The 72,089-nt window shown below is 33.0% G+C and overlaps 5 protein-coding genes across 12 annotated transcripts in view; 2 read left to right on the top strand and 3 right to left on the bottom strand.

The window, feature by feature from the left end:
• The window catches only part of LOC112281184 (la-related protein 6A), a 5,795-nt gene extending 1,158 nt beyond the window's left edge, over positions 1-4,637 (bottom strand). The window contains exons 1-7 of the mRNA XM_024517426.3: positions 3,862-4,637; positions 2,450-2,893; positions 1,551-1,632; positions 1,283-1,377; positions 928-999; positions 524-700; positions 259-306 (exon numbers count right to left, since the gene is read on the bottom strand). Coding sequence (XP_024373194.1) covers positions 259-306; positions 524-700; positions 928-999; positions 1,283-1,377; positions 1,551-1,632; positions 2,450-2,893; positions 3,862-4,128 — 1,185 coding nt within the window. The 5' untranslated portion in view covers positions 4,129-4,637. The remainder of the gene's footprint in view (positions 1-258; positions 307-523; positions 701-927; positions 1,000-1,282; positions 1,378-1,550; positions 1,633-2,449; positions 2,894-3,861) is intronic.
• LOC141045834 (uncharacterized) lies at positions 4,240-5,938 on the bottom strand. The gene is made up of 2 exons (XM_073536629.2): positions 5,667-5,938; positions 4,240-4,627 (listed from the first exon to the last, which is right to left on the bottom strand). The coding sequence occupies exons 1-2, from the start codon at positions 5,823-5,825 to the stop codon at positions 4,298-4,300; spliced, it is 489 nt and encodes a 162-aa protein (XP_073392730.1). The 5' UTR covers positions 5,826-5,938; the 3' UTR covers positions 4,240-4,297.
• Positions 5,939-6,052: 114 nt separating this feature from the next.
• On the bottom strand, positions 6,053-7,956 carry LOC112281193 (ubiquinol oxidase 4, chloroplastic/chromoplastic). The gene has a single exon (XM_024517447.3). The coding sequence runs from the start codon at positions 7,397-7,399 to the stop codon at positions 6,200-6,202; it is 1,200 nt and encodes a 399-aa protein (XP_024373215.1). The 5' UTR covers positions 7,400-7,956; the 3' UTR covers positions 6,053-6,199.
• Positions 7,957-27,259: 19,303 nt separating this feature from the next.
• Positions 27,260-32,370, top strand: LOC112281768 (la-related protein 6A). Its single transcript, XM_024518646.3, has 10 exons — positions 27,260-27,658; positions 28,772-29,242; positions 29,771-29,852; positions 30,036-30,130; positions 30,316-30,387; positions 30,578-30,754; positions 30,964-31,011; positions 31,303-31,371; positions 31,505-31,696; positions 31,897-32,370. The coding sequence occupies exons 1-10, from the start codon at positions 27,374-27,376 to the stop codon at positions 32,155-32,157; spliced, it is 1,752 nt and encodes a 583-aa protein (XP_024374414.1). The 5' UTR covers positions 27,260-27,373; the 3' UTR covers positions 32,158-32,370.
• Positions 32,371-32,921: 551 nt separating this feature from the next.
• LOC112281776 (universal stress protein PHOS32) lies at positions 32,922-36,061 on the top strand. 8 transcript variants are annotated; one of them, XM_024518669.3, is made up of 4 exons: positions 32,992-33,195; positions 33,382-33,460; positions 34,476-34,877; positions 35,321-36,061. In XM_024518669.3, exons 2-4 carry the CDS (start codon positions 33,451-33,453, stop codon positions 35,563-35,565), a joined length of 657 nt encoding a protein of 218 aa, XP_024374437.1. In that variant the 5' UTR covers positions 32,992-33,195; positions 33,382-33,450; the 3' UTR covers positions 35,566-36,061. The 8 variants fall into 8 exon arrangements, with proteins under 8 accessions (XP_090109483.1, XP_024374437.1, XP_024374446.1 ...); XM_024518678.3 differs by having other exon boundaries at positions 33,090-33,195; positions 33,379-33,460; XM_090253357.1 differs by having other exon boundaries at positions 32,922-33,460.
• Positions 36,062-72,089: the final 36,028 nt, after the last annotated feature.

Here is a 72,089-nt window from a genome sequence, read left to right as displayed (position 1 = left end):
TAAGTTGCCTTGACAGTGGGATGTCCCCAGATCCTTGTGCGTTTGCCGCAGCTGGTAATGATCTCCAGATCACTCTTTGTCAGAGCTCCAACTCGAAAAACACGCATGCGCTGCATCAGGCGCTGGCAAAGCTCGTGAAGCCAAGCTGCTTATCTTGAAGCCATTTTTTAGTTAATATATACCGCTTAATCAACTGGTAACCATTGTAAGACCAAGTATATGTTATTAGGGACGAACACATGTGATCAGATTACTCACAGCTTTTTCAGCAAGCTCCACTGTTTCAAACTCCACCAGGGCATGCAACTGCACAAGAATAATACTAGCAACCTCATTCGCTTGAGCCACCAGCTAATTGACAGCAGCGATTGGCATTCAAATAGAATCATATCACATACGTACTATTTGCTATTCGAAGTGTCGTTGATATCGCACATGAATACGACAATACACGGAGCAGCCTAGGAACGGGAATCTACTCAAGTTACGTACTTTGTACCCACCACAGCTACTTGTTTCTTACCTTATTACTAATGAGGATATCAGTTTTGGGATGTTTTGCAGAAGAAGAAATAGCCCCGTTCGCAACTTCTGGAGGACATATGCGAACCGACTTCACTTTCCCCACTTTCCCAAATAACTCCTGAATACTCCCAATGGAAGAATTCTCTGGCAGATCCTCAGCTACAACAGTACGTGACTGTTCAAAAACGTCAAAGTATTTCCTCAGGACACAGAATATTTCAAGCAAATAAATATACAACACCAACGATATATGAAGTATGCCTGTTTCACGATAAATACAGCCGTAGCCTGAGCTGCAAACTGACTTTAAACAAGACAATCATACAAGTGAAGGGTGTCTAACATTGCAGGTGGTTGGAAAATTTGAAGACATATAGCAATCAAAGAACAGAACTAACACACCTGAACTTCCTCAAGATTGACTTCTGGAAGTGGGTGAGCGCGCCGGACCCTTTTCCCGTCCTCACTAACCACCTATCTCAATACCAAGGTCATGATGCAAGGCCAACAGTGGCTCCATTCAGGATTCTATATGAACCTAAAGCGGAGATATTCTTACACAAGCAGACTCACAATGCTAAATCACTATCTCAGCATGTCCTCAACTCAGCCATTTCCTTCCGACCCCAAGGAACTATTCGAGAGACCCAAGCGTGAATCCAATAACACTACTCGTCTGCTGCATGTATTCATCTAGAACACATCCTTTATACGCCTCTCAATACAACCAGGACAATTATGTACAAAATCAACTCACCAGCAGTGTTGAATTTCTCAAGGCCGCTGCTACAACTCCGTGATTCTTCACCAGGTTCTTGATCTTCCTGAGCGACGCCACCACAGGTATCGGGACTGCAAACACCAAGCCAACTTCTTACGAATGCTATGACTTCCAAAACCCAGATGTGTGTCTTAAGCATCACATAACCACATTCAAGATAGGAGCTTGCACGCTGCAAAGATTAACCAATATCCAGACATGGAATAATTAGCGCCGAAGAAACCGGAACCATGATCTGCCGTACCAAAGCCTTCTGGATCCTTCTTCACAAACTTCATCAGGTAGTTATCTGTTGGAAGGTTCGTGTCACTGAACCAGAGCTCCACCTGCAAACATTGCAGAACGCATTTATATTTCACGTGAATGTGTAAAATAAACTTCCATGAAGCTAATTCGAGGACGGGTTACCTACGTCAAGGCTTGAACCAAAACTGTGCCCTCAATTCATAATCCACATAGTTTAGCAACGCACAAATTATACATGAGCGAAAATCCATGGATAATCGTTTCCCACTCTATCACGAGAATTTAACGCATGCCTGTCCTACATTGTAATCTTGCAAGGAACGGGATGAAATTTAGGTAGAACCAGCGAAGATCCTGTGACTTCCATAATCGACCGGCCTCTTGTACTTTGTCTCGGTTATTGCCTCAGATGTACTGCATGTAGAAAATTTCGTACCGTTTCCAGAGGAAATTGTGTTTAATTGTTCTCCTAACGATTCATATTCAATATAGAGTTGACAATTTGGGCGTTCGGTAGGGCTGATTCTACAATAACTGCTAGACTTCACCTATCTGTTGTTCTCAGAAATTTCATTGAAAAATGGCAAAAGATAGACATTTACTTTTTCATTCAATGTAATAAAATGTATTCCTGTAACCCTAGAAACTTTCTAGTGTAGACAGCTGTGAATGAGGAAACGTAAAACACGGAGAGAAATTCAAGAAATGCAGGGACGTCACTGCATCAGTCACCAGCTCTGCTAATTGGCAAGGTCACATCATGAAAATAGAACTCCAAACGGTGAACACCAAACCTGCTTTAACAGTTTCTTATGGCGTGGACATAATGCTCGTAACAATAAGGCCTCATGTCGATAGTGTCGGAAACATGATTTAATCCAGCAATAGTAAACAAACCTGGTTCACAATCTTAGACTTCACCTCCTCCGTAACCATAGGTTTCGCAGGCTGCACCACGGTAGCTGCAGTTCCTTGACCCTGCTCGCTCTCCGCAACATGCCCCACTGCCAGCACGCCGTTGGGACCATCTTTTGCTTCCATACCATCACTACTAGGTACACACTCTGCAATATACTCCTCCACGGTAGGAACGACAACTACCGGCACAGAAGCGTTCGCCACGCACGGGGGAGGTTTGACCGCAGGAATTACAGGTGTCGGAGCTTGAATCTGAGACGGGAGACCCAACTCAAACCCTTTTGGGCGCTCTGATACAGGTAAAGACGTGGAAAAGGCTATCTGCAAACCCTTAGGAACAAATGCCGGAGCTTCTGCATTCAGCTTCGACCCCGAAAGAGACCGACTGAGAAAACGTATCTTCTCATTTCTGCCATCAAAGATCTGACACGTAAATCAATGTCAGCCCAGGAGCAAGAACATGTAACCAAAAAGCCAACCACCCTGAACCAACGAATCTTCACAGAGCGCAGAGGATATCGCATCCTCGACAGGTATTTCAATGCAAAGAGCTTGAACCCAAACTCGCCGGAACATCGGGAGTAATGTTGTACACGAGACTAAATCAACCAATAGTCAACCCGAAACATTACGATACTTGAGAAACAACTTCCTCAAAATCATACGCTCGAATGAGTACACAAATTCATCTCACAGCTAATCGACGATAGCCAAATTCACATGATTAAACAATTGTGCACATGACGGCAACGTAAATCTACACAAGAATACAACACCTGATCATGCCAGTAAGATCGAACAAACCACTATTGCAAGAATCTCCACTACAACGCAACTAGTGGGATAAAGGAAGGATGCATCGAAACAGTAAGCTAGATGCAATTAGCAAATTAACCTCACCCACTTTGCATCAGAGTAGAGAGTTACCAAATTTCCAAATAAAACAAAAGAACAAAAGAACAGAAAATCAAAAATGAAAAAGAGAGTCAAACACGAACCCTTTCCTCCAACCCTTCGATTCAACCCTGGCAATACTAATCTATGTCACAACAGATCAAAAGTCCAAATCACACATTTCCGGCACACATTCTCACAAATCCCATGCTACATGGGCGATCGCTGCAGGATCGGAGCTGCACCGTCAACCACAACCACACACGAACTCGGCTTCATCATTTGATCAACCGCATCGCCACTACCACCCAAGCCTAAATTACAAACTCCACAGATCACATCCTACGCACTAATTCGGAAAATCCTACTGACATACCTACAGTCCTAAGATCCCACACTGTTCATCGCTGCTCCTTAACTGCCTATCCTCACACCGCAAACCGCACGCACACGATCCACACACAAACTAATGGATCGAGTCCACTACACAATCGTACCTGAGGAGGTGCAACGTGAGCGGACGATGTCGAATGTGTGCGGCGGTGTCTGCGAACATCAATTGGCGGATTGTCCATGCCAGAGCCAACTGTGGAATAAGCGAAGCCAGGAGCACCAGCCCCACGGTGATGGTAATGGTTTTGATGCTGATTCGCAGTCGACACCGACGACGAGGGTACCGTCACAACCACCATGGGGACGGCGTCGGCAGCCCCGAAGGTGGAGCGAGGCCGGTGCTGGGCCGAGGCAGCGGCAGAAGGCGCCATCGGCGAAGCCTGTCTAGCTCTCCTCTTCCATCGTCATAGCCTCATGGGCGCCGTGAAGCTCCCACCTCCGACGAAGGACGTCAGCTCGGAAGTCCGTAACTTGGTAGTTGCCCCCTTCAATGAATTCTACCCATGGTCCCTATTTGAGAGCACCCAGCTTAACTCTCCTCTACCACTCGGGCACGAAAAAGACGAAGCAGCGTCGCGAATGTCTGCGTGCGCACCGCATTCTCGCCTGCTTCCTCCTCTCCCCTCGCCGCTCTTGAGATCGAATCTCAACCTCCTCGTAACCCTGGCATTCGTTGATCAAAGAGCCCCATCGGATCGGAGATGCGGATGAGATTGTCGATTGTGCCGTTACTACGTGAAGTCTCCGGGACACGATTCGGTTGTTGCGGGGATGAACAGTATATCCATACAGCCATACCCTCTTTTGGTTCGAGGGATTGAAGAATCTCGTTTCGAGTGTAAGGGATGTGCGCATACGACATGAGCGTTGCTGCAGAGACACGATTGTAAATGCTTGTGTTAACACAGTTTCTTCCGTCATCACCGTCACACCAACCTTTGCAACAGAAAAACTTGCGGATACTCCCTACCAGACTCAATGTAGACTCAGAATATGTACAGTAATTCAATTGTTCGGATGTATGTCTTTTCAAGTACTGTCGTACAATTGACTGTTCTTAGTAACTCGTCACTGCCCCGAGGCATTGCTTATTTGGCGGAATCTGCTGCAAAATAAATTTTGACAATACTTAGGACCATGCACTTCTCTCACGCGCAAGAAACGGTTGCTTGCACTCGGGAAGACTCCCAAACCAACGCAAATAAATACTGGTTCTAGTTATTTGGTTTGGACCGTGTAAGCGACCAATCTTGGCCAGCGTTTAAGGTCGACTTCAGTATTCGTGACGGGTGTGGATACCACATTGCATCTAAGGTTGGTGTTTCTGAGATTGCCCAGACTGCACCATTCTTATCTGTGCAAGTCTGTAGTCCCCGAAAGCTTGACAATCTACAATTTTTCGCCACTGGTGCGGCCCAAGAGTGTGGGAGAAAATAACTACGGTAAAATCATTGAACACCCTTCCTGGAAGACTGGAAAAGCCTTTCGAGACCGTTGGATCATACACAATTCCACTCCTGGATGACTCGATCCTGGATTGGAAGCAGCCGAGTCCAACTTGCAGAAGAGATGCTGAATGCAAGGGAGCTTTATTCTAATCTAAGATTACGGTAAAAGTGAACATAATAGAAAAGAAGTCAGCAAGACTCTCGGATGACGCCGCCCACGTGATTCCCATGCAGGCGGTTGTCTGAGTTGTTTGTGAAGTTATTACCCTATAGTATGTCGAAGCTCCTCCTGTGATTCTGCTAGACAGGACAGGTTAGGTCATACGATCCAAGGCCGTAATGCTCAATCTGGAAACCTAAATTTCTCTGGCATGTGAGATGCCGTAGACTGGAAGAACTTGACAAAGTATCTCACATCAGAAGTGTACAAATCGTCATGACTCAACAGATTCAAAGCATACCTGATCAGCTTGTGTTGCAAATCCGTCCGAAACAAGTCCCTCTACAAAGTGACGGCAGCGAATCTGCAATTCTGACTCGATTAGCCGGTAATTCAGTAATTTTACTCCATCTCCAACAACTCCGTATTTTAATGAATTCGATGTCACACGAAGGAGCATCTAATGGAATTTGGTCCTTCCAAATGATGCAAGTAACAGCGATGTTCAGAATCGAAGAAACAATTACTCAGGGAATTAACTGTGTTCATCGGTTATGAATTGGAATAACATCGAATATCAGATGGATTTGGGGAGAAAACACGAACACCTTTATAATCCTCTAACAGATGATAGTCACGAGATACATGAGGCCAACAGTCAGATACACGTGAGCACAAAACCCAGGATAGAGAAACAACTTGTTCGCTGTGGCCAGCACATTGAAACAATATGATTTATAAACAAAGTACTAAACAATTTGTTGAAATTGTAAACTAGGTGAAGGCTGAAGATCTTACGCCGTATGAGGCCTACATGAATACGGTAAACTACAATCATCGGGGAAGATGATCAAGGTTAACTTCGACACCATTTTTTCGTGCTCGTTCCACAAAGGAACTCGAAGTTAATGCGCACTCTATGATACCTGCACACTCTGCAGGAGGTAAATCCTTCACAATCCCCAATTTTCCCTCTAAATCTTCTGTAATTGGTGGCACACTAATAGACGAGGAGGCTGAAGCATCGTATTGCATTGCATTGTGAGGGGAACGTAAGTTTCCTCGTGTCTGACAAGCTAACATGGTCTTGCAGTGTTCCGCTTCATCTTCTCGGATATTATAGAACACATCATACAAGTTATCAATCTTCGGCCGCCTTGTATTTGGAGTGCGGTCAGTTTGGAATTCATCAAACAAGTACAGATCGCCGGAAGTATAGTACTTCACTGCAACTTCAGGAGCTGGTAATTTCTTCAACTCCTCCCCATGTAGCTTAATGAATTCGTCGTATGTGTGGAAAGCATGCTTCTCAACACATTCCGAAAAATGGTAAGCCATTCGAGGACTTAGTAAATACATAACTACCGTCATAAAGTAGTAACCGACGGCGATATGCTGCGCCAGAAATCGATCCACCCAGCGCTCGTCCCCACCTAATGCCTCCATAGTCAGGAGATGATGTAGCTCATTCCAGCTCTCCGCAAAGTGAACCTTAATGTAATCGGATCGTCTCCACCAACCGAAGCTTTCATACATGTGTAGAACTGAGACAAAAGCGAAGTACGGAACCCTGGCAATTGTCTCCAGAACGTAAAAACGAGCATAATCCCTATTCTTGTAAAAAATATCTAGAACCTGTATCACAGCGTCAGTTGCGAGCTGGTTAAATGCCTTCTCTCCTCTAATCACCCATGCCTCCAAGCCTTGAGAAGTCTTTGCAGCGTCACTTATCTCAGCCTCCTCAACATCCTCGTCCTTTGCCGACTTCCCCCCAACTGCCACTTCCTCTACCGCCTTTCTCTCTGCCAGAGCTGCACAAGCAGATTTCCTTCCTCTATGACAGCAATATTGCGGAACCACAAGCGAAGTTGAACAGTGAAGCTGCTTCGAAATATAACACGTTCTTTTAATTCGTGTCAGCTGCAAGCCTCTTCTACCTTCCCCACTACATTTTATTTGATGCCGATCAACCTCGGATGCGCGGAGGACCAGCCCCTCGCTTCTCAGAAGACCGGCTGTCAGGCTGCTTGTCATAGTTACAAACCACTATCCAACACTCTCATAATCCACAGTTTAAAGTTTGCCTTTGGTTTTACCACACTTCAACACCTGACGCACACCGAACGCTTCAAAATCTTTCTATTGCCCTCAGAAGTTCTCTCTTCACACCAAGCCTCGAAATCCTAAAAATTGTAAATACACATGAAACAAAACCCTGCCGCAACCTAAAAACGTCAGACGGTAGGTGAATAAGGAGTCCAACAAAATGCTCAAAATTCGTGCAAATCTGGCAAAGCAAACGCTCCCCAAGCTGTCACACGCGTTCAAACATACCACAATCCTGAAACATACGTCAACTCTCCAGCCGCTCCGTCAGGCAAACCCTCAGGAATGGAAATTACATGCTCACTCGAAGTCTCCGACTACCACATTGGAAATTAGACGGTGCTGATCCAAGCAGGGGCACGACGTGCGTTGATGTGAATCGGCTGGATATGAGTCGGAGAATAGGAGTTCTCACAACTGGAAAACCAAAATATCCTTTTACAACTTTTGTAGAAAGCGAAAAGTGGGTTGTGCGAGGAATCCCAGCGGTGGTTCATGTGTGAACAAATTGCCCACCACGGGATCTCCCACGTCGATTATCTTCTTTTTTCCCTTTTTCTTTTTCTTGTTCCTCAATTCAGCAACCCATTTTCTTTCTCTCGTATTTTCCTTTCCCTCTTAATCACCTCCTCTGAGCCCCGTTATCTTTTGTTTCCCTTTTTGTGATTTTTGTTTCCCTGCACAATCTCCTTCCTTGCCTTCCTCTTTCTTCATTGCCTGCTTCCTTCCTTCCATTTTTTCTTTCTTTTCTGAGTCAATCTCAACACGTCTACTTCTGGCGTCTGGCGTCTCGACGATAGGGCTATCTCATTGTCAAAACTTGGATTGCTGTCGTCAGGTGTAGCTCCAACTCGTGGTGTTCACTGGAGTCTCCAATCCATCCACCAAATTACGATGCCGTAAGCGTTTTGTTCGTCAATTTAAATTAGGGTAGTGAAGTTGAATTAGGATCGCAAAGTATGAGATGACTTCTTAGTGATAAAAGCTTCACTCTATTCCAGATTTAAGACGAGTCTCTCTGCATCCTAGCACGTTCGGGGCAGTGTTCTTGCCAGCCTCCTTTACTTCCTCTTCACTCCCTTACACAATTCATCGATTCTATCCCAGACTATCATAGCCGGACTGTTCGCATTAACAATAGTCGATCTGTCCTCTTGCTCAAACTCCAATATTCTCAAACATTTTCGATTGACGGGAATTGGAACACTTGTTTGCTGTTTCCAGGGCGTGACGTTTGTTAATTTTTAATTGCGACCACGGTGAGGTAACCTACATGATTCAACCCTCCTTGTTTCCCGGAACAGTCAATTTTAGAAACATCAATAGCAATTTTAATCCTCTCTGGTTGTCCATTCCAGTTCGAAGCTACCTTCTCATTGCGTGAGGAAAACTTCACAAATTGACAGAGGAAATTTCCTCTATTAGGGCTTGGAAACTAAACGAGTATTCATGCTTTAGATGGTTGTGGACCGGGTGGATTCACGTATTCTTCCCACCAACGCTTAGGGCTCAACCTTTGTCTCTGTGCTTTGAGGACGGAGAAGTCGATCACCCTTCCCGCAGGCACAATCCCGTGAATCAAACCTTTTCGTCCTTCGGCTTTTGATGTATTAAATCAACAAACTAGATTAGGTTGTGCCCACTTCTACATCGCAAGTCATGCACGTCAATCCATCCTCATTTGTCACTCCAGATATCTGAGGACACGTGCGTCTACGTCCCGTTTCCGCCAGTAATCGGTGACGGGGTCAAATAGCGATGCTGCAGAGCACGGCACATGTCTCGATTGTGATTAACGATTGACACACAGACGATCCGACCCCAATCGGCACAAAAACGGCACAGTAATCGTGGATCATTCCGCAGCCGAAGCAGGGATCAGACAGACGCCACAGCCGTGACGACAAGACAAATCGACGAGCACGGACGACCGCGCCGAAGCCGGCAATCAGCGGACATGGTTTGCACACAGAATTTGGACATCCGTCGACGACGACTCCATTGATTCGCTTTCTCTCGCAGTGGCGTACGAGGTTGCAGATAGGGAGGGATAATGCCGCACATGCATTCGCGTAGATTGGAATCTTCGATTTTGTCTGCGTCTCCTGCAAATTGGATCGCTGATCAGGCCTTGAAGCCTCGGGGGCCGGTGCCTCGTTTCCACACCGTGGGATCCTACGCCCAAGTTGCAATGGAGATCGGCAGACACGGAGTTCGGATTGCACGCTGCACTCTCATTGCGATAGAGAGACTCAAATGCTCCGGGGAATGTGGTAGACATCGTTTCGTGACTAGTAAGTCAAAGGTGTCTTGGAAAGGGGTTCAGTGGAGTCAGTTCCCTTACACATGAAAAAAAAAGGTAAAGTTAACCCCAACAGCTGGTCCTTAACTGAAAGCTTGGTTTGGTTGAGGAAAAAAAAACCTGTATATATACACGTACATGCTAATATAATCATTATTGTATTGAAATTATATTAATTTCAACATCATAAATAGATATTTAAATTTAATCAAACTTTCATTTTTTTTGAGGTAAAATTATTCTAAAAAAAAACATGGATAGGCATATATAAATGACCAACTTTGAGACATTAACTTAAAGAATGTAATCAAATATATTTTAGATATCAAGATGCTCAAAGAATTTTCATTCTAAAAATAAAAATTAAACAGAAATTACAATAAAATTGTATTCCTATTATAAGATTTATTTCTATTTGGTTTGAATTCTTATATATTTGAAATTTAAATATATTTTGTAGAAAACACACTTTTTTGTACAAAATATTATACAAAAAAATATAGATGATTTTAAGAAATCTATAAGAATATTTTTATTATCTATAAAGGACTATTTATTCATAATTTTTTCAAAATACTTGAAATTAATATAGTTTTTTATAATTATCAATACAAAGTAATTAAGTAAATTTTTATGATATAAAAATTTGGTAAAAACTTAAAAAATAATATTTTAAAATTAACAAAAAGTGATATAACAATTGTATTCTTACTTTATCCATGTTTGTTTGCACCACATTCTGGATGTTTTGTATCTTTTTATAACATGACATGAAATCCAAAGATATATTTGAATGTTCATATATATATATATATATATTAAGATCACTCAAGGAAACAACTGGTGGCTCTTATTCACTGTATGTAATCCTCTTGGTTTTTATCAAAACACTTAATGTTGTCTAGAGTTTGAAAGGTAGTTTAACTAAATGTGAATGGATTTAGTAATGTCTTGTATGGACAAAACAGTGATTTCATGAGTTGCATGTGTTTTTCTTTATTATAGTTCATGAAAACTTAATAAAATGTGATTTATTTATTTATTTATTTTTTTGAATTTGATGAAGGAATAGTTTGCAATTACATCAAAGTTTAAATGGGTGCATAGAGTAAAAAATTCAAATACTACATCATGTCTATGTTATGCAGTATTTGCGGTGTGCAGTGTCAGAGATTGTTCGCTTCAACCATTGCATTGCCTTTGATTAAGTACTATGATAATGCTCTCTTTATACTTTTATCATTCATCAAAATAATTAAGTTCATTTGTAGTATCTCATGGTTCTATGAATGAATTTTTTTTTATAATATTTGCAGTCTGATATTGAATAAGGAACATTTTTAAGAAAAATTAAAAGTAGATTTATTTGTGAGAATTGAAAATTGTGATGAGATTATGGAAGATTATTATCTTTAATCAGCCAAATTGACCAATGTTTCATTCAAAAAGCATATGCAGTGTGATTGAGATGAAATGTAATATAAGAGAGTGTGTGTATACACCAAATAACTTGGTTGTTGGTTTAGGTAGACACATAGTAATCTGAACTAGACAATGTAATACATTGAAACCTACAAGAAGCAGAAGCAGAAGAAGGAATGTGGAATAAAGTTGCAGCCCAATAGTATCTAAAACTACAAACTAATATATTACTATTTCTATTAGCATTGTTTTTGCAACATCCCTTTTATCATAATCTGCATGGGCATGTATGTGCTTCACTCCTTTCCATTGCTCTTCATGGGTCAAAATTAGGAGCCTTACAACATTGATGATAAGGTGGTAAGATTAGATGTATTAAAAGTTTTTCATTCCATATATGTCAATTATATACTTGATCAACTTTGTTTCTAAAGGTTTATTTGTATACTACTTCAAACTTCTATTATCAGCAATTATATTTATAATTTTTCTCTCTGTCTTGGTAAGTTGAAACTTAGTAACCACATATTGTTTATCAAATGTAGTATATGTATAATTTGGTGATGGTTTGCATCAAGTTCATCTAGATAAACACAAGTCTAGATGTTCATTGGGTTCTTTGTAATTCATGTGATTAATCACATAATCATGATTAATAAATCACATGACTTATGTGATAAATTGAATTCATATAATTCATCTAGATGTTCATTGGATACATCTAAATAAACAAATAATAGTTTTAATTCATTGTATGTACCTCTCTTGTTTTTTATCAAAAAACTTACCATTATTTGGAGTTTGAAAGAAAGCAAAAGCTTAACCAAAACTCAAGCAAAGTTCATAAGAAGTTCACAAGGAGTTTATAGGATTTTTTTTTTTTTTTTTTTTTTTTTTATGCGACTAAATGTGATTGAAGTTGCATCTTATTTTCTACAATTAAATTCAATTGAAGGTGAAGTTCAATAATTCAGAGAAAAGTAGATAATTAAATACCAATGAGATAAGGCACAAGTTATGTGAGGCAATGGAATTTTACCCAGTATACATTTGACCTCAATCTTTGATTGAACCAATGAGAACACAAATAGCAATGAAACATGGTCCAACACACAAGATATTGTGTGCTACATTATTTCTAACTCAATGGTATTTGAAATTGGTTGAATATGTTGGATGATTACTTATTTTTGATGTTATATTTGGATGCAAGGTAAAAAAAATGTATTAGTAAGCAATATTTGGAGTGAGGTGGATATTTGTCGTGAGTGTAGAAGTTATCTATTTCAACTATTAATCATGCATTCTCCCAAGTGTTGGATGTATAATACATGTGAATTTTAGTGAGGCTTGAATCTTTGATCTATAAACAAGTTACCTTTGAAATAAAATATTTTCATAATTTTTTTTATTTTTTTATTTTTTATTTTAAAACTATCATAACTTACTCATAATAATTCGGATTTACATGTTTCTTACATAATTAAAAAGATAAGAAAATTAAATTTCTAAAGATAAATATTTAACTTTTATTTTTTACTTTTTATTAGATAAAAACTCAATAAATAGATTATGATCAAGTTTTGAATTGTGTAATTGCTTGATTTCATTCATTTCATTTGTATTATATTTGGTCTTCTTTTGTTATTGCTATTTGCTTCTTTTACTTCATACAACCAATTATAAGCAACTCTTAATTAAAACCATCTTGTAATTTGAATTAAAAGGTAAAATTTGCCTTTATATTGGAGCTAAAAAAATTGTCTCAAGTCATGTATAATTTCAATTTAAAACCATTTTGGTTCAAATCAAACTCCGATGCAAACATCATAGATCAAATTGTGTGTCACCAATTCATTTCATTACATTCTAAATGATGCTTTAAACTAGGTGAAACTCCATTCATGTTGTCATCAATAGTATTATAATAAACGATATTATATTAACAACATTGATTATTATCAATAATATTATATTATTGAAGAAATCAATAATACAACAAATTTACAAGGTTATTTTTTTTTCTACAACTAAATACAATTGAAGGTGAATGCATGATTAAATGCAAGACACAAGCTATGAGAGAGGATGCGCAACAAGCATGTTGCATAATAAGAATAAAATTTTATTCTAATTTATTCTAACATGATATTTTTCAAGTTCAAGTATATTGCTTGTTATGGATTCAATCAATTTTCAGCAAAGCTAGAGAATCAATATTTATTGCTACATCATTTTTGCTACTACAAACTTTGCATATTTTTTTTTTGTCAATCTCAACATTATAATTGCAATGATAGAAGCGACATTGTTTTTTTTTTTTTTTTTTTTTTCTTTTGATTGTTGAAAGATATTATTGATACATAATAGAATAAAAAATTATCTAAAATTGTACTATAGAATTGTAGTAAAGTAAATATTGAGAGCGCGTTTGAAATTTACTCAACAGTGCTCTAAATAGACACTATTGAAATCTCAAATTGAAATATTAATTAAATTACATAGCCAATTGAGAGAAAAATTTGAGCAATTATTATTTTTTAGTATTATACAGTATAGGTATAAAGACTAAGAAAACAGAATGATAACTTTTTTTAAGCCTTTTATAAAAGAACCATAAATAAAAGAATTTTGTACTTGAATTTTTTGATTCTACACTACATGCATTTTACATCCTTCAACAATCATCTTTTTCTCCTCTATAACAGATCTAAGATATCATTATTAAACATAAATTTATATAAGAATTTAATAAGAAATAAAGTTATTTTATCATTTTCTAGTTTTATATTAATAGTTTTTATAGTTATTATATTATATTTATTATAATAGATTTAATATTATATATTTATTATAAACAAAATTCTTGATTAACAAAGTTTTTTTGGAATTTTAGAAGTAATGTTAATTACAATAGGTATTGCTATACAAAAATTTAATTGTAGGAAATTTATTTTTTATTTTTATGTGAAAATTTTTATATTCAATTTATATGTATATATATATATATATATATATATATATATATTAATAAAAAAATAAAAAAATAAAAATTTATAAATTATATTTATTTATTTTGGTTTGTAAAATATAACATTTTGGAATAATTGAGCTTTTGATTGCAGCAAGTTATTAAAAAAATATGTATAATTGTGATTAATAGAGATGCATAGATGTAAAATATTTTTCTTAAAATACTATAACATTATAAGTTGTACGTGCTTATTTTTACTTTATAGGTATAATATAATTTTACTAAAATACTTAAATAATAAGGTTTTATTAGAATTTTATGGAAGTACAATTTTGGTACTTACAAGATTACTTTAATTTTTTGATAGAACATGTGATGTTATAAATGATCTAGCTTTAATAATGAATCAAAGAATAGTTGTTTAGCAATTGCATAGGAAATGTGAGAGAGCACAAAAAAAAATAAAAAAAAAAAGAAAAAAAAAAGTTATAAATCCTAAAGTCATACATAATTTAGAAATGATGATTTTTTTTTTTTTTTTTTTTTTTTTTATCTTCATTGTAACGCATTACATTGATTTGATGAATATTTAGTGTGATTGCTAAAGAAGTGGCCATTATATAAACAATGTTGTCATCAAAAAATAAAAAATAAAAAATCTACCATATGTGCCTTCTTTGCTTTTGCTTTTGAGATGCTTATTTGAGGACCAAGATGCAAGAATAAGAGATTTTCAAGAAAATATTTGCAAGTACAATATTACACATGTATTACATCTCTTGATGCAAATATTAATTGATTTGTGGTTCAAAAAAAATGCTCCATATAATTTTAGAATAAATAAAGAATTACACTATTTAGAAGGAGTGTTATTACTAGAAGAAGGTATGAATCCAACTTATGCACAATTCTATATTCACAATGCATAATTTATACAAAATAGAAAAATAAACATAATTATAATTTATTAAATTAAAAAATTTAAGAAATTAAAGAAGTTATGAAGGAAAATAATTTATTTATTGGATAGTATAGACAAAATTATGAAATACTATTTCAAGTGTTGAATGAGAGTGTAGTAGAAGTAAATATTTTTATTTCTTTATATTTCATTAATAAAAACTATAGACACTGATATAATCTTTTCACCTTTTTTGAAAAAATTTCTATAATATATTTATATATATATCAAACATGAAATCTATCACGAATATATGCATGTAAGCTAGTAATTATTTGTATAAATAAGTAGAAGTAAGTAGAAATAAATAAAAGTAAGTAAATTCTATAATATCTTCTATAGAAGCTTCTTAAAAGCTTTATAGATGCTGCTTTGACTTTATAGGTATCTTTAATTGGCTTTTTGGATTAGAAACGTAGTCAACAAGTTGGCCATGTGCCACACATGTTGTTAGCTTCAAGACTAAGCTAACTATGTGGCTTACACATAGAAAAACTTACCTTGTAAGTCAAGGCATGTGTCCTATAAAGTCAACACACATAGGAGGTCCCATAGAACATCGCCATGTAGCCCCTAGTTTTATAATATATATAGAGATAAGAATGAAGCTCTCTTCATTCTTGTCAACTTCTTTCTTGCTTCTAGTCTAGTTTCAAGAGTTTCAAGTTTTCTTGTCTTTTGGCAATTATCTTATTTAATTTCTTTTAATATACATACATCCTTATTTCTATTTTATCACTCCTTCTTTGACATGGATTTCATTGGTTTATACATCATCTTTTAGTTCATGTCTTTGACACATTGACAAGAGTATACTTATAATATCAAAGCTTTGTCTTGTCTTGATTAAGAGTAGATTATTCCTTTCTCATGATAAGATATAAGCATATTTGAAGTTGCGGATTGCCCTCTTCTAAACTAATATTGTTCTTCATATTTTCTTTGTCCTCAAGTTCTTTCTTCTACTTATTTTGAGTAATATTAGATATTTTTTTTGAGTATTATTATGGCAGAGCTTATTGAAATGAAGAGTGCAATGACACAAATACAAGAGCAATTGAAGGAGTTCATGCTTGCGATGCATCAATTTAGCTCACCACCGTAAGGTTCAACAAGAATAGTAGGAAGTGAGGATATAGATATGATTAGAGCTATATCAACATTTGTACCAAATCATGTCCCTTGATCCATTGTAGAACATCCTTCAAGTATTAGAGAACCAAGAGTTGTCCTACCCAAGAAGTTTGATGGTACAAGATCTAAATTTTTAAAGATTTATTAATCAAGTACAACTTATGATTGAACTTCAATCTCAAAGCTATCCAACTCCAAAATCACAAGTTAGATTCATTGGCACACTTCTTCAGGTTCAATACTTTCATGGTTTTCATCTTTTCTTGAACGATGAGATTCAATATTGGTTAATCTAGATGTATTTTTGGTGGAATTTTTATCCAAGTATAGAGAAGATGATGCAACTCATGTTGCAACCAACAAGATCCATATTTTGCGACAAAAAAATCGATCTATACCATTATATGCTTCACAATTTTGACAACTTGCAATTGATACTAAGTGGAATGATGTTGCACTTATTAGCCAATTTTTCTATGGATTAGAATATGAAGTAAAGAAATTGATGTTCAACTTACCTAACCTTCAAATATTGAATTAAATAATTGACTTTGCTGTGATATGCGACAATTGACTTTTTAAATTTGATGTGAGAGTTGTACAAATGGGCTTCAACATTATTACAATTAGATGGCAATACCAACATCTTCTCAAAACTTCACATTCAAAAGTAGAGGATATGCAAATAGATGTGGTACATTTTAAAGTTTTTACCAAACAAGAAAAGACTGGTCGCCATCAAGAAGGATTGTACTTATTTTATGGAGAATCTAAACTCACTACTCAACATTATTTATAGAAGCGACGAAACCACAAAATGAGGAGTATGGCTTTTAAAAAAGGTAATGTGTCGAAAAACAAATTTTTCAACCTATAATAGGGACTATACAACAAGAATTTTATATAATTTTTAATGAAGGTCTTATACTCTCCTCAAAACCTTCTTCTTATTTTATAATAGATGTGTATTTAGGACCTAATAATTATAAAGCCTCTACTTTGATAGATTCAAGCGCCTCAGTTTATTTCTTAGACATAGAATTTGTTAAAAGTCATAAAATATCGTTAGTACAAAAAATCAAATATGTTCATGTAGAAGTCATAGATGATCATCCGTTGTCTTTTGGAGATGTTATTCATGAAATACTTTCTATAGATGTAACAATAAATGGTCATAATAGTTGCATAGTCTTTAATATAATTAGATCTTTCTTTAATCCAATCATTAAAGGTTTATTGTAGTTAAAAAAATATAATCCTTGTATAGATTAGATTTTTTGTATCCTTGACTTTTCTAAAAATATAATTAAGAGTGAAATTAATTCAGTAGAAAATCATAAGTCTAGTACAATTAAACTTATGTTTGTAGGTGCAAGAGCTTTCTTGCATGGTATAAAAAAAGAATCACCTTATCTCATTTATGCATACTTGTTTCTAATAATGCAAAGACTCCAAGTAGCATTCTTAGTCAATATCAAGAATTTCAAGATGTATTTGAGAAGAAGAATGCAGATACTATTTTAGAACATTGCTCCTATGTCTGCTCAATTGATCTTCAAGAAGGAGCACAACCGCCATTTGGACCAATCTATAATTTATTACAAAATGAATTGGATGAACTCAAGGAATATATTGAAGAGAATCTGGCCAAGAATTTCATATGTCATTCAATATCACCAAGAGGAGTTTCAATCTTATTTGTGGAGAAGAAAGATAGGTCATTGCGGATGTATATTGATTATTAAGGTTTTCAACAAGATCAACATCAAGAATAGATACCTTCTACATTGATATCTAGACTTCTTGATCAACTGAATCAAGCTAAGATCTATACAAAAATAGATCCATGGAGAGCATACAATCTAATATGTATTAAAGAAGGTGATGAATATAAGACTACATTTCGAACTAGGTATGGGTGTTTTGAATACATTATAATACGTTTTCGACTTATAAATGCACCAATAGCTTTTTCACATCTAATGAATGATGTTTTTTGAGAGTTTTTAGAAGATTTTATTGTCTCTTATCTAGATGATATCTTGATCTATTGTAAAAATACAAATGAATATGAACTTCATGTTCGTCATGTGTTACAAAAATTAAGAAATGTAGGACTTTATGCTAAGATAGAAAAGTGTATATTCCATACTACTCATGTCGACTTCTTAAGATATATCATTTTAAATGATGGACTTATGATGGATCCTAAGAAAGTTCAAACAATTATGGATTGAAAGATTCAAAAAATAGTAAGAATTGTTTCATGCTTTTTGGGCTTTGCCAACTATTATAAGATCTTCATCAAAGACTTTCTTCACAAATCAATCTAATTGCATATTGTTTACACCTATCGAAGGTAATAAAAATCCATCTTGTATTTCACGTCTCTCTTTTTGAATCATAGAAGAGAATGGACATACCAAGAAGAAGACAAGCTCCACCTCCTCTTATTGAAGTGGACAATAATGAAGAATTCAAAGTGGAAAAAGTCCTAGATTTAAGGTGTTATTAAAATAAGTTGAAATATTTTGTCTATTGACATAGATATGATATTAATAAATATACTTGGGAGCCAATAAAGAATCTTGCAAATGCAACAAAGGTAGTGGAGGCTTTTCATTGACGACATCTATCAAAATCAAGATGAAAAACCTTTCCTATAAAAAAAATAAGATATAGGCAAGATAAAATTCTACTTTCAATCCTTGTTTATAGTTTCTTTGTAGTTGTGATGCCAAAGAGATGGAGAACCAAAAACTAGCGGATTTGACTAAAGAACATTTATTTTTTGACCTGGTAAATAAGACATTGTGATTGTCACAACCTTCAAGACGACGCAATCAAGATGAAGATCCTCAAGAATGACATGTTTCTTCTTGAATAGATGGCAAGATACAATGCATTTGGTATCACGACCTTGAAAGAGACTCCTAATGTTTGGTAATTTTATTAGATGTACAAACAACTCTTGACGATGTTCCAAATATTTTATTCGAAGGAAGTTATAAAGGCCTCAACAACAATCATGTAACAAGGTGGTCTTCCTACTTTGATATGTAATACTATTGATGGTTGAGAAGTCATATCAACCATCTTTGAAGAGAACAAAGATCTGAGTATATGACAAATACAATTTGTTGCATCATAGATTTCTTCAACATATGATGACCACTCCTCATTGTCAGGGTAGAAAGAGTTTGCCTTAAGAAAGCACTAGGTTTCTGATTGCCACTAAATGCTCAATCAAGTCTAAGATATAAAAGTATCAAGTTTATATATATAATATTTTCTCTTTTAAGAGAATTATATCAATACATAATCCCAAGTGTTAAAAAAAATACCCAAATGTATGATAAAATATCTTAGAACCTAATATATCCTTATGAAAAATGTTTCTTCAACTTCAGCAGCTCTTTTCTCATGATTGGACCGTCCAAACATCCTAAAATTTTATATGAAGTATTGATATACTTTAAAAAACTACTACATAAAAATTCAATTGCAAATTCATTATAGAACTTAAGATATCACTAAAATTGTAATAGTAGCTTTAAACCCTAGCTTACATATACATACATGCTATTTTCTTCATATCTCACAAAATAAGTACTTAAATACTATGAAACTTCGATTTATATCTTTTTAATTTAATAACTCATACTTACAAAAAAATTGAGCCAAAAATTCATCAAGAAACTCAAGATATGGCTCCAACCATTACTATCAACAAAATGACTCACTTACTGCCTTTGAATTACATGTGTTGTCTTCAATGCCCCATAACTCCTTCATCCATACTTGAAATTCATCAAATAGTATATGTAAAGTATAGCCAAAAAAGTGTTCTCTCCAAATCTTGTTGCCGATCTTTCATTGCTCTCCTTACACATATGTTATGCTTCAAAGAGTGATAGTAGGTACAAATTTGAAACCTTAACTTTGAATACCTATATCTTCTTCACAAAAACTCAAAATTATATAAAACTTTTACCCAAATTATACCTAAAATTGTGAAATTGCTGATCCTAGCCTCCAAAGTTCGAATAAATTCGAAAGAGAAATCCTAATCCCTAATAAGGCCTCAGGCAGCCTCCTTGAAGCCCATTAGACATGGCCTTTGACCACTAGGAATGAAGATCTCCATTCATTGCCTTCACCCAACTATACTTTACTTTCATCCTTCCTAATAAGTCTCTTAATAGTTTAGACTTTCATCTTTAAACTCCAACCTTCTCTTAAGCTTTATACTAAATACCTAAATCCTATATAATATAAATATTATAAATAAAATAGATAGATCTCCAAATAAAATTTCTTATATCAATTCTCTTTAAATTTATTTACTAACTACTTTAATCTAAATCAAGACTTACAAACATATTATATATCTTAATTAATTTTTACATACTATAATCAATTACAATAGGACATTATGGAATTCATCTCTAAAAAACAGGGTAATATCACGGATATACGCATGTAAGCCAGTAATTACTTATATAAATAGGTAGAAGTAAGTAAAAGTAAGTAAAAATAAGTTAATACTATAATATCTTCTATGGAAGCTTTTTAAAAGCTTAGTAGATACTACTTTGGCTTTATAGGTATTTTTAATTGATTTTTTGGATTAGAAACATAATCAACAAGTTGGCCATGTGCCACACATCTTCTTAGCTTGAAGACCAAGCTAAGTATGTGGCCCTCACATTGAAAACTTTGCCTTGTAAGTCAAGGCATGTGTCCTACAAAGTCAACACATATTGGAGGTTCTATTAAACATTGTCATGTAGCCTCTAGTTAAATAGTATATATAGAGACTAGAGTAAAGCCCTCTTCACTCTTGTCAACTCTTTTCTTGCTTCTAGTCTAGTTTCAAAAGTCTTAAGTTTTCTTGTCTTTTAGCATTAAACCTTTTAAGTTTCTTTTAATATACATACATCTTTATTTCTATTTTATCATTCTTTTTTTGATACATATTTCATTGATTTATGCATCATCTTTTAGTTCATATCTTTGACAGCTCTTCGTGGAACTCGTCCCTAGAAGGCATGATAATGTCATGGGTATACACATGTAAGCTAATAATTATCTATATAAATAGGTAGAAATAAGTAGAAGTATGTAAAAGTAAGTTAATTCTATAATATCTTCTATAAAAGCTTCCTAAAAGCTTCATAGATAGTGCTTTGACTTTATAGATGTCTTGAATTGACTTTTTGGGTTAGCAATATTGTCAATAAGTTAGCCATGTACCACACATGTTGTTAACTTGAAGACCAAACTAATTATGTGGTCCACACATAAAAAAACTTGGCTTGTAAGTCAAAGCATGTGTCTTACAAAGTCAATACATATTGGAGGTCCTATAGAACATCGCGATGTAGTATCTAGTTAGATAGTGAATATAGAGAGAAGAGTGAAGCTCTCTTCACTCTTGTCAATTTTTTTCTTGCTTCTAGTCCAGTTTTAAGAGTGTCAAGTTTTCTTGTCTTTTGGCAATAAGCCATTTCAGTTTCTTTTTAATATATGTACTTCCTTATTTATATTTTGTCACTTTTTTTTTGACATGGACTTCATTTGTTTATGCATCATCTTTCAATTCATGTCTTTGATAGAATCTTTAGATGGTATCCTAACCTAAGGGCACAAAATGTAATGATGGATATTGTTGAAGAAAGAAAAGATGTTGGATAAGAGGATTGGAGATGGAACAACCTTATGCAAATGAATTCTTTTTCTTATCAATTTTTTAAAAGGCCTACCATGTATTCCATAATGTTGTGTAAAAAAAAACTATTATAAGAATTTATAGTTGATAGATGGGCACTAATTAAGTAATCATATTTGTAATATCTATATTACATTCAAAATAATCAATATATTGATTGATATCAAAGATTGGTAGTAGCTATTGTAACTCATCAAAGTATTGGGCTTAAAAAAAGACAATGTGAATTAAATAATTTAGGATGTAGGATCTTACTTCCATCATTACATATTAGAAGTGCAAGATATATAATAGAAATACTTCAAGATCCTATGGCAATTATAAGGTTTTATTAGCATTTTGATATTTTTTTGATATTGATAACAAATTCAAGATGGTCAAAAATCTACAATGAATTGCTTCAAGAACAACAAGCAAGTAATCAACTAGATTTGGTTGCCTATATATTTGAGCTCAAAAGATGTACAATTATGAAAGATATAGAAAAAGAAGTTGTATTTGTTCATATTATTGCATATATTTATAATATTAAGTTTTAAAAGAGATGTCTGTCTCATATGTACATCTTGATTGTTTTGGATAGAAAAAAATAAGAATAGATATACTTGAGATATAAATCATATATTTTCTACAAAATTTCCATAAAAAAATAATGATTAAGAGCTATTTTAAGTCATTCTATTATGCATGGTATATGGTCTATGTGGAATGCAAAATCCTTAAGTACCTTACATAGAAGACAATCATTATATAAAGAGTTATTTAAAGGTGTTTGTAGAAGAAACAACAATAGATGTTGATGGATATTTTCAATATTAATGAAGAAATGATAGAAGAACATTTAAAGTTTGATAAATAGTTGTTGATAATAGAGATGTTATTCCATTTTGTTCAAAACTATCTTAAAAGTATAATTGCCATACTAATGTTGAGGTATGTGCATCTATTTGTACTGTTAAATATATCCTTAAATACATCTATAAAGGCCATGATTGCATTACAATGCAATTTGAAAATAAAGAGGATGAAATCAATCAAGATTTGGATGTGATATATATTGGACTCTAAAGCCTACTTAAAGACTTTTTGGCATGCAAATTCATGACGAAATGCCAAGTATTATTTATTTAGTGGTTTATCTTCCAAAAATACATCAAATAGTATATAATCCAAATGATAAGGTAATTCCAATTTTAAAATATGCTAAAAGACAAAAGACAATATTAACTTTATTTTTTGAGACATATACAATAATAGTAATAGTAAGACAATGTACATATCAATAGTTTCCACAACATTTTTTTTGGAATAAGATAAGAAGTACATAGACAATAAAAAAAATATAGATTTGCTATTGAAAGATTATATTTTATAAATCCAGAAATAAGAAAAAGATATTATTTAAGACTTCTATAAATCCACATTAAAGGTCCATAATCATTTGAGTACTTAAAGACTATTCATAAAATTTTCCATCCAATATTTAAAAGTATATGTAAAGCTTTAGGATTGCTTAAAGATGATAGAAAGTGGTAATAATGTTTCAAAGAAGCATCAAGAATACAAATTGGATTTCAATTGATGATGTTGTTAATTATTTTGTTATTAAACAAAAATATGCTAAATCCATTAAACTTATAAAAAAAATATTTTGGAAAAGCATCTTCGATGATTTCAATGCTCGTTTGCAAAAAAAAAAATATGGAATCAAAAATTCAACATAGGAACACATTAAGGACTTTAGATTTGACTTGCTAGATAAGATTTTGCAAGACTTCAATAGAATGCTTGAATAGTTTTTTCTAGTGCTATTATCAAGAAATAATTGGAATGCAATAGTTAATAGAAATTGATTTATTGTTGGAGAAAGAATATATGGCATTTAATAATTAGAAGTAAATTTGAAATAATATTTTTCATAATTGAATCTTCAATAAAAAAAAGCATATGATGATATTTTGGCCTTTATAATGAAGGAATATAGATACATATATTTTTTTAAAATAGGCTTGCAAGAATTGATAAAATATTTTTCTACAACACTTTGGCAACTAAAGTTTGATTGATGCAAATGGTTGCAATGTGTATTGTATTATCAAGAATTACTATATTCCAACTTGAGGGAGGAAGAATTTTCTATTATATATTCAAGATTCTATTAAATTGTAACAATGTTTTTTTATTCAATTACTAAAAATTTTGACCATGCTAAGTTTATTTACCAAACTTCACTTATTATTTGAAATGAACTTCCAATGTAACATCATTATTATCCTAAGGCAATTGATTATTCCTTTAGAGATATTTGGAATATTGATGGTCCATTTAGAGGAGCTGCAATTATTTTTGGTAGAATTTTTGCCAAATATTTCTAGTGATTGTAAAAAGAAGTTGAAAAAAAATTATAGTAGCATTCTTTTGATGTTCAATACTTTGGCCTCAAATAAAAATCCATACATTATAAAAAAATATGAGGTTGATGTTGTTTATCCAAGACTTATATTAGATGATGTAACAAATGATGCCTTCTAAAGAGATAAAATTATTTTATTTGCACAAAATAATGATGTAGAAGATATTACTGAGAAGATTATGGCCATATTTTCTAATGAAAAATAAGAATATTTAAGTACTAATGAAGTTTTTGTTGAAGATAGTATCAACAATGATAATATTTATCTAGTCCAATTCATCTAGTTGCTTATTCCATCATGAATATTCATATCAAGGCTTTATCAGAAGATTGAGTCTCTGATGGTGCTACTAAGAAATATTGCTTCTTGTCAAGGACTTTGCAATAGAATCCAATTAATAATTACACAAATAATGGATTGAATTCTTAAAGAGAGAATTCTTGGAGGAAAAATTGCTAAAAACTTGGTATTCATTCTATAGATTAGTTTAACTTCTACAACAAAAGAACTTCGGTTCATTCTAAAACAAAAGCAATTTCCAATCCATCTTGCATTTGCAATAACAATGAACAAATCCTAAAGACAATTGGTGAAGTATGTTGGTTTGAATCTATGACAACCTATTTTTTTCCATGGTCAATCTTATGTAGGATTCTCTTGATGCACTTCTTCTTGTTCTATTAAGATTCTTCTTTCTAGAAATAACAATTTAAAATTTATACTAAATATTATTTTTCTAAAAGTTTTAATTAAATAAATATTAGTATTTTATTTTTATATTTTATATTTTAATTTATTTATTTATTAAATTTAGTACATCTATGAATGTTTTAATATAATTTTATGATTTTTTAATATAATTTAATTTAATTAATTAATTAATTAATTTTTATTCCAACTACCAAGTAGTTCTTTGAATAAAATTAACTATTTTTTTTGCATATTATTTATGACAATAGCATAGGTTTACCTATCCTACTTTGTAGTTGGAAGATCTATTGTGTATTTTATTTCTTCTATTTGTATTGTATTGTGTTTGTATTTAAAAAAATATCCTTTAGCTCAAAAAATGCTTCATTTGAGTCACACTTTCCTTGACAACAACACGAGTTCATCTAATATTTGTTTATAGATTGTAAAATCATACTGTAATTTTCAAAAATGATGCACAATGCTCTACATATTAATAATTAGAATTAAAAAGAATTAAATAAATTTATTTTAATAATTATTTTTTTCTTTTATAGACTAAAATAACTTATAGATTTGGCATAACTTTATAGTTTTTTAATTCCATATTTTTTCTTGGATTTACTATAATATTTCATTTTTTTGCATTATAAATTAATATAATTTTTTTTATGTTTGTTTTCGATTCTTTACTTTAATTTAGTTTCTTTTTTATTTGTTTTATATTTTATAATTTATAGAATCAAAAAATAATGTGAATGTGTTAGTTAATCTAAATTAAAGTCTCAACTATTTTTTTAATAAAATAGTCAATGATAGTTTAATTTGAGGATTAAATAGGTATTGAGGAATTCCATAAGATAATCAACTTTTCAAATTTTATTTATAGTATTAATTCTACTCAATTATATCTTAATAAGTTATAATCTTTGTAAAGCTATAAAAAAATAATGGAACTCATATAATTCTATTGTGCTCAATTTTCTTGTGCTAAATTACAACCTTCCATAAATTCTACTCTAAGAAGCAAATTGACGTCATAATGTAGTAAAGATAATAATGTACATTTAGAATTTAATTTAATTTACATATGATGCAAATAATGCAAAGAATGTAAATTATTACTATTGTATATGATACTTTGATTAATGACATTTAAACTAAATTTCACACATATATGGATATACTATTATTGCGCTACTCAAAATATAAGATGTGTTTTGATTATCATATAATACATTTGTAAATAAAAATTGTGTATTTAAGGTATTTGAAATATCAGATAATCATACAGATACAACAAATATTTTTGGTACAATGTTTTGGATTGTAAAGATAATTGTTAAAAAAGAAAGGGTGATAAAAGCATTATCAATTGGTTTTCTTTGAAGAAAAAATATCAATCTTTATTACTAATTATTAAAAAATAACCTGAGAAACGATTACTTTATTGGATTACAAAACAAATGTCATCCACAATTGTGTAAATTAGTGTGTTTGATGTACAGAAATGAACATTGCATAGAAGGACCACATTCATCCCTACAAAGTCATTTATCAGGGTGGTCACACCGAACTTTGCATTGACACGTGGAAACTCACAATTGGTCAGATTAACATGTATGATGTATTGGTTCGAATGTGAAGCCAATGGGAGGGCGACAGGTGCAAGTGGGGATGGTTGAGGCCTGACGTCGGCTACAGTGAAAAGAGGATGAATGCCGATGGATGAAATATGGGGAGGGGCTGCCATGGATACTAGTGGGCCACATGTGGGGATCTCTCTCCTCAAGCAAGCACCACTAGTCAGAATTCCAACTATATTACCTCGACGCGCGCGCTCGCTGCTCGTCTCTCACTCCGCGCGCACTCCCAATTATTCCCCGCCACAATTACTGTGTCTGCCGACTCGCGTCGACGTCACCGTCTGTGTCTATGACCGCGAGTGGGGTACGATCAGGAACCGTGGTCCTGTGACTGGCAAGGAACAGGTGTTTGAGATCGTCGGGAACGTGGTGTGTGTGAAGGCGTTCCCGACGCTGGTTCGTCTCTTCTATCGGGGCAGAGGCGGCAAAATGAAGGAAGGTAGGCAAGGGGAAGGGAAGGGAAGGGTGGGCTATAGTAGAGGGACCATGGCTGCGATTCATTGAAGGGGGGCAAATACCAAGCGAGACACACTCGCCCGAGCTGAGGTCCTTCATCGGAGGGGTGGGAGCTTCGCGGCGCCCATGGAGGCTATGACGATGGAGGAGCAGAACTAGACAGGCCCCGTCGATGGCGCCTTCCGCTGCTTCCTCGGCCGAGCACCATCGTCGCTCCACCTTCGGGGTTGTCGACGCCGCACCCATGGTGGTGGCGGTGACGACGACGGCACCATCGGTGGCACCGTCGAAGTCGACGACAAATCAGCAGAATCAGCATCATCACCATCCTAACAGGGCTGGCGCCCCTCTCTCCGCCCTTTCTATGCTTCCGTCCGGTATGGGCACTCCGCCCATGGATGTTGTCGGACATCGCCGCACGTTTTCGACGTCGTCTGCTCACGGAATACTCCCACAGGTATGGTTGCTTGTGTTGGATTGTTTGGTGACTTCGATCTGTGACCTTGGGTTGTGGGTCGTGGGTCGTGGGCGTGTGATGTCTGTAGTGCAAGGGTTGACGGTCACTTGAGAGGCAATGAGCTGTGCTAAGGAGATTTCTTTTACGGCGTGAGAATTTTCGAATTTTCAGATGAGATGTTGTCGCCGGTTATTTTGTAACTTAGACCTCGGTTGCAGTGGCTGACCCCCCCCCCTTTTTTATTCCTCTCTTTCTCTCTCTCTCCCTCTCTACCCTTCTTCATCTCTTTTCTCCTGATTTTTGGTCGTACGGTTCAAGTTCCGATCGTTCATCGACCGCGCGGGTAGAATAGGTTTGTGAGTATGTGCCCAGGAGGTGCGAGTCTGAGCTTTCGGACTGGTGAGAAATAGAATCCTATTCGTAAAATCAGTTTGAACTGCAGAAATGGGTTGTCTGTGTGTTGGATTTGTAAGGTCTTAATTAGGGACATGTACAGAGCATCTTCGTGATTCTAATTCCGTGTGTTCTCAGCCTTGGTCCCTGCCTTAATATTTGTGGTAGTGTCGTAGATTCCTTTCTCGTTTTCTGTGTCTATCTCAATGCTTGCATAATTTGCGATTATTTCCATCTTGGGGTCTGTTTTCCTACGTTTCGCCTTTAACCTGGTTGTTTTCTCTGTTACGACAAACATAATTTCTGAAACTTATTAAGAGGGCGGGTTTGATTCTTTTCGACAAGTTGTGAGGATATTTCTTGTGGTTAAAGTAATCAGATTCTAGTCGACTTTTACATTATGTGGTTCCGGATAGATTGATGCTCAATTTTCTTGAAGTTTTCGGATTGCGCGTGCATCTGTTGCCTAATTTTTGTTCCTAACGCTTATGTGTTCTCTCATCCTTCCTCTTGTTCGAAATTTCAATCTATAAGTCTGGGTTATGGTCTCAATAGAACAAGGAATGTTTGCCTTTTTGGCACTTTTCCCGGTTCTCACTTCATTTCGACATCGCATTCTAACTGTAATGTCGAAAAGTTGGTGTCGATGTTTTATCTCATTAACTTTAGGTGTTTGGTGATGTGAATACATTTTTGTGCTGACGTAATGATTTGTGTCAGGTTGTGGATGATATAAGTGGGAATAATGAGAAGAAGGTGCATCTTCTTAGTCGGTCGCTTTCGGGGTCGACGCTGAATGCAGGAGCACCCGAATTTGTTCCGAAGGGTCTGCAAATAGCTTTTTCTACGTCTTTACCGGGACCAGGGCTCGCTCCAGGATTAGGGTTGAGTCCTCCGTCTTTGATTCAATCTCCGTCATCTGTGATTCCTGTGATAACACCCCCGCCGTCTGTAGCGATCGCTTCTGTGGCGGAATTTGGTCCTACGGTAGAGGAGCATATTTCTGTGTCTCCGACTAGTATTGATCAGGTTCCAGCAAAAGATGGCACAGATACCACCGATTGCACCGATGTCGTGCCGGCAGGAGAGCACAGTAGTAAGAGCGACCAGGCTCAACCAGGTGCAACTGCCGTGGCGCAACCTACGAAACCAGTGCTGACGGAGGAGACTAAGGCTAAGATTGTGAAGCAGGTATGATATCTTCCGTCGGTGTTCACTTTCTTGTGATCATCGTCAATCTGTTGCAAGTGGTCCGTTTTTAATATGTTCGAGCTTGTAGAACACAGGTAGTTTAATTTCGATGCTTTAACATTTCGAAGTCGGATTTATTGGTTTGAGTAGCGGCCCTGCGAATGCAACTTCTGACGGACTTTCGTTGCATCAATAAATTGGATGTGAGCTGAACTTTTGGGGGTTTCTTCATGCTATATGCGACAATTAGTTAAATTTTTGTTACAACATTTTTAGAGAAAGATACATGAGTTAGCATATATATGTCGTCCCTCTGAATGTCGGAATATTTTAAGACAGTCTTCATTTGAATTAGGGTTTTTGTAGGTGGTTGTAGTATATATATCTGTGGGGCGCTGATACCAGTCCTCTGTGCGTTTATTGTGTGTATATATGTACACACAACGCTGTCCGATTGATTTCATACTTATGAATAGATAATCATAACACAGTCATGTAAGGTTTCACTGTGTTCTGCGTTGTTTGCAGGTGGAGTTTTACTTCAGCGACACAAACCTTCCAACAGACAACTACCTGATGAAGTTTGTGAAGAAGGATTCAGAAGGCTTTGGTATGACTGAGAATTTTTTCCTATTTTCGTGGTGCTGCCTATCGCATTTGTCTAGATACTTTTCAGTCTCTGTAGGGTTCAAGTCTCTGCCCTTTGTGAGATTTTATGGTGTTTAAGAACCCATTGTCGCTGCTGGGAAACAAAAGCCATTGTGTTATTGAGAGTTTTGTTTGGTTGCTGCAGTCCCAATTCCGGTGGTGGCGTCGTTCAGGAAGATTAAGAACCTCGTGAAGAATCATGGGGTTTTGGCAGCAACCTTGCGAAATTCGACACAGTTGGTGAGTTGATCGTATGTATGGTGGTTATTGCAGTAGTACAATGTATGGTAACCGGAAGCTTTCTGTTGGCAATTTAGATGTGAACATTCCCTTCCTATTGTTTGCATTTTGTCTCATTTTAACAGGGATTTTTTTTTGAGACGATTAGCCTTATATTTACATCATGATATTGGTTTTTAAAACAGGTGGTAAGTGAGGATGGGAAAAAGGTCCGGCGAGCTCACCCACTTCCAGAAGTTGATCTAGAGGAAATCCAGGTATCAGTGTTTTTGTATCTGTCTACTCTTGAAATATCTGCAAAAATGAAACGTGCTCATTATTTGTCTAGCAATGCGAGTTCTAGCTTTTCAGTGTGTAAGACTATGTTCACGATTGTTAGTGATGCTGTTTACATTATTTTTCTCCTGTTCTGTTTTCCTCATGATCTATGTTGAATTGGTTGAGCAGGCGCGTACAGTAGTAGCTGAGAACTTGCCAGAGGACCACTCTATTGAAAGCCTGGAGCAGTTGTTTGGTAAAGTTGGCACAGTGAAGATGGTTCGGATCTGTTCTCCAGAAGCCGCCAATGGAGCTAATGCGACCGGCGCGAAGCATCCGAAGACTGACATGCTGGTTAGCAATAAGGTGAGGAATTGTTTTGTGTCCATGTTGATTGTGGTTGTACAGGGCTTCTGTTTCAGAGATGTCATGTAGTGAATTGATGTTATTGTTGTTTCTATTGAGTTAATGTGAGGTTATAAGGTCGTTAATAAGTTCTGTTTGGAAAGCGGAAAAATTGTGGTTGTCGCCTTGACGTTTGTAGGCTTGTTAATGATGGTTAACTGCTTTTGCAGTTGCACGCTCTGGTCGAGTATGAAACTGTGGAGCTTGCTGAGAAAGCTGTAAGTAATAGGATATTCAAAGTATTTTCCTTATCCAATGGGTATTATCTGACACATGTAGGGCAATCTTATTAAGTAGAACTCGATTTGAAACCAAATTTTCTGTGTGTGAACTCTCATGTTCCGCTGCACTTGTTATGAACTGACAGGCTTTGATCTTTTCGAGGTTTGAATACATGTTGTTTTGGTATATAATTTTTTTTCTTGTGCTAGCCACCAATTTGCTCCTAAGACAAGTTTTTTGTTTTATTTTATTTTATTTTATTTTTGTGTGTGTGTGTGTGTGTTCAGGTGGCAGAGCTGACAGATGAGCGGAATTGGAGAAGCGGGCTGCGTGTGCGTTTGCTGCTGCGCCGCCAGGTATGTACTGCTCCTTCCTTGTACCTTACCTAAGTTGCTTGATATACTTCATATTATGGTTGCTCGATAATCCTTTATCTAGCTTAGAAGCTGTTCAGCAATCATGGCTTGCGCAAGTAACATCTGTCCACAGTTTCAGGGCAAACACAACTACCAGCAGGCCCCTCATCAGCGAACGCGCAAGCCAAGCATGGACAACGTCGACCTGGCTATGGAAGAGGAAGAAGGTGAAAAGCTGGATAAGAGCGGCGACAAAACTCATGACAAGGGTAGTGAGGAGCTGGCAGGCCAACATCATCATGCAGATCGCGGAGAAGATAACACGGTAAGTCGTGCAACTGGCAGTGGGCATGTGTCACATGCTGGTGAGATGGTTGCAGTAGGCGCCATTGGTGTGCGATGGTTTGGACGTGGTGATAGTGGGTAAATGCTAGAGGTGGATGTTGAGATGCAGGTGATATGTTGTAAACGGTCTGGGTGGAGTTTTTGACGAGTGTGTGGGTGTGGGGGATGGGGCACTGGCAGGGTGAGAGCGGAGATCAGGTGGGTAAGAAAGGGAGAGGTCGAGGTCGAGGTGGTAGAGCGGGCGGGGGAGGTCGGGGACGTGGACAGCAATTTTACAACACGCATTCGGGAACACCGCCTCGGGACAACAGCTTACATTTGGTAAGCGAGCTAGTAGGAAAGCCACCGCCAGGGCCACGCATGCCGGACGGAACGCGGGGGTTTTCGACGGGCAGGGGGAAGACTCTGGCTGTGAACACTGCTGTGAACTCGATGGCGTAGTAATAGAGGGGTTGGATAAAAGAAAGCGTGGTTTGGAGTTGGTACCCAATTGGAATGGTGGAGCGTTGTGGCTCCCAGCGAATGGGATGTGTTTTGTGGCGAAGGGACTGAGAGGTGTTTCAGTTTGGATTTGTGAAAAAACATCAATTGGATGAGTCGATGTACATACTTTGTTGAATGAGTACAATCCGCCTACTCCTTTTGTTTCCGAAATGAGGTACCTTTTAAAGCTGGAATGAAAATCTTGTCTGATTACGTGGCATGAGCAACAAGTGACTTGGTACGAATTCTTTTATGAAGTGGTTCCAGATTGGCTGAAGTGGCAGTCGCTTAATGCACCAAATCGGGTTTAATCTATTCCTGTTGTCACTACCCATTATGGAGGCTTATTTGAAATCTGATTGATTCATGGCGTTCGAAAGGAGAACTTATTTTGTATTGACGGTCTAATGAGTAGCTCTACCAATGTCACTTGCATGATGGGTACTCGGAGAGTTATCGCAAACGTCAATTTCGTTTTTCTTCCACTGTTTTTAGAGTCAGATCTGTTACAGGTCAGGAACTGAATCTATTCGGTACGTGTACCACAACATCTACGTTTCAGTCATGTCTCTTTCTCAGACCTGTAATGGCTATTACAACAGTAAACGGTTGTGTAGCCCAACCACTTGCACTATCTGTTGCCAACTCAGCCAAGAAAGTATCATTCCCCTCCTGGAAAGATCATATTGTGAGTCAAATCAATCCACAATAGGGGACTCAGTGCTGTCAAGGTTCTGAATTTCCTCTTATTTATAGCATGCCACCTCTACTGTTTCATTGTAGGTCATCTTCTGTCATGACTACTGACCTGCACGAATATCTGCCCAGAGCGTGTTTACGTTTGCCTTTTCTCGAAAAATTCCGACATCGGAAATTCGGGGAGTAGTATTTTGATGGGAGGATGTGAGTTGTAGCTCTGTTGCGTGTGAGAGGTGGTATTCCTTTCAACCAGCCCACCCTGCTCTGTTCCGTCCACTGTCTTTCTCTGTTGCTGCGGTACGCTATATCTGGTGCTCTTCGTCTTTTTGTAGTTGAAATGTTTCTTTAAGGCCTTGAAGCGAGTTACTTTTTAGTTTTTAGTAATTGGTTTTTAAATGTTTTGGTTGGTCGGTCTTGTGTGGGTTGGAAAAGCGATATTTTAGTTGACGTGGTTTTTGTGGAATTTCGGTGGAATTTGAGGAGAGAGGAAGAGGCGCTTTAGTGTAGTTACCAGGAGGATTTCGGGTGGACTGGAGTGTGGTGAAGTATCTCATGCAATCAGGTAACTCATCACTTTGGCTTCTGGGGGAGTTCGGTGGTTAGCGGTTTCAGGATGTGAAAGGCGGCTTGCATGCATGTTTTTGGAGTGGCTTGGTGCATGATTAGCTTGTGTATGATTATTTCCTGCAACCATTGTACATGCTAGTAGCGTTTTCTTTTCTAAGAGAGGCATTAGTCGTACCGATTACGGAGGACTGGAAACGGCTTTGAAAAGTTGGTGTGAAGCTCCTCGTTGATAGAGAGTAGGAAAATGCTTGTGATCACTTGGGAGAGTGAAAATAACTGTCTGACAATGTGATCGCTTAATTTGAAGTACATACAGCGAGGTTTGATGCGTGGAAGTTTATTGAAATTTGCGTTTCAGGGGTTAGGGTCTTGATGTAACAGATCTGTAATCATGTAAAATTAATCTAGTATTCTTCACGTTTCGTTGTTACGTATGTCAATTTAACTGTCTTGGTTTAGGGATGTTCAGAGTGAGCCACTGTGGTCATTTTTTGATGATCTTTTTGAAGATCGGGATGATACTAGAGACGGTTTGTGATGGAAGCTCGAGGATGGAATACTTCAGCCATTGATGCTTGCCTGTGCTCGTCTTTACGAAATACTATAGTTTTTATTCTGTGATATTGTAAGAAGTGAATCAGCAGAGATGTTTCCTCCGAGTCGTAAGTTAGCCATCTATGTTACCAATTTTCAACCGAGTTTTGTTTGTTTGGACTTAGTCGAAGAATTATATTTTTTGAATACCTTAATTGATCAGCTTTACTTCTCTACTAAACCTTGGGAGTTAAACATGTGCGCTTGACTTGCAATATTCGCCAGAAGTCGTGAGAATCTTAAGTAACCCCTGTAAATTGATTTGTGAAGTATGTTTCAGTTTTGCTCCTTTTTTATTTTGGACATCTCTGTCATCGTTCCCGACTCAAAGTTAATGTATAAGACTATAATATTTGTATTTTAGGTCAGCTTTTTGCCGAAGATTGCTAAGTACGTTACTGATATGTATATTGCAGGAGAAAGTATGCCACTCTCAGTTGCCCAAGTATGTCATCGAAGGATCGCGGTCGCAGTTGATTTGAGTGATGAAAGTGCCTATGCGGTCAAATGGGCCGTAGAAAACTACCTTCGCTCTGGCGACCACGTAGTTATCCTTCATGTGCGACCCACAAGTGTTCTTTTTGGAGCAGACTGGGGCGCGTCAGACCAAGTCATTCCGGCTGATGAGGAGTCTCAGCAGAAAATGGAAGATGATTTTGATACTTTCACAACCACTAAGAGCTCTGACCTTGCTAAATCACTGTTAGACGCCAAAATACCTTACAAGATTCACATTGTGAAAGATCATGACATGAAGGAGCGAATATGCTTGGAGGTCGAGCGACTTGGAGTCCATGCAATGATCATGGGTAGTCGAGGTAGACAAATTCTTCTCAATTAAGTCGCCTTTCTTCTGACCCGAACTGCTTTTTTACATTGTGCTCGGTGAGTGCAGATTAAATGCCCAAATCATATGATATCCTTGGCCGACATCACCCACAATTTGTTATAGTAATTTCAGATTGCAGATTATTTCAACATCATGCTAAAAAATGTTGCTATGTCCTTTTTGAAATACTTCTAAACTTTTCACATATTTGAGCACCATTCATGCACAAGGTTGTGTTTTTGTTCTTCTCTGATTGGTGCGACTGACTTTTCAATGGCTAGTCACGCATGCCAGAGAGATGTGATTACAACACGTATTGTACCACAGGTTAGTGTAGCATTAGTCTGTCATTTTCGGCTGCTGAAAGCGCAGCTTTTGTTGCAATCATCCGCCTGAGGTCTGACCAAATGTGCTGATTTTGATGTCATGCAGGGTTTGGTGCTTCTAATCATACTCGGAAAGGTCGACTTGGTAGTGTCAGTGATTACTGCCTACATCACTGTGATTGCCCTGTCGTTGTTGTGCGATATCCGGAGGGTAAGGACGGTGAGACCATCACACAGCGGTCGAATTCCAGACCTAGAACCCCTAGTCCACATGCGCACCCAAGTCCAACTCTGAAGCCTCAAGCCGAATTTGATAAGAAATTCGAAAATGTAGATAAAAGCCAGGTTTGAGAAGATGCTATCGATACTCGAGCGGCATAGAATGAAAGTGCTTAAGTTGTAAGTCTGCTTGTTTACATAGGAATGGAAATGGAGTTGCAGGCCATTCCCTATGTATGATAAAAGGCATCGTTGACAGATTTCATCTTAGGAGTATCTTGCCAGGCCTTCTTGAGAGATTAACTAAATTGTGACGCGAAATGTTTACGTTGGTATTCAGCAAGTACAGTGGTTTTTCGTCACCAACTATTTTAGTGTGCTGAAGTTGAAGATGTCAAGAATTTCTCTACCCCTGCCGTTTGTTTCGTAAGCTGTTCCTTCGGCTCCCTGCTCTTTACGTTGCGTGTAGAAAGCTTGTCAGATGCATCTTTTTGGTGCTCTGAATGAATCGGATAATCCCGAAGACTCAGCTATTACATTATATTGTGCTATTTCAGTTTGCACTTTTTGTAACATTCCCCTATTAAGCTCATAATACAAGTTCATCGAAGTTTCATTTTATCCCTCATTCTTGTAAGCCACCATCTCTTGGATTTGCAATTCTTGCTTACATGACGATTTCAGTTCTCCTTGATCATCTGCAATGTCTTCACATCATGTTTTCAAAATGTTGAAAGGCCCATTCCGAAGAAGGGGTAGCAGAACCCAGAATTTCGTTTTGTGACAGATCCACTCACAACTTAGGAATTTCGAACCTCTGTTCAAAATTTGGGCAGTGAAAAGGGGATTCTGTGGTTCTTCCTAACCCCTCTTTGATGCATTTATTTATTTTTTTATTTAAATTAATATGAATAAGCAAGTAAAGAACAAAAAAAGAAATATATCTCTTTATATACAGACGTAACCACTCATATGGTATTTTTTGCCGTTTTCCCTGATATTTTATTGCAAGGCGCTAGAATCCTAGCTGTGAATGCAAGTCAACAGTGGAGAGGTGTAAATGATAGTTTGTACTCCACAATATTTACTGTAGTCTACAGTAAATATTATAGCTACAGTATTTGGAATGTAGTGGAGAGGAACTGTTTATCTTCTCCCCTTCTCTTCTTGTATACGAGACACAACCTAATCAATAGACTTTTGTGTGAAGCTCTTTCTCTCCTTAGAAACTCTCTTGTGTATGTATGTATTACTTACTACTACTCTTGTGTCTTTCTAAACATTCTCAACACGTATCAACATGACTCTCTTTTATACACTATCACAATTATTTTATTTTATTTTATTTTATTTTTTTTTGTTCTAGTCTTGACTCTTCAAACTTGTTGCTACTCCTACTCCTTGTGTGACTCATGATCTTGCTGCACTTCTTGCTCGCCCCTCACACATTAGCTGCTTGCTTAGAATACTTGTTCTAGCCTTGCCTCCTTGTTGCACCCCGTGCCTGCTGACAAATAGCTATCAAATTGCTGCTGCCATCGTTGCACTACCGCTGCCACCCTATCGCCGCCGTTGACCACCAATTACCACTAAATAGCCGCCGATTGCTCCGTTGTTACTATCGCCGCCGCCCTATTGCCACAATCCACAACCTTGTTAAAAAAAAATAAAAAATAAAATTAATTAATATTTTTGACTTCAAGTTCAATTTTATCATTTTATTTGACTTTATATTTTTTAGATTCATTTTACTCAACTTTTCTACTTGATCTTGTATTTTCTTTATAGATTTATTTATAATGAGTGCTTCAACATCTTCAATTGCTTCTACTATAATTCCAACTATTACCAATGCATCCCAACATTTTGAAGCTCTTTTATTTCTACCATTGATTGTGGATGGAAACAATTATCTATTATGAGCAAAAATGGCAAAAGCAAATTTATTTGCAGAAAAACTCTCGAATGCAATTACGTTTGAAGCATCTCCTACAATAAGTATTTCTATTCTTCTTGCTATTTGTTGGAAAGCACTTCTTCTCCTTCATTGTCATCTTGTACCTGCATTACAATATCAATATTTAGAAATGGAAGATCGTGCAGAACTTTAGAAGAATCTTAAATCCATGTTTGATCATCAAAAGACCATTTTCCTTCCATATGCATGTCATAATTGGATACATTTAAGTGTCTTGGATTTTCCAAATTTAAATGCTTTCAATAGTGAAATATATAGTATTGTCTCACAATTATGATTATATGGACAAAGCATCTCTGAAGAAGAAATGATAGTTAAACTCTCTCTACATTTCCTATTGTATCTACTGTGCTTGCACAACAATATAGGAACATGAAATTTTAGAGTCGTTTTGATCTCATGTCCTATCTACTTCTTACAGAGAAGCAAAATGAGCTATTCTTGTGCAATGCAGAAGCTCGTCCTATTCGAACCACAGTTCCAGAATTTCATACACTTAATATTTCAAAGTCTAAGAAAAAATTATATAAACATGGGAAACGTGATCTTAAGCATCAGGGCAATTATAGTCATGATTATTTCTACCCATGTGGAAAGAATAAACATTCTACTATTAATTATAGTAGAAAAAAAAAATCAAAGATGCATTCTTGCTATAAATGTGGAATGATTGGACATTTAGCACATGCGTGTCGTACTTCAAAATATTTTATTAAAATATTCCAAGAAAATAAGAAACTACAAGCTGAGGCTCGTGAAGTTCATATCATGGATGCATCCATGGATTCAATTGGTATTGATGATTTAGAGGCTTATATGAATGACAAAACCTCTAATGAAGAATCAAATGATGCTCTCATTGATTTTGTAACAACACATACTATTTTGTAGGATAGATAATTTTTTTATTGAAAAATCTTCAACTTGGCAAACTAAAAATATGATGACCATAGTTAGAGCAAATGCGTTTTATTTCCAAGAAGGCATAGTGATGGTAAAATTACCTATGGATTCCATCATAAAATGTAAACATGCGATGTTTGCACCCTCAGAGTCTCATCAACTACCGAGATGTGTGTATCAATGGTTATCACCTCTCGACTGCCATTTTAAATAGAAAAGAAGTTTTGGTTCTTGCAAAGAACCATAAAATTATTAAAAAATCTTTTGATATAGAAAATGGTTTATTCCAAATTGTGATTCAGCTTCCATTATATTTAATTTTACATCATCTATCACAAAGAATCATGCTTCTCTCTGGCATGGAGAATTGGGACATCCAGGATCTATATTATTTAGAAAGATCATTTCATATATAACTAGGCACAATTTAAAGCCTGCAGATGTAGGTTCTATAGAATTATGTCGTGCATGTGTATAAGACAAGATGATTATTTGGCTTTCAATTTGGAAATTGCCACAAGAATTACCACCAATGCTTGAAAGATTGGATGGTAATATTTGTGGTCCTATTAATCCAATATTGAGACCATTTCATTATTTTTTGGTCTTTGTTGATGCATCAGGTAAACAATCACATGCTTCATTATTATCAACCCGAAACATAGTGTTTGCCAATCTTATATCTATGCTTATTTATTTTTAGGCATATTTTTTTGATTATCCTATAAAAACATTGCGTATGGATAATACAAAAGAATTTGCATCAAAGTCTTTTGAAGACTATTGTATTACAACAAGAATTGAGTTGACATATTGTATTCCATAAGAATATACTCAAAATAGACTTAAAAATTTATTTATAAAGCATATAGAATTCATTAACTAGCTATTCTTCTTTCACGCAAATTTACATGCATCTATATGGAGTCATGCAGTTTTACATGCTACAGCATTAATACGTTGTCGTATTACGTGCTATCTAGCTTGAAAATGCATCAGGCATTTGGCTGTGGAAGAAAAAATGATGTTTTGCAAGTATCCAAGTAGTCTAGTGGATTTCAACTATCTAAATACAAACTATTTCGGATTTCAATATAAAAGCTTAATCCTAATACAAAGTGCTTAGAATACTATTTTTAATAGCTTCTAGATATTATAAGTATAAATTATTTTGTTATTTTTTATTTTTATTTTTATTTCATTTTTTTTAAAATTTTTATTTATTTATTTTTTAAAATCCTAACCCTAGACAACAAGTCTCGACAAGCTGTAATTCTCAATCTGACCATCTGATTGTTGTGAGACTTCTATCACTAGTGTCTTTACTAGTCTTCTAAATGCTCAAGAAGTTCAATTCAATTCAACTTACAGATTGCAAGAAAACACTCTAAATCCACGTTGAAGTCCCTTGATCGCTGCCTAGAAGGTTGATGATGAACTTTAACTTACAATTTCTCCTTCTCTAACTATTAATTCTCATTCAAACTTTGTATGCAGCTCCACTTTTAAGTCCTTGATTTATTGTCTCAAAATTCACCTCATTCCAATTGATGGATCTCAGATATTACAAAAATCCTAAACAACTCCAATATGCCAACTTTTGATACCTCTTTATACTAATGATCAAATATCCTCTATCCGTACCATAAGATTAACACAAATTTTTGCATGCACTTAGTATACTCAACCATCTAGACACCTCTAAAATTTCAACCACAGATATATCTCCAATTTTGTAAAACAATCAAGAGTACTAGCCTTTACTTTATTACAAAAATCCAATTCACCAATATAAACACTGACTTTGAGCAATGATTGCAAAGTCCTCCCAAACCCTATAAAATCCAATTCTACACCTTTCGAAGGAGCTTGAAGCTAGCTCTCCAACTCTAAAAATTGGATCTCCAAATGCTCCCTTCTTTTTCCTCTCCTTTCTTTTAACTCCGTGAGGTCTCCTATTCTTCCGCCCTGGACTCTGAATTAGAACAGCAGACTTACCTCTATAGAATTCCTGCCTCTAAGAGGATCTTTTCATGAAAAGGATGTTTCTCCAAAATGACATAGAAAACAAAATAGCTTGAAATAGAATCGAAGCCTCCATATTCGAGACCTCATTGGGTTGCACAACCGAGTCAGGTCTCATATTGGGTAAGAAGCCCATACCAGGATCTGGATTGGATGTCCCTGTAATTGAGTCAAATTGCCCCTTCACATCAGACTCATCCAAATATTGAATTGGTCCTTTGTCCTTTTGCCGACTCCTGATAAGAACGGCTCGAACTTATTCCACCCGATTTACCAGATATTCTTGAAGACCTCAATTTATCTCCTCAATTTTTTCATGGCTTTGGATCTGTTGATTCTGATTATTGAAATTGAATGGAATATTACATTGTTGATAAGTATACCTCAACTGCTTGCTATTTCCATACATTAGTATGTAATTATCACTGGCTCTGGGATTGGAACATTCACTAGCATAATGACCAATTGTCAAGGAGAAGAACTCGATGAAAAACAATTCAGACAAGTGAGCCTTCACTCAAAGAGAGGTAAATAAACAAATATATATATTGAAAGAAAAACTGGAATGGCTATTGCCAAAAGACAAGAAAACTAGAGACCCTTGAAACTAGACTAGAAGCAAGAAAGGAGTTGACAAGAGTGAAGAAGCCTTCACCCTTGTCTCTATATATACTATCTAACTAGGGGCTACGTGGTGACGTTCTATAGGACCTCTAATATGTGTTGACTTTGTAGGACACATGCCTTGACTTACAAGGCAAGTTTTTTTCCGTGTGGGCCACATAGTTAGCTTGATCTTCAAGCTAACAACATGTGTGGCACATGGCCAACTTGTTGACCACGTTTCTAATCCAAAAAGTCAATTAAAGTCACCTATGAAGTCAAAGTAGCGTCTAGGAAGTTTCTAGGAAGCTTTCATATTAAATATTATAGAATTAACTTACTTTTATCTACTTTTACTTACTTCTACCTATTTCTATATGTAATTATTAGCTTACATGATTATGGCCGTGACATTACCCCCCTTTCTAGAGACGAGTTCCACGAAGAGCGGTCATCATATGTTGAGGAAATCTATGATGCGACGAATTATATTTGCCACATACTCTGATCTCTGTTCTCTTCGAAGATGATTGATAGGGCCTCTCAACCATCGGTAGTGTCCCATACCAGGGCAGGAAGACCACCCAGTTATTTGATCATTGTTGAGGCCTTCGTAACTTCCTTCGAATAGAATATTTGGAACACCATCAGGAGTTGTTCCTACCTGTAGCAAAATCACCAAACATCGGGAGTCCCTTCCCAAATCGTGATACCAAACGCGTTGTATCTCACAATCTATTCGAGGAAGAACATGTCGTTCTTGAAGATCTTCATCTCGATTGCGTCGTCTTGAAGGTTGTGACAATCGTAATGTCTCGTCCGGCAGGTCAGCAAACGAAGGTTCTTGAGTTGAATCCGCTGGTTGTTGGCTCTCCATCTAATTAGCATCACAAATGCAAAGAAGTTACAAACAAGGATAGGAAATTGAATGTTATCTTGCCTCAATCTTGTCTCTTTTATAAGAGAGATTTTCATCTTGGTTTTGATGGATGTCGTTGATGAAAAACTTTGACTTTAGATGATGTATTTGCTAGATTCCTGGATGGCTCCCATGTGTGTTCACTAATATCATATCCGCGCCAATGAACAAGATATTCCAGCTTATTTCGGTGCCGCCTTGAGTCTAATATCTCTTCCACCTCAAATTCTTCATTATTATCTACTTCTATAGGAGGCAGTGGCATTTGTCTTCTTCCTTGTATATCCACTGTCTTATATGGTTCAAGAAGAGACATGTGGAATACAGGATGGATCTTCATTGACTCCGGTAGATGTAACCGATATGCAACTGGGTTGATCTGTTCAGAAACAGAAAAAGGGCCAAGCCTACGATAGTCCAACTTGTCACAAGGTCGAGTAGTCTTGATATTGCGACGAAGTAGCCATACCTTATCACCCACGTTGAGTTGTGGTTGCTCCTTACGATATAGATCTGCGTTTATTTTTTGTCGTTCTTGAGCTTCCTTCAATTGCGTCTTCATTATTGCATGTAACTCTGACAACCGATTTGCCATATCTTCTGCTGCAGGATTATCAACTTTTAAAAAATCAAAAGTATCAAGTCGTGGATGATAGCCATAATTAGTAAAGAAAGGTGTTTGTTGCGTGGAAGAATGTACCGTATTATTATAAGCAAACTCTGCCAATGGCAGAAGGGTTGTCCAATCATCTTATTGGTAGTTGATAGTACACCTTAAATATTGCTCCAAGACTTGGTTTACGCGCTCTGTTTGTCCATCAGTTTGAGGATGGAAAGCCGAAGATAGCTTTATGTCCACTTTTAAAATCTTGAAAAGGGTCCTCCAAAATCTTGACACAAATTGAGTTCCCCTATCTGATATGATATCTTTAGGTAATCCATGATAGCGATAGATATTATCAATGAAAAGCTTAGCTGTTTCTTCACCTGTGATAGATTTTGTACATGGCACAAAATATGCCGTCTTGGTGAAACGATCTACTATCACAAATATAGAATCATAAGATCTTGAGCTTGGAAGATCTGTGATGAAATCCATAGAAACAGAAGACCATGGTTGTTCTGGTATAGGTAATGGCTGAAGAAGTCCGTAAGGTCGATGACGAGGAATTTTTGATCTTGAACAAATATCACATGATTGTACAAAGTCTTTGACTGATTTCCACATTTGTGGCCACCAAAAATCTCTTGATATGAATTCCAAAGTCTTATTATATCCAAAGTGCCCTGCTGCTGGAAAGTCATGACGTGCTTGAAGAACACGTAAACGTGCTTCTCCTTCTGGAACATATAGGCGTCCTTCAAAATATAATAGATTATTCTTGAACTCGAACTTAGAAGGATCATGAGACTTGGAAGAATTATTCTCGATATCATAAACAAGAGGGTCTGAAGACATACTGGACTGGATTTGCTTGAGAAAAGTTGAATCAACAGTCAATGTTGATTTTATTGCTCGGAGATGAAATTGCTCTGGTTTCAAGAGGACCGTTCTTTGTTGCTCAAAAGCTGCATCTCCTTCTTTTGGTGCAAAATAAGAACGTCTAGATAGGGCATCAGATAAACCTTGTTGTTTTCCTGGCCGATAAGTGATAATGAACTCGAATCTTGACAAAGACATACTCCAACGAGCTTGACGACGATTCAACACGCGTGCTGACATGAAATACTCGAGGTTCTTGTGATCTGTATACACAGTGATTGGACTAGAAGCGCCTTCTAGATAATGACGCCATTCTTGAAAGGAATCCACGATCGCAAAAAGTTCTTTATCGTGGATCTCATAATTGATCTCGGCTGCTGAGAATTTTTTTGAATGAAAAGCTATCGGATGAAGTTTGTCATCTGTTTCCATTTGTGATAAAACTGCACCCAAGGCAAAATCTGATGCATCTGTTTCATAAAAAATGCCTTGGAAAAGTCAACACGATATAAGACTGGTGCAGAGACAAACGATGTCTTCAAGGCTTCAAATGCTGCTTCCGCTTCTTGATTCCATTGGAATTTATCTTTACTAGTCAAGCGTGTAAGTGGAGCTGCAACTCGTGAGAAATCTTTGATGAAGATCCGATAGTAATTGGCAAATCCCAAGAAACATTGGACATCTCTTACTGTCCTTGGAATCTTCCAATCCATGATTGTTTGGACTTTCTTAGAATCCATCATGAGACCATCATTTGAAATGATGTATTCTAAAAAGTCAACTTGAGTAGTGTGAAATATACACTTTTTCATCTTGGCATACAATCCTGCATCTCTAAGTTTTTGTAATACTTGACGAACATGTATTTCATGTTCTTCGACGTTCTTAGAATAGATCAGGATATCATCTAGATAGCAGACGACAAAATTGTCTAAGAATTCATGAAATACATCATTCATGAGATGTTGAAAAGCAGCTGGTGCATTCGTGAGTCCAAAGGGCATGACATTATATTCGAAATGTCCATACCTGGTTCGAAACGTAGTCTTCCATTCATCTCCTTCTTTGATCCGTACTAGATTATATGCTCGTCTTAGATCTATTTTTGTATAGATCTTAGCTTGATTCAACTGGTCAAGGAGTCCTGATATCAAAGGTAATGGATACCTGTTCTTGATTGTAATCTTGTTGAGTCCTCGATAATCAACACACATTCGTAAAGATCCATCTTTTTTCTTTACGAATTGAATTGGAGCTCCTGCTGGAGATTTTGAATGGCGTATGAAATTCTTCGCTAAATTCTCGTCAATATATGTCTTGAGTTCAGCCATCTCATCTTGCGATAAACTGTAAATTGGTCCAAATGGTGGCTGAGTTCCTTCCTTGAGGTCGATTGAACAATCATATGGGCGATGCTCAGGAAGAATATCTGCATTCTTTTTCTCAAAAACGTCTTGATACTCCTGATATTGACTTGGAATGCCACTTGAAGTCTTTACGTTTTCAGAAATAGGTGCAGCATAAATAGCAAAAGTTGATCCTTCTTTTGCTATGTGTATAAATGCTTTTGCACCTATCAGTACGGGTTTTACTATACTAGACTTAATATTTTTTACTTGGTTGGTAGAACTATTAATAACGCTCTGGAAAAAGTCAAGTTTACGCGAATTTCAATCTATTTGAGGGTTATATTTTTCTAGCCAGGATAAACCTAAAATAACTGGATTGCACGGGGATTTAATTATGTTAAAAGCTATGTAGCTATCATGACCGTCTATTGTTACTTTTATAGGATGAGTTTTATGAGTGACATCTCCAGAAGACAAGGGACGACCATCTATGACTTCTACATGTACTGGTTTACGTTTCTGTACAAAGGGTATTTTACGACTTTTAACAAATTGTTCATCTAAAAAACATGCTGAGGCTCCCGAATCTAATAAAGCAGAGGCTTTGTAATTCTTAGGTCCTAAATATAAGTCTATTATAAAACAAGGAGAGGGTTCTGAGGAGAGGATAGGACCTTCATTAGGAATTGTACAAGGTTCCAGCTGCACGGTCCCTATTGTAGCTGGACGAATCCGTTTTCCGACATGTTGTCTTCTTTGACCGTCGTACCCCTCATTTTATAGTTGCGTCGTTTCTTTGGACAATGTTGAGCAGTGTGCTTAGGTTCTCCGCAATATAAACATAATCCTTCTTGACGACGACGAATCTTTTCTTGCTCAGTTAGGGGTTTAAAACGTACCGCGTCAATTTGCATGTCTTCTACTTTCGAATGTACGTTTGGCAAAGATGTTGATGTTGCCATTGAGTAATAACGTTGAGGTTCCCGTGAATGATTCTCGGATCGAAATTCAAAAAGTTGATTATCACATTTTATCGCAAAATCGATTGCTTGACTCAAAGTTTGAGGATCAGGTAAGTTGAGCATCAATTTCTTTACTTCGTATTGCAATCCATAAAGAAATTGACTGATGAGTGCAGCATCATCCCACTTGATGTCAATTACAAGTTGTCGAAATTGTGAAGCATACACTGTTACTGAGCGATTTCCTTGTCGCAGAATTCGGATCTTATTTGTTGCAACACGAGTTGCATCGTGTTCACCATACATAGATCGAAACTCTGCCAAAAAAGCTTCCAAATTGTCCAATATTGGATTTTGTTGTTCAAGAAAAGATGAAAACTACGATAATGCAGAACCAGAAAGTAGAGTGCCAATAAACCTGACTTGTGATCCTAGAGTTGGATAGCTTTGCGGTTGAAGTTCAATTGCCAATTGTACTTGATTGATGAACCCTCGAAACTTTGATCTCGTACCATCAAATTTCTCGGGTAAGGCAATTCTTGGTTCTCTAGTGCTTATAGGATGTTGTACAATTGGAGAAGGAACGTGATTTGTTGTAGATGTTGAAGCAGCTCTGATCATCTCTATATCCCCACTTTCTGCTATTCTTGTTCTTTCCTGTGTTGGTGAATTGAGTTGATGCATCGCAAGCATTAACTCCCTCATTTGCTCTTGCATTTATGCCATTGCACTCTTCATTTCAACAAGCTCTGCCATAATGATACTAAGAAGAAAAATTTGTTTGATACTGCTCAAGACAAAAGAAAAGAAAGACTTGATAACAAAGAAGATACTAAGAACAATATCAGTTTAGAAGTGGGTAATCCACAAACTTCTAATATGCTTATGTCTTGTCAAGAGAAAGGGGTAATCCACTCTTATTCAAGAAAAACAAAGCTCTGATATTGTAAGTGTACTCTTGTCAATCTGTCAAGGAGAAGAACTCGATGAAAAACAATTCAGACAAGTGAGCCTTCACTCAAAGAGAGGTAAATAAACAAATATATATATTGAAAGAAAAACTGGAATGGCTATTGCCAAAAGACAAGAAAACTAGAGACCCTTGAAACTAGACTAGAAGCAAGAAAGGAGTTGACAAGAGTGAAGAAGCCTTCACCCTTGTCTCTATATATACTATCTAACTAGGGGCTACGTGGTGACGTTCTATAGGACCTCTAATATGTGTTGACTTTGTAGGACACATGCCTTGACTTACAAGGCAAGTTTTTCTCCGTGTGGGCCACATAGTTAGCTTGATCTTCAAGCTAACAACATGTGTGGCACATGGCCAACTTGTTGACCACGTTTCTAATCCAAAAAGTCAATTAAAGTCACCTATGAAGTCAAAGTAGCGTCTAGGAAGTTTCTAGGAAGCTTTCATATTAAATATTATAGAATTAACTTACTTTTATCTACTTTTACTTACTTCTACCTATTTCTATATGTAATTATTAGCTTACATGATTATGGCCGTGACACCAATCTGTTTGCAACGGAAACAACAAAGTGGTCTTCTTGTACCTCCATCAGGCATATTAGGTGTCTCCATCGATATATATATACTAGGCTTGTTCCATGTAGGATTAGAAAATGATCTTGGTCGTCCTGTTGGTATGGAGGATACTTGATTCGATGACGCCGGTGGAGCATACGCTGTTGTCACGTTCGGTGGTACAGCTTGCAATGGAGTGACATTAATTGGCCCCTAAATATTGGCATTGGAATTGGCCACTGTTTCTAACATCCAAGATGACTAAATGTTAATAAATCTTTTCCATTTATATTTTCACCATATAGTCGTATTACAACACAACAACACATTTTTTTTTTTTTTTTTTTTTTTTTTCTTAAAATTGTTTCACCACATAAGGTTATTTTGAGTTGTGTTCCAAATGTATCTCACTTACGAGTATTTGGTTGCCATACTTGGATTTCAGTACCAAAACCTCAACGGCGTATTATTGGAGCTCATCGACAAGAAGGCATATATATTGGTTTTGATTCACAAAGTATTATTCATATTATTGATCTATCAACTGGCACATTATTACATGCACGTTTGGAAAATTGCCGTTTTGAAGAGAATGTATTCCCATATCTTTAAGGAAGAGTATCCAATCAGCAAAGAAATAAAGTACTTATATTTGAAGTACTAAAAATGTTTACAATGAATCTCGATCCTAGGACATCTTTGGTTGAAACCGAAGTTGATAAGATTTTGCATCTAAAATAGATTACAAATGAAACACGTGATGGCTTCAATGATATACCTAGAATTACAAGAGTTCCTATTAATGAGGCCTAGAATACACTTGCTTACATTGCAGTGCCATTAACTACAATACCTTAAGTTATAACAACAACAATTAAAAGAACTAGTAGACTAGATAAGCAACCACGTAAGAAAAAAGCTATAATATTGACTAATCTTGGTATTATTTTTCAAGAAATTTCCACTTATCATATGGAACTACCATTTCATGATGATAAATCCATACATAATGTACCTTCAATTCTTATGAAAAACAATCTTAGAATTAGAAGGAATAAGAATAAGTTGAGCAAAGAATTATCTATTCTATATTATGCTACAAACGATATTTTAAACAGACCATCTATTACGGTAGATGAATCATTTGCATGTATGATTATAGAAGCCATTTCTTGTGAAGAAGACAATCTTGAATCTCAAACCATCAAAGAAGCAATGTGTCACTCTGATTGATCAAAATGAAAAACTACTATTGAAGAAGAGTATGCCTCTTTGCGTAAGAAAAGAAGTCTCTAGTTTAATTGTAGATACTCTTACATCTCGCCTTGTGGGATATAAGATGATATTAATATGCAAGCAAGATGCTCAGGGTCAAATAAACTGCTATAAAGCTTATCTTGTTGCTCAAGGATTTATTCAATGATTTGGCATTAATTATGAATCCACATATTTTCCAATCATGGATTCAATTATATTTCAATATATTATTGGAATAGTAGTTCATGCCACCTTTGAAATAGATCTAATGGATTTGATAATTGCATATCTATATGGTTCTCTTGATGCAAATATTTATATAAAAGTTCTACTTGGCTTAGAAATAGGAACTCCAAATGGACCTGCTCTAGGACGATATCATAGCATTAAATTATATAAGGCCTTATATGGTTTAAAATAATTTGGACGCATGTGGTATCAATGTCTTTGAGATTATTTAATTACACATAAGTTTATAAGTGATCGACTAATCCCTTGTTTATTTATCAAATAAGTTAAAATTAGTTATGTAATCATTGCTATATATATTAATGATCTTAATCTAGTGGGCATTAAATCTATATGTGTTGCAACTATTAATCTACTTATATGTGAATTTGAGATGAAAATGCTAGAAAAAATAACTTTTTGCATTGGTCTTCAAATTATGCATCTTACAAATGGTAGCATTTTTCTCTATCAAGTAATATATATTAGACAAATCTTGCAGGGATTCAATATGATTGATGCTTATCTATTATCCATACCAATGGTTGGACGTGGTAGTGATGGTTATGATCCATACTGTCTATGCGAGGAGGAGGAAGAAATATTGGGAGATCAATATCAATACCTTGCAGCAGTTGGAGCACTTTTATATTTGGCTACATCTATAAGATCAGATATTATATTTGTAGTTAGTGTTTTTGTAAGACATAGTGTACGTCCAATACTATGACATTGGAATGATATCAAATATTTATTATATTATTTAAAAGGTACTAAAGACTTGGAATTATACTACACACAATTTATAAATCCAAAATTGATTAGATATTGTGATGCAGGATATAAATCTGATACTGCAACAACTAAATCTCAAACATGATATGTATTTTTAAGATATGGAGCTGCAATATCAATGAAATCATTGAAACAAACAATAACTGCAACTTCATTCAACCATGCAAAAATTATTGCGTTACATGAATCATCTTAAGAATGTATTTGATTGTGATTAATTGATAAATTCATTCAAACAACATGTGGATTTTCATATGATGATTCTCTAACTATCTTGCATGAAGACAATAGTGCTTATATTGCACAGATGCAAGTTGGTTTCATTGAAGGCAATATGACAAAGCATATTGATTCAAAATATTTTAGTTATACCCATGACTTGATTACTGATCAAGCACTTATAATTAAGAAAATTGAATTTGCAAATAACCTTGCTGATTTCTTTACTAAAGCTCTCCTATTATACAACCATCATTGACTTACTTATGGCATTGGTATGCAGCAACTTGCTTTTCTTGAATAAAAAAGTTAATGAATTCTTTAAATAATAAGAAAAATGATGTTGTACTCTTTTTCCTTCATCTATGGTTTTGTCTTTAAATACAATAAGGTTTTTGTAGATAAGGTTTTAATGAGGCAACAATTATTGATCTTCTAAAATTAAAAGAAATATAGATCATAATTCTATATAAATTTTATATTATGTAAATATTATGATGAGTAAGGAGGAGTGTTGAGAGCATTAAATATAGTTGGCACTTTCCATTATATTTACTATAGTCTATAATAAATACTATAGCTATTGTATTTAGAATGTAGTAGAAAGGAATTGTTTATTCTCTCCCCTTCTCTTCTTGTATATGAGACAAACCAGATTAATAGACTTTTGTATGAAGCTCTCTCTCTCTTTAGAAACTCTCTTGTATGTGTGTGTATTACTTACTACTCTTGTATCTTTCTAAACATTCTCAACAATTAACAAAGAACTTTATATATACGTTTTTTTTTTTTTTTTTTTTTTTTTTTTTTTTTTTTTGTATATGAATTCTTTTTTCTTTCATGTGTAAGTTCTACAGTAGCAAAGTCCAAAGTTCTGTGCACATCTTAAAGTAGCATCACTTTCCTATTTTTTTCAAATTTTCTACAATAAATTCATAAGTAATAGTATCTTAGAGAAAACAAAGCTTATTGGATTATTAAATTTCCACCAATGGAAATAATTGATAACCAAAAAAGCCAAAAAAAAAAGTTGTGGTCAATATTATCAAATCTAATACCTAGGTCATCCGATCTAAACTTTGCTTCTAAACTCAAAGACCACAAGGAAGAATCTTATGAGGATAGATTGGAATGACTTATATATATTATGACAATGTTGGTTAAGCACACCCTCCTAACTCAACTCACAAAGTTTTAGGATGCAAAACCACTGTAGGATTTACTATATTGGTCTTTTGAGGTAGATAATTATAGCCAAGAATTCAATCTAAAAAATTGTCTATCAATGCTCAGTTTTTTAGAGATTACAAGTACTAAAGTTTACTTCTTCTAATTCAAATACATCCTTGTTCAATTAAATGCCAATGGGATCAAACTCAAAGATGCGAATCTAATCCAGATTGTAATAAAAGTATTTACTAATGGCTACAATTACTTTTTACAAAATTACACAAGCTCCAAAAGGTTCTCTACGTTAGATCAACTTCAACCATGGCTAATGCTTGAAGAACAACAAGGCTAATCAAAGCTCAGAGCGAATTGAGCTATAGTGTCTACCAAGACACTGTACTTTTGGGGTGAACAGTCATGTCAAAAAACTTCTTATCCACCTCAATAGTACCTATATTTTCAAGGGAGCCAATACTAAGGGCAATACAACCGCCCATACAACAACTATGCATCTAGACAATCTAGATGTCACTGCTACAGATATCTTAGCCACTTCAAAAAAATGTGCTCTAAACACTTGAAAAACATTCAAAAATTGGAGGGTGATTGGTGTAGCAAACTTATCATTCAGTCATCAATGAATATAGTCCTAGATGTTTGATCGTATTTTGATCCAAAACCTTGTGAAACCATTGACCTTCTAGATGAAGGTGACAAAAATATTTGAAGCAACATTGTCTTCTTTAGATTTAAATAGCTTTGACTTTGGGTGGTATCTGGATTTTGAAGCCGTTTAATATGTGAGTGGAGATTGAAACAGCTTCTTTAGCCTAGATCACTGTACTGGTAGTGCTAAAATTATTCGTGGCCAAAACCACTTAATTACAAGTTATAGTATTCTATACTTAATATTGTCAACATGTGAAATTAAAGACATCCTTGGTATTTTTTATGTGCCTAGTTAACAAAGAATTTACTTTTGATTGGATCCTTCACTGAGATAGGAGTCATGGCATGTTTTGACGATCAAAGATGCATTTTATATAGTAGGGGTGACAAACAAATAAATATTGAAGGCAAGAAAAATAAAAAAAATGGATTGAATCAAGTGACGGCTAAGATTCTTGAGATATCTACCAACCTAGCACAAATCAATATAGATACCTTTTGGTTGTGGCACTATCAACTCAGCTACATTGGATTTTATTGTCTCTATAATCTCTCATCAAAAAACATGACAATAAAAATCTCATAGATTCCAAGCTACATTGAAATTTGTAATCAATGTTAAGTCGGCAAGCAGTCCTGTACACTTTCCTTGACACAGTTAGGATTGAGTAAAAGTGCCTTTCAAACTTCTTCACATAGATTTATGTGCATACTAATAGTACCTCTCAATAGATTCAAATACATCCTTGTTATAGTTGATGCTTTTAGCAAATTCATTTGGACATTCTTTTTCAAAAATAAATCAGATACATTTGAACATTTCAAAGTTTTAAAAAAATGATTAAACTACAAATGCAATGAAAAATTCAGATGCTACTATGTAATTGCAGAGACAAGTTCTTATCAATAGCTTTCACAAGATTATGCAAAGAAATTGGCACTCAAAGATATCTAATAATTGCCAACATCCCAAAGGAGAATGGCATAATGGAATGCCTAAACAAAAAATTCCTTGAAATGACAAAATGTATGACCATACGAGACTAAATGCCAAGATTTCTTTACAATGAGGCCATAAATACCACTGTCTACCTATTCAATCAATCCCTTGTTAATAGCAAATCCTCAAGTAATACCATACAAACATCTTTTTGTATTAAGCTTGATTTATCCAAAAGTCAAAATATTTTGATCTTGAATGCTTGTATAAATAGATATGATAAATTGAGATAAGCTCGACTCAAACATCAAACTAGGCATCTATTTTGGCATTGATAATAGATCAAAAGAATATTGAATATAGATCACAAGCAACTACAAGGTCATTATTAATTAAAATATAAAGTTTGATAAATTATCTTTTTTTAGAATCTTAACACATCTCAAATTCAACAATAGCTACATCCAATACAAATTTATCTTTAAAAAAAGAACTTTTATTAGTAAAATAGGTTATTAAAATATACTCCATTTAAAGACCAAATTGAACTAGAAATACCACATGAATCCTTATCCTCGATGGTACCGAAGATACCTATATTATATCTAATCTAGCAAGACTCCTTGTAAATTATTGCCACTAGAACACAATCCATTTATTTTTTGTAATCATTAATTTGACTAAAAGATAGCTTATTATATTTAATCAAAATAGCCACTAAAGATCATTATTTAATAATACCAATATTTGATAAATTAGAGCTTTAAAAACATATAAATGTTGATTTTTACCACAACATAATTGAAGAGCCATGTGAATCCATGAACTTCTCTAAAACAAACTTATATGCAAGTTGGTATTCAAAAATAGATTTTATTATTAGAAATAATACATAGAAACTATGTGAGTTATCTCAAGGATTCATTCCAATTACAACATGATGATTGTATAAAAAAAAGATAGGATCTAATGAAAAATTAACAAAACTAAAAATCCAACTAATAGCCCAAGTATTTCAACAAACCAAAGATATTGATTTTGATAAAGTATTTGCATTGATAGCAAACTTGAAAGCTATACAAACAATAGTAGAACTAGTCACAAATAATAATTGGCCTCTATTTCATATAGATATAAAAATAACATTCTTAAACAAAGACCTATATTAGACAACTTACAAGCAAGTTCTAGTAGAATTTCAAGATTCAACCACAATCAATAATGTATGTAGACAAATAAATCACTCTATGGATTTGAATAAGCTCTATGAATATAGTTTGAAAAAATCAACTTATTTTTAGATCATATAGGCTTATTGAGAATCAAAGTTGATTATATCTTATTCCATATTACTAATAAGCAAGGAATAATCATCATGATCCTTTATGTTGATGACTTGCTCATTACATGATCTAATTATAATAGAATTAAAAAATTGAAATAACTCATGAAGTACTTTGAAATACCAGATTTGGATCATGGTTTATTATATCTAAGAATAAAATTTAACAAACTTTGCAATAAATTATTTATATCACAATGCACTCATGTTTTCTATATCCTCAAAGAATTCAACATAGAAAAATGCATTCCATCCTTGGTTCTAATGATTGAAAGATTAAAACTTGAAATTAAAGAAGAATCACCAAAGGTCGACAAAAAATAATTTCAGAGACTAATTGGCATACTTATATATTTAATAAAGACAAAATCAAAAATATTATTTGTCATGGAGATATTGAATAGATTTATGCATGATCTTAGAGTGTTGCACTTGGAAGCAAGCAACCATATTTATGATATATTAATAGAAGCACTAAATTTTGATATCTTTTATAATCAAAACAAAAATATATCAGTACTTGGTTACACCAATTCAAATTGAGAGAATTACAAGATAGATAAAAAATCTATAACATGTTGGATATTCAAATTAGTTGAATGACTAATATCATAGTTGTCAAAAAAATAAGTAAAAATAGTAGTACTAATAATTGATGCCAAAGAAAAACTAATAATTGAAGGAATTTAGGAAGTTATATGACTGCATACTCTCTCTTCAAAGGTCTATGATACTCCACTCAGTCCTATCTCTATCTTTTGTAATATTTAGAGCACTTTAAAAGTGATTCAAAATCTAGCCTACCATGAGCAATTCAAGTATATTAAACTTTGGCTTCATTTCACCCAAAAAAATGTATTGATGGAAATAACAGATATATTTTATATTCAAATTTACAACCAAATAGTAGACTTATTTATAGAACCACTTAATAAAAAATAATTTATCAAACTCAAAGATAAGCTTGATATTAAAAAGATTAACTTGCTTAATTTAAATTAAAGTTTTTGCAAGTACCTATAAGTCTCATTAATAAATTTGAACATCTTAAACTTGATATTTCTTTATTTTTTTATCTCTTTTTTATAATGTATCAAAGTAGAATATGTTCTATGCTTGAATCTTTACTTTACTGCATAAAAACTCTAACAATTAGCTATTTAATCCAAACCATCAGAGTTAAAAATTAGATTTACTTGCTGCAGTCTAAATCTTCCCTTGTATCTTCTAACATCATAGAATAATGCAACCATAAAAATAAAAGAAAAATCTAGAATACAATATAACATTGTCAATAAAAAAACAAGCTAAAAATTTCAAAGAAATGACATCTCTATAAAAAAGTTGTATATATCACTACCAATTATCAATATTGTAATACATAATAAAATTGTCACGTAGGAATACTTGAACATACTCTAACCATTAGTATCATGGGAGTATCTTGGTGAGAGAAAGTGTAAATAGTAATTTATACATCATCTCAATAATAGAGTCATTTGTTAACAAAACCACATACATGTTCATGCTTTACATTCAAAATATGAAGGCTTGCTTTTATGTCAATAAATAGTTGAATTTACATATTATTTATGTATCATATTTATATATGTCTATAATAGGAAGAACCTTAAGAATAGGTTGACTACAAAAGCCAATTAGAATATAGATTAAGCCATGAAAGAAGAACAATCTAAGGTACGGATAATACTACTAAATTTGAAGATAGAGTGAAGATGTAGTAAGAAGTGTAGGTGATGGAAAAGGTTAACAATATCTTAATATCAAAGTTTTATTTTCAACTAAAAGAGATTTAATTCTGAACTTGTGCAGTTTTACAAACTTTTACAATTCTTAATTCCTATTGCATTATATGAAATTTTTTGTATACATCTTTTTATACAAATCAATACTCAAGCATGTAAATTTTGAAGCAATATAAAATTAAAAAAACTAAATAAGATTGGATAATATATAATTTTTTTATATTTCATAACTATGAGTGTATATATATATATATATATATATATATTAAAGTTCCAAATTAATATTAACAATAAAACTTAATTTTATTAAAAAATTATTTACTACTAATTAGTCATGTTTTTGTGCATAATATAAGTAATTTAATAGAGAGCCACAAAAAATGAATTATGGCCAAAAATTACATGCATAAAAAATTAAAAAATTAAAAATTATTACTTAAATTACTTAAGTTTTATTTAATATTAAATTTAATATTCTTATATCTATGTAGGTGAATTTTAAAATGGTGTAAATTCACCTACATAGATATGAGAATATTATACTTTTAACAAGCAATCTAGAACTTTTTTAGATGAGAAAATATAAGTTTGTTTAAAAAAAATAATACCTTTAAATAAATAATCCATTTTTAACATTATTATCTATTATCAACTAATCTTAAAAATTCAACATCAATTGAGATCTTTGATATATAAAAATGTATCATTGGATAAAATCTTTGAATGACATTGAATGATATTTAATTTTTTTCATGAACAAATTTTGATCCTTTTAATAAAATATTATAATCCTCTATAATAGAAGTTTTTTTTATATAATCCCTTTCTCATAAAAGTATATATCCTATCATTCTATTTAAAAGAGAATAAAATCCCAATTCAATAGTTATTCTAAAATCCTAATTCTAAGTTTGACTTTGAATTGGCCAACAATTAAAATCAATGACTACAATTTTTCATCCATCTTTTAAATGAGTAAAAATATTTGGAATTGACACATGTTAATTTTTTGGTGGGAATATTAGTGGTCTAAAAAAAGTAATATGTACCATCGAATAATCAATCCAATGGCTTTTGCAAATTTTTTATTTAAAATAGAAGATCAAATTGTCTATTTACAACAAAGCTTAAACGCTATCACCATGAATTTTTCAATGCTGAAGAGACCATGATGAGTTTAGTGAAGAACAAAAGATAGATTAATAAAGAAAAGAAGAAAGAAAGGAAGAAATATCATAGAACCAAAAAAACTAATATATATATATATATATATATATATATATATAAAATTATTATTACTATTTATTATCTAAATAAGCATAAATATGAGATCTTATAAAGTACATATATTAGTATTATCAAGGCAAACATGAGACACCATAATACAATCATGAAGAATTGATTGACTCAATACCTTATTCATCTTATATATTATAAACACTGTTGTAGTAGAGAGAATTTGCCTTAAGAAAGAACTGGACTTTCGGTCATCACTAATTGCTCAATCAAGCCTCTAGATAAGAAGAATACCAAGCCTATATATAAAATTATTCTTATAGGGGCAATTAAATCAATATATAAGCCCTAAGTACCAAAGGTCACCAAAATTGTCATAAAAATATTATAAATCTTGTATATCCTTAAGGTGAATTTTTTTTCTGAATTTCAATAGCTCATGTTTCACGATCAGACTGTCTATACAAACCAAAATTTTACATGAAGTACTGATGTTTTTTTAACAACTACCACAACAAATTTCAATTGAAAATTTATTATGGACCTTGAGATATTATTAAAATCCTAACAATAACTTCAAATCCTTACTTACATACACCCTTCTATAATTTTCTTTATATTGCATAAATTAAGTATTTAAATACCATAAAATATTAATATATAGCTTTTTAACCTAATAATAGATATTTTTAGAAATTTTGAACCAAAAATTTATTTAAAAACTCAAGATATGGCTCCAATTATTACTCTCAACAAAGTGACTTACTTGTTGCCTTTGAATTACATGTGTTGTCTTCAATATTCTATAATTTCTTCATACAAACTCCAAATGCAAAATTTCTTTCATAATAGATATAGATCTTGAAATCATCCTTGTAGATGTACCTTTTTATCTCAAAAATCTACCATAAAATTCCTTGTATCCTCAAAAGAGTAACAATATATCTTAAAAAGATACCTTAACTTCAAATGGTTATAACTTCATCACCTTTACTCCATATCCTTTAAAATATGCACATAAATTGTAGCGTAAATCCTAAACCTTACAATTCTTACTTTTTATTTTCAAATGTCCATTTTGAAGTCACCGAAATCCTTATTATGATTGTAGATAACCTGTTGAATGCCTATTAGATATAACCTTTGACCAATAGGGATGAAGATTTTTATCTTTTGCCTTCATTCATGCATATCTTGCTTTCATTCTTCTAAATATGTTTCTTAGAGGTTTGAATCTTCATCTTTGAGCCTCAATCTTTTCTTTAAGTTTTATACTAAATATCTAAATCTTATATAATTTAAACACTATAATCAATATAAATAAACATCAAAATAAATTTTCTTATATCAATTCTTTTTAAATTAATTTACCAACCATTCTAAAGTATATCAACACTTATAAATATATTATTTATTTTAGTTAATTTTACATATTATAAACAATTACAATGCAACAATGCTCTTATAATTATATCTTATATTACATATACAATAAGCATAAAGTTTTGAGGTGATAAGATGCAATTGTCAACAATAAAGAGTACAACACATTCTACTTTAGATAGATACAATGATACATAGAATATACTTATCTCATCTCTATCAAATTCTATATTGAATGCAGAATAGATAGATGGATTCATTCTTATTGTACAAGAATGAGGCATTATTTTTGTTCTAAATATTATGAGAGACATTCTTTGAAGAAACATTTGTTTATTAAGTAATACATAATCTCCATCTTTTTGTATCTTGACATTACTACAAAAAAAAAAAAAAAAAATCTATCTCATAAATATTTATATTGAAATTAGGAGTTATTATAGTTTTTATACAATATTTTTTCTTCTTATTGAGAATGTACATTCTAAAGGTATATATATTTTTCAAATATTATATTTATTAGAATTTTTTAATTATTTTTAAAAGAATATTTATCTATTATTATATAATATTCTTCATATATAATAGCTGCATTATTATTATTTATTAGGATTGAGCTATACAATCTTAGAAAGTATCATTAAGTCTTGAAGATAATCTAATACAATTAAGAATAATATTTATTTGGTTCATTATAAAATTTTTAGGACTTAATAAAATATAATCTATAAAGCTTATTTGATCATACAATAGAGCACTAAACATCTCTTTTATAGCAAAAGTTGATATAGTATAACTTCGTTCTTTCTTATCAATAAGACATATTTTTTTAAGATCAAATATATATACTCTTGTATGAACTTTATTGTTCAAGCATACCTTTCTTCTTTTGATCTTTTTGACAAAGTAAAATAATTTACATCTAAGGAATATCATCTTTGCATATTATAAATTATTAGAAGAAGTATTAGCTATAAGAAGATCATTTGAACAGAAGGAAGAAGAAAGATTCTTATGTGTCTAGAAAAAATTGATAATTTTTAATATCTAGTATAAAAAAAAGTTACAAATTACAACTACCAAAATATCATTATTAGATCTATATAATCAATCGAATATTAAAAGTCTCTTTATTATACAATAATCTTATAAATATATTTGTTGTAATAAAAGCTCTTATCAAAAATGCAAAATAGGACATACTTTCATAGATGGAAAATCCAAAAGAAGTATTAGGACTACTTTTGGAATTACAACTAGATGCTATTATGCTTGATATCAATACTACACATTTGACAAAAAGAATTTTAACAAATCTTGACAATGACACTTGAGTGGATATACTATCATTGATGACATGGAGATTTATAGAAACCATACTATCACTCAGATAAGATAACAAAAGAGACTATTTGAACTTTAAGTGTGGACATACTCTAGTAGACATTGTAAAAAGATACATAATTTTTTCTTAATAAACTTAATCAGTAGAAGATAAGAAGTAATAATAAGTAGAAATCATTTGTGATAAGTATATTAAATAAAATATCAAAAGATATTCAAAGCAACTTTAAGATAGGCATATGAGAAGGCTATATCCAAAGTGACAACAAAAAAACTATATCTCAAGCATTGTCAATAAAGTCTATTCTTGACTCATTGTTTCATATTTAAAGGATTAAAATTAGTTCTAAAAAAAAATCAAATCCCATAATAAAACAAATATATCCAACTATTATGGAAAAATATATTTATTCTAATATTTACCTATATAATTAAGTTGAATTAGGTAAAAGTAGATTTATTTGATAATATTTTTTAGAAATATTTTTTAAAAGCTTCATAGATGTTTCTTTGACTTTACATGTATTTGTAGTTGATTGATAGGTTAAAAACTTAGTCAATACATTAACCACATATTGATAGCTTGCGAAACAAGCTAATTATATGGCACACATATAAAAAACTTACTTTGCAAGTTAAAATACTTGTCTTACAAAGTCAATATGTGTTGGAGGTTCTATAAGACATTACTACATAGCTCCTAATTAAGAGTATATATGGAGGCAAGAAAGAAGCCTTCTTTACTCTTATTAATGCCTTTCTAGTCCTTAGTCTCATTTTAAAACTTTTTAGTCTTCTTATCTTTGGCAATAGATATTTTAGTTTAATATTATATCATCTTTAAGTGATTTTCTAGTCTTTTTAAGTGATGCAAGATTATATTGATATTTTAGTTCTTTGAGGTTCATGTCCTTGATAGTTTGACAAAAGTGCTAACTTATTGTTCTTATCTTGTTTTAGAAGCGAGTAGATTAGTTTTCTTCTATTATTATATTTTAAAGGTTATAAATAATCCATCTTTAAACAAATTACTTAGATTTTGAACATTGATAACTTTCTTGAAGAAAGCAGATTATCTCTCTTTGTAAAAATTTTCATTTGATATTAAAATTTATAAATTATCCTCCTCTAATTTAACTTGTAGATTTATTAAGTTGTTTGAAATAGAAGGAAAAATCATGGATGCTATATTTGGTAGAAGTAAGAATAAATTTAAAACTATTACAAATCTTCACAAACTTATCAACACTCTTAGAGTAGAAATTTCATGTATCATTAGCACCAAGAACAAAAATAATAATCCTACGTATATGAAATAAGTTGAAAGTTTATGACAAGAAGTTGTGTAGTTGAAGAAAGTAAGTAGATCAATCTCACAACTAAATCTAGGAAGTTTTGCTTCTATAAGTATGATGGGAATACAAATTTGTATGCCCAATAATTTTGATAGAACAAGATTAAAATTTTAAAGAGTTTTGCAACAAATCAAGCTCTATCTAAAGTTACATCTCTTCCAATACGTTGATGGATTTACTCAAGTTGGATTTATAAATGTACTTTCATTTAAAAATAATTTCTTTTGATTTGTACCATTAATAAAAAAAGATTTATGATTCTTTTATGATTTGAATTTATTTCTAAAATTTTTTGCGACTACATTCAAAAAAGTGATAAAAAAAGAGTATCAGAGACCAAGCTCTTATCTTTGTGATAAGGACCATAGTTAGCTACCATATATGCTATTGAATTTCAAAACCTTACTTATAATGTTGTTGTGATGTAATATGACTAATAGGTAAAAAAAATAAAGAAATTATTATATTATAAAAGATCTTACTTCAAATATTGTAGCAAATTATCTTAAAAAATTGACAATAGTCCAAAAGAAAATAAAATTAAAGGTATAAATGTTATCTTTTTCCAAAGTAAACTTCTACTTACTTTGTAAGACCATAAACAAGAAAAAATAAGATAGATTAGAAAAATAAAGAACTTGAAAATATGTAGAAAGAAATTAAGAGTTTATTTTAGCAAAAATTAACTCAAAAGAGTAAAATTTGATACCTAAAGAGGATTGATTATCAACCTGGGTCGAAATTAGATCTTGAGGCATAAAACCAGGGACCTACGGCAACTCTGGGATTCTTTTGTAAATTGAAGAGTGGAATTTGAGAGAAAACTTGATAAGATTTCTTTAGGCATTGATTTTGAATGATTTGAATATGTGATGACTTTATAAGAGCTTTTCAGAATCACAATTGATTTGGATGATTTTAGAATTTGTGAAATAAAAAGATTATTATATTTTGAAGAATTTCATGAGTTTAATAGTAGATCTATATTTCAAATTTTGAATAATTACAAGAATAGTTTTTTGAAGTATATGTTATAAGTTTGAGCTTGATCAAATAGTTGAATTAAAGGTTATTGAATTTCAAATAAGTTAAGGTCTTAGAAATTGGACTTTGAGGGACATTTAGAGCTTCCAAGATCTTTAGCAATCCACTAGTTGGATTAGAGTAAAATTTACATGTAAAGGTAATAGACTTGATTTTCTATATATATGTGAAATTTGAAAATAATTAAATAATTTGAAAACAAGATATTGGTACTAGAAGTTCAACATTTAGATTGGAGTAGGAGGCTTGCTAATCCCTAAGTAGATTTTAGGATTTTTCTTCTATTTAGTAAGTAAAATTATCTTTAAATATGTTGTATCATTTTTTAACTTTGAATTTGAAAGGTGTGTAAATACTTAAGCAAGATCAATAATTTAATCAATAAATATTAGAGTTCTAATCTGCCTTAAGATTTGATTTAGGATTTAGGATTTGTCTAGGATTTGGTTTAAGATTTAGGATTTTTTTAGGATTTAATTTAGAATTTAGTATTTGATTAAAATTTTATTTAGATTTTAGAATTAAAGATTTATTTAAGATTTGATTTAAGATTTAGGCTTTTTTTAGGATTTGGTTTAGAATTTAGGATTTAGGCTTTGTCTATGGTTTGATTTAGGATTTAGGATTTATTTAGGATTTGATTTAGGATTTAGGATTTGGCCTAAAATTTGATTGGAATCCATTATGATTTCAATTAGGATTAAAATTAAGACTTAATTGAGATTTATTTAAGATATATTTTTGATTATTCTAAAATTTCTTTAAGATTTTTTAAAGCTTCTTTTAAGATTTATTGTAGATTTTTTTTAAACAAATTTAAGATTTCTTATTATTTCTTTTATAATTTCTTTAAGATTTCTTTTAAATTTGATTAAAACTTACTTAGAATTATTAAGGATTTAATTTTAATTATTTAATGTTTTATTAGAATTAAAATTTTGATATTGTAATTTCCATTCTACTTTCCATAGCCAGGTGTTCAATGTATTTTCAAGCAAGGCTTCACATACTACAACAATGTGGATTGGAATAACAAAGCCCTTATCAATTTTGATATGGATTAAAGGATAATGTCAAAGATTTGTTATTGACAATGCCAAAAGTAAAATCTTTCGAACAATTTATTACTTAAGCAATTGCATGTGATAATTGATTATTTAGAAGGTGTCAAAAATAAAGACTTGATTGGAGAGGAATAAGCCAAGTAATGACAATAGCTCTTAAGTTTTCAGAAATTTATTTATCAAAGCCAAAACCAATGCAAATTAATAAGATATATTTTAAATATGTCACTAAGCAAAAAAAGACTTGATGTCATTAAGAGGATTTATGCTTTTATTATAGAAAAGCTAAGCATATTGCTCAACATTGTCCAAAAAAACAATGTAATCACAAAATGAAGAATACGATTGCCAAAGAAGATAATGTATTGGAAAATGAGTTTCTTTAGCTACAATAGGAACAATGCAGCTAATATCATGTGCAATATCTAATAAAGGTCCTATTTTCTCTTCAAATCCTTCACCTTATTTTACAATAGATGTATATTTAGGATCTAAAAATCACAAAGTCTTTATATTATTAGATTCAAGAGCCTCAATTTGTTTAATAGACAAAGACTTTATCAAAAAATAAGAAATGCTTTTAGTTAGAAAACTAAATCCGTACATGTAGAATTCATAGATAGTTGTTTGTTGTTTTTTGAAGATATTACTTATAAAACTATTTCTTTAAATGTAGTAATTAAAGATCATAATAGTATAATAATATTTAATGTGATAATATATCTCTTTATTCTAATTATTTTAGAATTATTGTGGTTAGAAAAATATAACCTATAGATAGATTAGATTTCTTGTTATCATATTACATATATTCTTGCTTGAAAATGCATTGAGTACCTAATTGTGCAAGGTAAGTAATAATGGAACAACAATTCTACTAAATCTAATAAAGCCTTAAATAAAATTCAAATAATTTCTAATAATCTAATTAAACTTTAATCTATTAAAATAAATTTAAAAGAAGTCACAAAAAATTATAAAGAATCCTAAAAAAATAATAAAAATAAAAATATTAATATAATCTTAATTAAAATCCTAATTAAATCTTAGGTCAAATCTTTGGTCAAATCCTAATTGAAACCTTAATCAAATCTTAGGTCAAATCCTAATGAAATCCTAATAAAATCTTAAATCCTAGATAAATTCTAAAGAAGTTCTAAATCAATTCCTAAGCAAATCTTAATTCTAATCAAACTCTAATCCTAATCAAATCCTAGATCTTAAAAAAATTCTTAATAAATCCTATAGTAAATGGAATCTCAACAACTAATAATAGAACCATTGATATCAACTCAAAATTTGTATACTTTTTAATATCTTAGTTAGAAATAAGTATAAGAAAGATGAAATCAATCGCACTTATCAATTGAGAGAAATAAAAAATAATCCAATTAGGTATTATACGGCCTCTTATTCCAATCTAAATGTTAAACTTCTAATGCCAATATCTCTTTTTTAAATGATTGAATTGCTTCTAAATTTAAACTAAAATATTAAAAATCATGCCTAATATCCATGCAAATTTTTTCACTTCATTCCAATTAAAAAATTACTAAAGATCTTAGAAATACTTATTAACCTTCAAATTCCAATTTTTGAGACATCAAGCCATAAAAACCTTCATACCGTTTGATCTAATTATTTTATTAACCTTAAAATTTGTATATACATTAAAAACTAGTACACCAATATATTACCCAAAATTTACTTGTATATACATCACAAAACTCAAAAAACCTTCAAACTTGTAAACATATTTATATTTCTCAAAATCTAAATCAACTAAGAATATTATTAATTTTGAAAATCTCTCAAAAATTAAATATTAATTCAATTGATATAAGACCAATACTTAAAAATCTCTCTTCAATTTTTCTCTTCTATTACATTCTCCGATCTATCAAAAAACCTCAAAGTCAACGTATGTACATGGTTTATGACTCAAGATCTGATTTTGATCCAAGTTGACAATCAGTCCTCTCTAGATATCAATTTTTGATAATTTGAGATAAATTCTACTTTATCCTATTTTTAACTCTCTTTTAAATATTTTTATATTAATTTCTTATAATCATTTATTTTGATTTGATTCATTTATGCTTCTACAAAGTAAATAGAAGTTCGTTCTATAAAAAAATAGCAATAAGGCTAAATCTTTTATTACCTTACTATCTTTTATCTTTATTTTTTTATTATATATTTTTATTAATTTCTTCTATAATAAAATCCATATTTTAATTTTTTATTATATAATTTTATTACTATACAACATGATAACCTCAAATTTTTCTATTACTTAATTCAAAATCTCAATAGTGAAGTAGAAACAAGTAAATCTAGTACATCCAAATTCTTACTTGTAGATACAAGAGCTTTTATGCATGAATCAAACAATAGGCCATCTTTTGCAATATATGCCATATTCATTCTTTATTGTAGAAAGACATCAAGTGATATTCCTAGCCAGTATCAAGATTTTTTGGACGTTTTTGAAAAGAAGAGTATAAATATTCTTCCAAAGCATTGATCCTATGATTATTCAATTGATCTATAAGAAAGAGTTCAACTACCATTTGGACCAATCTATAACTTAATATAAAATGAATTGGCTACATTAAAAGAATACATTAAGAAGAACTTAGCTAAAAACTTCATACGCCATTTGAAATCTCCAACAAGAGCTCTTATCTTATTTGTAAAGAAAAAAGATAGATCTTTATAGGTGTGCATAGACCATCAAGGAATTAATCAGATTATCATCAAAAATAGGTATCTCCTATTTTTGAGTTCAGGTCTTCATGACCAATTCAATCAAACAAAGATCTACACAAAAATAAATCTATGGAGAATATACAACCTAATCTGCATCAAAGAAGGAGATGAGTAGAAGAATACTTTTTGAACTAGATATAGACATTTTGAATATAATGTTATATTTTTTGGACTCACAAATGCACCAATTAAATTTTAACATTTCATGAATGATATCTTTTGTGAGTTTTTTGATGATTTTGTTGTCTATTATTTAGACGACATTCTAATCTATTTTAAAAATACAAGAAAATAAGAACTTTATGTTTGTCATATGTTATAAAAACTTAAAAAGACAAGATTACATGCAAAGATAGAAAAGTGTATATTCTATACTATTCAAGTTGATTTTCTAAGGTATGTCATTTCCAAGAAAGGATTAATGATGAATCCTAAGAAGGTTTAGACTATCATGGATTGAAAGATTCCAAAAAAAATTAAAGATGTGCAACATTTTTTGAGATTTGATAATTATTATTAAATCTTCATCAAGAAGTTTTTTCAAGTTGCAGCTCCTCTTATACATCTAATATGTAAAGAAAAATTTAAATAGAGCAAAGAAGTTGAAACATCTTTTATAGCATTAAAGACAACATCTATTTTTGCATCAATTTTTTATTACATCAATTTTTCTAAAGCATTTTTTATAAAAATAGATGCATTAGATTTTTCCATGATTACTATTTTATCACAAGTAGGAGCAAATAATAAGTTCCATTTTCAAGCTTTTTATTTCAAAAAATTATTAAAATTAAAATCAAAAAATTAAACAAGTCAATCCATTACTTTAATTCTATTATAATCAAACCACTTCTATATTATTTTTGAATTATTCTTGAGGTCGTTATCTTGCTAAAAAATCACTTCTTCTTGAAAAAAGCCAAATTCTTCAATACTAGGGAGTAAGTTTTTTTCAAAAATTTCTACAAATTGCTTAGCATCCATCTTCCCAATTCCATTCTATTCCATACAATCTCATACCATTATATTTCTACCTCCATGTTTAGTTGTTTCTTGAATCTTTTTGTCAAGCAAAGACTGATTCTTTTGTTTCTATACCTACTTTTTTCTATTCAATCCAAATCTATTGATTTTTGTCTCATTTGACCAAATAACCCTCTTTCAATCCTCTAGAATCCATTCTTTATACTTCAGAGCAAATTCCAAGCATTATTTTTAATAGCAAGTAGATAATAGTGGTTTTTTTTTCTTCACTATGGCTTTCATAATCTATTTTTTTAAAAACTTTTGAATGGTTTGGATTGACTTAAGATTACTAATAATATTGTTAAAATTTTTAGAAACCTCAATATTATTTTCAACCTTCTTAGTATTGATTTGGCAAATGATTGCTCTTTCATTTACTACACTGAGTTTCTTTGATCTATCTAATTTAATATTCTTTTCATTAAAAGTAATTTTTTAGTTAGTCTAAAAATAGTAGCTATATTATAGCTAAATTCATAATTAATTTGGTCATAAAATTTTTGAGAATGAAGAAGAGCAAAGGTGATGTTGTCTTAGAGAGAAGGGAGAATAGGTTTAATAGTTTAAGGAATTGTCAATGATATAAGAATCTGATAAAGAAATATGTCAAGATTAAAGATAAAAAATAAGATTGATAGCAAAAGTAATTCCAAAGACTCCTATTTATACTAAATTGAAGGTTACAGAAGTCTATGGTATTTTCTATGGAAGTTTTTAGAAGTCTAAAGAGGCTTTTAGAAGCTTATAGAACTTTTTAAAAGATTATAGAAGATTCTATAAGTATCTAAAGGATTCTAATTTTATTTAGAAGATTCTAGATGGTCCTAAAATGTGATAGTTTGAAATATATTTGTGTTAGAAATTGTAATTAAGAATGGTGTTTTTATAGCTCTTGTAACAAAGTATAAATAAGATATTTGTATTATTGACACATAGGAATAGATAGTTGGAACGGTGTTAGAGAAGTTATGGAAGTTTCTAGAATTGAAGTTAGATTAGTAAACTATATAGGATCCATTGTAGAACATTTTAGATAGAGCTTACAATAGTTATTTTGATATGATCTACTATAAAATCTTCTAGAAAAGAGCTTAGGATAGTTATTTAGGTAGGACCTACCATAGAATCTTCTAGAAAGAATTTAGTGCAATTATCTAAATAGAGTCCATCATCTAAAAATATTTTAGAAAGACCAAGGTACTTGAACAAAGTATAAATAGGACTAGCCAAGGCCTTTTCGACATCTAATTAGATATGGCTTCAAATCTTTTCTCTTAATAAAATTTGGCTTTATATCTTCTTGTTTAGTTTTATTCTATTTTATTATTGCTTGTTCAATTTTATCTCTCATATCTTATTTTATTTAGTTTTATTCAATTTTATTTTAATCCATTTTTTCCTATTTTGTTATGAGGTTTTATATTGTTGTGGATTAAAAGAGTCTTAGACTCTTGAGATAGAGCGGTTTTGTTTCATTGGTATCAAAGCAAGTGTTAGACTATTTTTTGATAGTGTGTCAATATTCATCATTTACTTTAAGGTTAGTTTTTGTAGTCATATTAGATACTATATTGAGGCTACCATTAGCTATACTTAAAAAGTCAATCGAAAGGTAAAAAAACATTGTAATAGTGGAATCTAGCGAAGAATTATAGCATGGAAGATATGGTAGACGAATCCTAGATAGAAGCTCAAATACAATACTTTTTAGGCTAGATAGCTACTTTGCAAGGACAAATAGAAGTCTCTAGGACAAAGGAATCAACATCTTCTATGCTGAAATTGAATAAGCCTAATACATACTTTGGGACTTCTATGCAAGAAGATGTATGTCAATAGCTCTTCAATATGCAACAATACTTCCAATTATCTGGGACAAATATCACTCAAAGAATTATGTATGCAGCCAACTATTTGAGAGATGCAATAGCCATTTGGTTACAACATCAAGTTCAAAGCTATAGATCTCAAGATAGATTTTGTGATTGGAAGAAGTTTGAAATTAAGTTTAAGAATCAATTTTGATCCATTAATGTAGAGAAGATAGCACACAATCAATTGGCAAATCTTACACAACCTAAGTTAGTGCAAAATTATATCTCTTGATTCAAGTCTTTATATCTTTAAATTGACAATATTTTAGAGGCAAAGATGATGGATTGATTTCTATGAGATTTGAAACCGGGGTCAAGTAAGAGATGGAACTGAAAGATCTACAAATATTTAAAGACATAATTAGGATTATAAAGAGGGTTGATGCTATAGATTTCAAAAATTATGGAGCATGACTCATAGCACAAAGTCCTATGCTCCTATCTAATATTATAGCACAACAACCAATGCCAACAGAGATTGATGCCTTACAAGGATCATTGATACCACAAAGATGATAAATGTTGGTACATAAGGAATTGTGTTTCTATTGTTGGGAGCCAAGCCATCAGATTAAAGGTTATCTAAAATGTCAAAATTTAAGCACCAATAATACAAGGTAGGTTCATAGTCTTAAGACTCACTAAGTCGATAATGAAATAGAACAAGGAAATAAAGCTTTCTAGTAAAGATGCCAAGAATTAGTACTAGAAATAGCTATTGTCTCTCAAAGACAAATGACATGGCCTTGGACAATAATAAAAAGAAGCAATTTCTACATCTAATGGGACTACAAAGAAGATAGCCATATCGAGTGCTTGTTGATTGTGGCACTATAAAAAATTACATCTTGACTAAAATTATCAATTGGCTTCAAATTAAAATTAAGGTAATCAAAGAAAGAAGTATATACCTTGCAGATGATCAAGAAAACATATTGAATAAAACATGTAAAGAAAAAACCTTGAGATTGATTGACACCTACGTCTTAAGAAAGAAATTCAAGGTAATAAAGCTAAGATATGATGTTATCATTAGTATGCTATGGCTAAAGGTGAAAAATAAGTAAGTTGATTGGATAGCAAGGACAATCTCTTTTAAAGATAGTCGACATAAGATGAATCTGTCGACATAATATGTCATCTTATGTCGACTATCTTTAAAAGAGATTGTCCTTGCTATCCAATCAACTTTTTGAATGTCTTTCTAATTCTAATTTGTACTTTTACATCAAGTAAAGAAAAAAAAAATCTATAATTAAAGACTTACTCATAGGAATGATCTTTATGAAGAAGCTAATACAATATAAGCAATCGATATATATGGTGGTTCCAAATCTTGCATTAATGGTAGAAAAGACACCCAAAAAAGTAGAATGGGCAAAGCAAGTCATTCAAGAATATGAAGATGTCTTTCCAACCAACCTACCTAGTGGCATGCTTCTTGATTGAGGTACCTCTTTTCAAATAAAACTATTGCTTAGAGCCAAATCAGCAAGTTAGACAATTTATTGCCTAGCACCAAATGAACTTGAAGTACTATTGTCAAAAATATGAATCGTAAAGAAAGAAAATCTTCAATACACTCTTATATCACTAACAAGAATTAGAAAGTCATTCAAAAGGTGATGTAATATTAAACTAAAATGGCTATTACTAAAAATAAGAAGATTAAAAAGTCTTGAAATAAGACTAAAGATTAGAAAGGTGTTGACAAGAATGAAGAAGGCTTCATTCTTGCCTCGACATATATTTTCTAAGAAAAAGTTACATCGTGATATTCTATAGGACCTCCAACATGTATTGACTTTGTTAGCCACATGTCTTGACTTGCAAGATAAGTTATCTATATATGCACTATATAATTAACTTGTTCCATAAGCTATCAATACGTGGTTAACTTGTTGGTCAAGTTTTTAATCTACAAACATATTTAAAGTCAAAACCACATCTATAAGGCTTCTAGGAAGCTTCTCTAGAAGACTTTATGGAATTAATCTTTATTTATCTACTTTTATCTAATCATATAAGTAACTATTAGGATAATTGTATATGTCCGTGACAGTTGGAGAAGCCATTGGAAAAATTCTTAGAAAAAGACATCATTCAAAAAAGCACATCACTATGAGAATCACCTATACTCTTTATACCTAAGAAAGATGGTAGACTTTAGCTTTGCATTGACTATTGAGGCCTCAAAAAGTAGATTGTTAAAAATGCAAATCCTTTTTCATATATAGATGATCTTTTTGATCAACTTCAAGATGCAACTACCTTTAGTAAATTAAATCTTTGAAATGGCTATTAACAAATACCTTTTGTAAGAAAGAATATAAAAAAATAGCATTTTGTATGCACTATGGATATTTTGAATAGCTTATTTTATCTTTTGATAGTACCAATGTTCCAATTTCTTTCATAGGTCAAATGAACAGATTGTTTTGAGACATTTTAGAGAAGTATGTAATTGTCTTCATTGATGATATCTTCATGTATAGTAAAATCTCTGAGAAGCATAAACAATACCTATGAAAAGTGCTACACCAATTATAAGATAGTCGCTTCTATTGCAATCAATCAAAATGTGAACTTTGAAAGTCAGAAGTCACATTTTTGGAGCATGTAATGTCCTCCAAAGGCATGCACATAGAGCATAATAAGGTAAAAGTAATCGAAGATTGACTAACCTCCAACGATGCTTTAGAAGTCTGTTCATTTTTAGGCCTTATTGAATATTATTGTTATTTTGTTTAGTGATTTTCATACATTATTGTCTCATTAATAAACCTACTGAAGAAGAATGACTCATTTGAATGGAAACTAGAGCAACAAAGCGTCTTTGATAGATCAAAGAAGATACTCATTACTGCTCCAATATTACAATTGTTGTTAGGGACTATATACAAGATAAAGATTCAAGACCAAGAAATGGAGTTATCTTGACATTAGAACAATAACCGGATATAAGACAAGAAAATCCTAATTAGAGTACAAGAAGTGAGTTGTCGAGATTAAGGATCCTCTCAGCCTTGACTTCTATATATTAGGTCATAGAAAGCTTCTTGAAAAGTTGCTATAGGGCTTTGAAATAAATCAAGCCTAAGATCCTTCTTTGGCAACTTCCTAAATCATCTAAAGCGTCTTAGAACCTTCCAAAATCTTCTATGACCTTCTAAAACTTTCTTAAAATCTACTAGAACCTTTTGAAATCTTTTGGAATCTATTAGAATCTTTTAGAAGCTTTTAGAATCTTTTAGGATTTACAAGAATCTTTTTAAAACCTTCTAAAATCTCCTAGAAACTTTTCAAACCTTCTTCAGTTATATGTATGTAACATCACCTCCTCCTTTAGCTTTGAGGTCTTCGAGAAGTAATGTTGTTATAAGTCAGTATATGTATAAGAAGTTGAAGATCTGTTGTAT

The sequence above is a fragment of the Physcomitrium patens genome, chromosome 1 (assembly GCF_059467195.1).
Source record: "Physcomitrium patens ecotype Gransden chromosome 1, ASM5946719v1, whole genome shotgun sequence".
Taxonomy (NCBI): domain Eukaryota; kingdom Viridiplantae; phylum Streptophyta; class Bryopsida; order Funariales; family Funariaceae; genus Physcomitrium; species Physcomitrium patens.
Note: the sequence above shows the minus strand (reverse complement) of the source record. Positions and strands in the feature narration are given on the sequence as shown.

Excerpts from the sequence above, each read along its gene's own strand:
- LOC112281193 (XM_024517447.3), bottom strand. The coding sequence starts at position 7,399 with ATGACAAGCAGCCTGACAGCCGGTCTTCTGAGAAGCGAGGGGCTGGTC.
- LOC141045834 (XM_073536629.2), bottom strand. The coding sequence starts at position 5,825 with ATGCTCCTTCGTGTGACATCGAATTCATTAAAATACGGAGTTGTTGGA. Across the intron at positions 4,628-5,666 it reads TTGCAACACAAGCTGATCAG|CAACGCTCATGTCGTATGCG; the intron begins GTATGCTTTGAA and ends GTGTCTCTGCAG.
- LOC112281768 (XM_024518646.3), top strand. The coding sequence starts at position 27,374 with ATGGCGCCTTCCGCTGCTTCCTCGGCCGAGCACCATCGTCGCTCCACC. Across the intron at positions 27,659-28,771 it reads CTCACGGAATACTCCCACAG|GTTGTGGATGATATAAGTGG; the intron begins GTATGGTTGCTT and ends GATTTGTGTCAG. Across the intron at positions 30,755-30,963 it reads ACATGCTGGTTAGCAATAAG|TTGCACGCTCTGGTCGAGTA; the intron begins GTGAGGAATTGT and ends CTGCTTTTGCAG.
- LOC112281776 (XM_024518656.3), top strand. Across the intron at positions 34,878-35,320 it reads AATGATCATGGGTAGTCGAG|GGTTTGGTGCTTCTAATCAT; the intron begins GTAGACAAATTC and ends GATGTCATGCAG.